The sequence below is a fragment of the Panicum virgatum genome, chromosome 5N, assembly GCF_016808335.1.
Source record: "Panicum virgatum strain AP13 chromosome 5N, P.virgatum_v5, whole genome shotgun sequence".
Taxonomy (NCBI): Eukaryota; Viridiplantae; Streptophyta; class Magnoliopsida; order Poales; family Poaceae; genus Panicum; species Panicum virgatum.
Window position 1 is genome coordinate 31,690,480 of NC_053149.1, and position 71,896 is coordinate 31,762,375.

Below are 71,896 nucleotides of genomic sequence, written 5' to 3' on the forward strand. Positions count from 1 at the left end.
TGAGAGGCCATTTTCGCTACAACCCGGAGGTCCCCGAAGACATGCTGAGTTATTTGGCGTATGGGCCCTGAAGCCCTGGCGGGGTCACTGAGACATGTCGGGTAGTAGTGGCGCCCAGCCCCCAAGCGCCCACCCTGTTCCCGAGCGCTCTAGAGCCTTCCGCCGCTTTGCTGACTCATCCTGCTTCCAGAGCTCTCGGACCTTCCTCTTCTCATGCCCTATGCCCTTTCCTCCTCCTATCCGAGGTTCGCCATTATCACCATGGCCGCCACGCTCGCTGCTTCTTCCTCCTCAACCTCGGAGAACGCCGGGGAGGTCCCGCCGCCATCAGAATCGTGGCAGCGGTGCGCGCTATGGGAGAAAGACATCTAGGACAAGGTGGAGCACGGCATCCACCTGGAGAAGCAAATCTCCGAGTGGAAATCCTGCTACGGGGAGGAGTTCCCGATGGAGGACCGGACTGAGATCATCGTGTTCCGGTCCTTCTACAAGACGGGATTCGCGCTGCCCGCGAGGACCTTCTTCCACGGGCTTCTTCACTTCTACGGGCTGGAGGTAACGCACCTCAAGCCCAACTCCATTGCTCAAATTGCGATCTTCATTCACCTCTGTGAGGGGTATTTGTGCATCGCACCGCACTTCAATCTGTGGCGGGCTCTGTACCGCCTCAAGGGGCACCCGTCTAATGTTCAGTGCAACATGGTGGGCGGAGCCTCCTTTTCTCTGTGCCAGGGGAGCGTCTACCCCGATTTCGAGCTCTGTGACACAAACAAGGGCTGGGCGAAAGACTGGTTTGTGGTGTCGAACCCGGCGCCCAGCCTCCCGGCAGTACAAGTCGTGCTGGGAGGAGATGCCGATCGCAGAGGAGATGGTCCAGGTGGATCGTCTCCTCGTGGAGATTGCTGAGCTGACAGCTCAGAAGCTAACAGGGGTCGTATTGGCCCTCCTTCTGCAAATGGCTGATGCAGCCGATTCAGGAGAGGGTCTGTTGGTGGTCGATTTCGATTAATTTTACCGCCAATATTCTTTCGGATTTCATACTTTTAGGACCATTTTGTTATGATTTTCACTAACATAAACAAGTTCCATGAGTTTTGGTGAGTATTTCAATTCAGGAACAACATGTACGAAAATGAGCCGAAATGGGAAGAATCCCTGGGAAGGATCTCCACACCAAAAGGTGCGAGCAAGGTTCGGGGGGCATCAGCGCCCCCCGTCACTAGTGGAGTGGGGTCGGCTGCGGCTGGCCCCCAAGCCGAGAAGGAGGCCGTCCAAGGCCTGAGCTAGATGCGCGGGGAGGTGACGCCTCCTCATTCTGGGCTTGGGGCCAAGCCGGCCGTGCCGCTGAGGCCGAGCTTCACGCTGCGCCGGAGCGGCGGGTAAGTATCTGGAATCTGCTTTGAATCTTTGCTTGTAGTTTCCTTTTTGGTTTTCATGCCGAGTGCCTTTGTTGTCTGATCTGCATGAAGGTGTCGCTCAGTGGCACCAAGGGGAAAGCAGAGGAGTCGTCCAACAAGGGCGGCTCCATGGAGTTGGCGAGGGTGACCTCGCCTCAGGTGAGCCCGGTGAGAAGCCGCGCCCGCCTCGACAAGGTGGAGAAGGAGAAGGAGGAGGAGGCCAGTGATAGGGTCCCTCCCCCTATTCACGACGTGGAGATGCAGGAGCTGCCCCAAGATGAGGGGGCGGCGAAGGAGGCTCCTGTGGCCGGGGAGGTCCTGGCCATAGAGGCAAGGAAGACTCAGGCGGAGTCCTCGGCGCGGGCCGGAGCCCGGCTGAAAGAGGAGGAAGAAAAGGAGGGAGATGGGACGGTTAGTCGCCATCTCATTGCAGCCACCCAGCTGGCCCATGAATGGGTTACCCCCACATCTGCCTTCATAAAAATAAGATCATCATGGTGGAACTACTCGAGAAGTCCATGCAGGCTAAAAAAGTAGTCGGAGAAGCTCTATCTTACCTCAAATGGAGTGTTTGTCACCCGAAAAACAGTGGGCACTTCTAGGACGCTGAGTTTATCAGGAAATATACTTCGGATTATCCTCAGTCCGGTATCGCGCTGAGTTTATTAGGAAATATACTTCGGATTATACTCAGTCCCGTATCGCACTCCATCGGCTCTGCAGACAACTGATTGCTATCTTCAATACCTGGATACTGAAAACCAAAATTTCGACGCTTACATCTGGCAGAGGACTTACCGATTGGTGACCCATCCCCAAATTTCTCCGAGCCAAGCACGCTTAACCTCAAAGTTCTTTGGAGAATGGCTTCCAGAAAAAAAAGTTATAACTTGTTGGTATAAATATTCTATTAATCCTATTAAGCCCTTGGGCCGGGATGTCACATCCTCACACCCTTAAGAGACCGGCCTCCTTGTCGGTCAACCCCAAACCAGGAACGTTCTCTTAAGGGTTTGAGGACGTGGCTACACATGTGACTAGTTCTATAACTTTCGTTACATTCACTTATTCATTTGCCCACTGGTTTTGTATCTAGACTAAATGCAAGTTTATTAGGCCTTTAGTTGGATCTCAAGTTCTATGCATTTCATGGCTACAATTTTTAGGCAGTAGGTTACTTGCTAGATATTTAGGCTTGTGTAAAAATTTCGTGGTTAGTGGACAGGCCTAGGTGTAGGTTTAATTAGATCTTATTTATATGTCTTGTCTAAATGATTTTAATTTCTCTTGCTGTTCCGCTGTGTTTCATGAGCTTAACTTTTTACAGTACATATAAGTTCATTCCTAGTTTCCGTAGAAAGAGTTTGAGAAGTTTTAGTTAAGTCAAACTAGTCCAAATAATTTATGGTAGGAAGAAATGTACTAAATAAAAAAAAGTTTCTATGCCTAGAAAAATCTGATGTTTTTACCAGAGGTTTATTCTAAGTACCTAATCAATTTGTCAAAATATTAAGCCCAGTATCTTAATAGAATGGTCTTCATAAATTAATCTTGTTCTATGCCACTATATCTTGCATTATTTTTCATGCCTTTTGTAGTACTCTTTTAAATCTGAAAAATTTATAGTAGGCTCATCATTAGATCATCAACACGCAGGTAAAATTACATTACCATTACTTGCATGATTTGGCCTTACAATTTATTTCTAGCAATAGCTGCTTACTTTATTTTTCATGGTTAATATGCTGCATGAAGTTAGCTGAATTTTTTAGTAGGACGTTTATTAGGTTTTGTACACTGTATAAAAGAAAAAAGTCTACATAACCCCCTCAACTATTAAAGGTGGACTACTTCACCCCCTGAACTATAACACCGGATATTCTACCCCCTGAACTTTTCAAAACCGATCAAATAACCCCCTCAAGTGGTTTTAGATGGCGGTTTGCTACAGTGACATGGTTTTGTCTTTTTCTTTTTTGTTAATTTCTATTAAAGTTTGAAAAATCATAGTAAATCATATAAAAATCATAAAATGGAAATTTTAATTATGTTGGACTCCGCATGAGTAGATCTAAATGGTAAAAATATAATATGGTATTCTTTAATACAAAGTTTTTACTATAGATTTAAATCTATTCTTTTTCTATAATTATTAGAATAATTTATAGTTGCCGTTACTATGGTCCAATTGTGGTAAAATATTTATGGTTAGAAAATTATTGTATGCTTGAACTATAATAAAAATTTCATACTCATCGGATCATGTGTAACTTAGTTATAGATTTTTTTAGGTTTATGCTTGTTAAATCTATGCTTCGAATCTATGCTTTATTTGTAACTAAGTTATACATGATCCAATGAATATGAAATTTTTACTACCGTTCAAGCATACTGTAATTTACCAACCATAAAAATTTTACCACAATTGGACAATAGTAGTTGCAGCTATGAATTATTCTAATTAATTACAGAAAAAGCATAAACCTAAATTTACAACAAAAACTTTGTACTAAATAATAATATATTATATTTTTACTATTTAGATCTACTCATGCGGAGTACAATAAAATTGAATTTCTATTTTATGATTTTTCTATGATTTACTATAATTTTTCAAAGATTCAACGAAAATTAATAAAAATGAAGAAAAGACAAAACCACATCACTGTAGCAAATCCACCATCCAAAACCACTTGAGGGGGTTATTTGACCGGTTTTGGAAAGTTTAGGGGGGTAGAATATCTGGTTCTATAGTCCAGGGGGTGAAGTAGTCCACCCTGAATAGTTGAGTGGGTTATATAGACTTATTCCGTATAAAAATATCATGACCATAGGAGATGCTCAACTCTATTTTTGATATATACATGATAAGCTAGTGCATGTTGTGTGACTTTTTGCATGAGGTAGTGATATTTTGAAAACCATCCCTAGTTCTTTTATGAACTAAATCAGGTTAGATAATACTCGATAAACAATTGCCCAATGAAATAAAAATGAAAGTGTTTTGCTTTCCAACATAAGTCTTGTTGGATTACAATTCATGCATGTGCATTTCATATAGATGCGACCACTCTCACTGACGGAACGTACGAGCATCCGAGTCCGAGAGTGAGCAGTGTGAAGCCCAAGCTAACTTAACTGAAATTTCTAAAGTCCCGAACCAAAGCCTAGGAAGGCAAGCCCCGGAGGATAACCCCTATTTTAACTTATGCAACTTTTATTTATATATATGGTATTGTGCATTAAGTTTATAGGAGTTGATTGAAACCCTAGTTGCATGATCCCTAGGTTCCCTCAGTTGATCTACTAGTATGTGTTGGTCTTAGTACTGCCATGCTAAATAGGACTCGGTAGAAGTCGAGTGATTTCCCATCACTTGCGAGAGATAGGACCCTTTGGATCATGGAAAAGTGTTGAGGATAAATCAATGAGGAAAGAAAATGGAGATTGGGCGGAGATGAGTTTGGCTAAGGATATGAATTGGATGGAAAGTAAATCTCTGCCTGTGTCGGTTAATGACCGATCTATTGTTGGCAGTGCTGATCGAGGATTGAACAGTATTAACCACATACCAGAAGTAGGAGGTACGGCACTGGTAAGCTCAGTACCTTGTGCACACGAGTAGTCATGAACTTGATACCGTCTTCCCAGTGGTGCTAGTGGGAAACTCATAGCTGACCCTTTGTCGGTAACGGTGGGGCTAGCGGTCCCGAGTTGCAGGGCAGTTCAGCTATTCGGTGTGCATATAGGAAATGGTTGACATGGGTAGTCCGACGGGACATATACAGGTCGTGTGTGTTAGGTCCACCTTGCATGGTTTAAAATCTGATCGATTCGCCATGACTCGTGGATATGAGAGCCTTGATCTCTTGTCACATCGTAGTAAAGAATTGAAATGAGATTGGATTAATTATGATATTCTTGGAGGATTAATTTGATATACCATGCTTTCTTTAGATACTCTTGCAAACCTAGTTGATATTTGCTACATTTAACTTGACCTAAAATGCTGAAAGTAAGGACTCACTTTTAGATGCTTTTTGGCAAAACTAACCCCTCAAGCCAAAAGCCTTGCACGTCTAGATAGTGGGTCAAGTATACCTATAGTCGGGTAAGCCTTGCTAAGTATTAGCATACTCAGCCTTGCTTGTGGCTTTGTTTTTCAGGTGATACTTTTGAGGACATTGTTGCTAGTCTGACCCGGACATATACGCTTCCTACTAGTTGGTCGGTGGAATAGGATACGACCCCGGCCAATTATGATAATAACTAGTGATGTCATGTACAGACTTCATCGTGGCATCCTTTATCGTTGTGTAAAATTATCATTTATTTTCTACTACAGTTAAACTCTAAACTATAGTTAAACTTAATTATTACATCACAATTTGGTCTGTAATAATTAAGTTTAAGATTCTATGATGTAAAAATTGTTGGAATGTTGTAATCTCTGAACTCGCCTTCATGTGACTTATATTACTTTGTTCGATCCAGGTTTTATGTTTTTATCGGGATTTTACCCAACGGACTGCCGAGGTCTTCGGTCTAATGTGCGAGTTAAACCTAATTGCCATTACGATGATGGTTAGGCACTTAAGACGGATCATTTCGGGCGGTTATGCCACAGATTCTGTGTTGAATGTAGTTGAGAAGAACTGAGGCATCAGTCACTCTCATATCTCAAAGGCAGACTGTGCGCTCTAGAAATTCCTCCACCTGATCTTCATAGCCAGGACTACATTTCAAAAACCACTCACGAACAAACACAGGTGGCTCAACAGAAAACTTGGGCAGTGCAGGAGCAGCATTGCTAATATAAAACCAATTGCTCTTCCAGTCTGGATCTACATATATCGGAGGCCACTCTAGATATTTCTTGACTAGTTCTGGGAGCAGTTCCAAATCAGAGTGTACAGACTTCAGAAGAACTCGAAATGGGGCTCCATGCCCAGAAAAACCTCGGATAAATGCACAAATATTGAAATGTGCAAAACCGACTGCGGAGTCAGGTGATGGATCTGAATCATAACAATAAAGCAGGCATTGTAGAAAATCGCAAGTTGGAAGTGAAAGGTTGTGCTCTAAGAAGGAGCTGAACAAAACAATCTCTGAATCTTTGGGAGACGGGAAAATTTCTCCCAAGGCACTCCGCCAGCAAACCCCACCCTTTGTTTGCAGGAAAAGCCTTCGAACCATAACTCGCAAATCATTTGTAGTGCACGTAATTTTTTCCCACGTCGTTTCCTCTTCTACGGGCTTGTCCTACTTGCGCTTCCGCTTGTCACCTCGGCTGGAATCTGTGGGCTTCTTCATCCCAAAATCCTCGGATCTCTTGATGCTCGGGGACTAGGGGTGTCAAGGATCTAGCAGAGCTTTCACCTTATGATAGAGGTAGGAGGGCAAGGGGCAGAGGGCAATGGCGGTGGCTAAGGTAAGGACGCGTGGTTACTAGATTGGGTTTTATAAACCTAATCTGTGCAGTCCTATAAATAATAAGAATACCAAACGGTATATTGCCTATTTTGGCATATGATAGGTCTTTGTTCCATGGATTCTATCCCAAAATAAGTAAGGGCAATCTAATGTGCATAGCCACCTATATATGCCATGATATCTTAGATCCTTTTTCCCAAATCTTGGAATTTGGACATAAGGCATGGGGGCTATTAGGTACGTGACAAAATTGATTTGTTTTCAGAAATATTTGAAAAAAACATTTTGACTTAGTGTCAGACTCGGGGCAGCGGGACTGCTTATAGACATAGAATGTTCTAGAGTAAGGGGTAGCTCATGGATATACCTTACCTCTTTTGTAACTACCTGAATAGGCGTAGAACTAGCTGCAGTACAAAGGAAACTACCCGATTGTGTTATAGTAGGACTCCAACTGCACTCGGCTAGGACTTTCCATGTAACCCTGTCCCCCCGGATATATAAGGGCGAGCAGGGATCCCCTCCAAACGATCAATACATAAGGCAATACAAACAACCGCACATGACGTAGGGTATTACGCAACTCGCGGCCCGAACCTGTCTAAATCTTTGTGTTTCTTGCACCATCGAGTTTCATAGCAGTCGATCCCTACCTACAAATCTTACTGCTAAAGGTCTCTGAGTAGGCTTGGCAGTAAACACCGACAGCTGGCGTGCCAGGTAGGGGATTTGGTGAGTTCATCAGCGAATTTGATGGCCGCATTAAGCGACACCAACAATGTGGCTAAGGGCACAACCCTCGTTTTCGGTTCCTAGGCATGCACGGCAGACGGATCAGGAGGCTTCTCCAGCCACCTTGTCACGCCCAATTCACCTAAATCGAAAACCACCACTCATCTCGCCGACATCTGCAAGAGAGCAGATCTCGACGAAAAAAGAGTTCTACTCGAACTCGGTCCGGGTAAAGCAGAAAATATGTCGACTCCAACTCGACCCTTTGAGTTAGCCGAGTCCGGCACAAATTCTGAAACCGAAGAAACTCACTTTTTCGAAACCCTCGGAAAATACTTAACTCATCTCAAGGAGATCAAACGTCCCAAGATCAACAACTCAGAACTACTCGTTGGAGTAGATCGAGTCTCACGATCAGTCGAGGGCTGCATCAAACTTGCAGAAGCTGCTCTTGGCTCATCTACATCACAGCAGAACCCAGAAGTGTTGAACCCGCCACAGAAAAGGTCGGATCATATACTCTCAGGGATCGACCGAGTGGATTCCTCTTCGCCGATTGCATTAAGATAGCTGAAGGCACCCTGCAAAACAAGGAGCAGAAATTGGGATGAGGAATCTGTGGGGGATCTGGTGAGACAAACCCCCAGTTTGTTCGGATGGGACCGTCTATCACCAGGATACCTCAGAACCCTTCACCGAAATCTGCTCACATTCGGACTCCTGAACCAGCCGAGTCCTCGTTCGATCAGGATTTCGATCAATTCATGAACAGCCTCGACAACTTTGAACCATTCGACGATCTCGAAAACTGGTTAGACAACATTGACTTGTTCATGAATGCTATGGCCAATCTACCCGAACATGCTGACGCTCTTTGGGAACTGGCAAAACTTAAAAAGAGAAAAGCCAAAGCTCCTGAACAATCCAGTCAGTCAATTTTCGACAAACCCTGGATCAAGGAGCCTGAAGGGCTGACTCCCACTCAATCATGGCTACAGTGGATGAACGAGAACGCCCTCCGTGTAGAGATGGGCATCCCGCTTCTTGCTCACCCAAAGCACACATACTCTAAAATCGGTGGACTAACTGATTCCGAATCCGAGTACTCTTCCAACTTGGAGGATGAGCTGGATAAACTAATCCAGTACAGCAAGCAAATCGAGTCCAACTCGACTATGAACTCCAATTCCGATCAGGACTCTCTCCCTAACTTGGTCATATATGCAATGCCGCAAGGACGGACAGAGCACCTAAGGAAGACACAAGATCTTAATACCTCCGACTCGCAGCCAACGGATCTACCCTTCCAGCAGAGCACCCCTCTAGACCCGTCCTCAAGCAAACAAGACCAAGAGATTCAAGATCTTTGCCGTAAAATCCTCATGGTTCGCATCTCCGAAGTTCAGGAACCTGAGGGTGACCCCTCGTAGCATCTCAACCTTAACGACTACAATTCTGATGATTTCGACGAGTACCTTTCCGACAACATGGAAACTACCCCTCCCACAATCACAGAAGCCGAAGCTACTATCAAGCAAGATCCGCTTGCACCTCCTCCAGCAGTGACAGTCACTGTGCAATTGGAAGAGCAGCACTCATCAGAAGATCTCTACGAGCGTCGCCGTCTGCTTAACCAGAAGAGGGCATTTGGGCGCCAGCGCCTAGCCAACAGTCAGCAGGAACAGCAGGGCGACAACTATGACTACTCCAGCTGCGACCTCCGCAACGTGATCAACATTGGTCGTGATGCGCGCAACATCACCATCTCAAGGAGTGTGAGGAAGTCGAGGCTTACAGCCCTTCTTCCAACTATCGCATCCCACCAAAGGCTTCCGCATCCTTCAAGAAGTACAAGCCGGTAACCACCCATCCTCAGGATAAACCGCGCACCCCACATCATGGGGAAACATCTCTTGGTGGACCCAGGATTAACAAGACTCTACAACGCAAGTGCTTCATCCACCCGAAGAGCTCTCACACGATCTTCGAGTGCGACTCACTCTGCAAGGCCCTTGGGGCACCTCTCCTAAAGGAGGCTCTACCTAAAATCTAGTCGACTAATGTATCGACTAGTTTTATTTTTGAATAGTTTTATTCAGTCATGTAAACCATTGTTCATGTCTAACGGGCGAGTAGGTCTTAAGAGTCAGAGTCTGTCATTTTACAATTACTGTAATCTCGACAAATCCAAAATAAAAGTTGATTTCCCTCGCAAATCGACTACTTGGCTCTCGCTCATATGGCAAATACCCCATCTCAAATACTACCCGGAAAGCTGCATCGAAGCAACATTCGAGTAGCCCTTATGGTTTACTCCGAGTGCTCTTACGACATTCTCGTCTTGGGCGAGTTCGTACCTAACAGACTTGACCTAAGAGTTACTCCAGTCCTCGGTTGAGGACACCTCACTCGCCTCGCTTGAGTAAGTTTTGGATATCCTTTTGACATTTGGGTCTTGAATAACCCGACGGGGTTCATACCTAACAGTTCTGTCTTAAGGATTACTCCAGTCCTTGGTTAAAGGACACTCTAATTGCTGGCTCGAGTAGGTTTTGGATACTCTTTCGACATTTTTGTCTTGGGCAACTCGATGGGGTTCGTACCTAACAGACTTGTCCTAAGAGTTACTCCAGTCCTCGGTTGAGGACACCTCACTCTCCTCGCTCGAGTAAGTTTTGGATATCCTTTCGACATTTGCGTCTTCAATAACCCGACGGGGTTCATACCTAACAGTTCTGTCTTAAGGATTACTCCAGTCCTTGGTTAAAGGACACTCTAATCGCTGGCTCGAGTAGGTTTTGGATACTCTTTCAACATTTTCGTCTTGGGCAACTCGATGGGGTTCGTACCTAACAGACTTGTCCTAAGAGTTACTCCAGTCCTCGATTGAGGACACCTTACTTGCCTCGCTCGAGTAAGTTTTGGATATCCTCTCGACATTTACGTCTTGGATAACCCGACGAGGTTCATACCTAACAGTTCTGTCTTAAGGATTACTCCAGTCCGTGATTAAAGGACACCCTACTCGCTGGCTCGAGTAGGTTTTGGATACTCTTTCGACATTTTTGTCTTGGGCAACTCGACGGGGTTCGTACCTAACAGACTTGTCCTAAGAGTTACTCCAGTCCTCGGTCGAGGACACCTTACTCGCCTCGCTCGTGTAAGTTTTGGATATCCTTCGACATTTATGTCATAGATAACCCGACGGGGTTCATACCTAACAGTTCTATCTTAAGGATCACTCCAGTCCATGGTTAAAGGACACCCTACTCGCTGGCTCGAGTAGATCTTGGATACTCTTCCGGCATTTTCGTCTTGGGCAACTCGATGGGGTTTGTACCTAACAGACTTGCCCTAAGAGTTACTCCAGTCCTCGGGTAGGACACCTTACTCGCTCTGCTCGAGTAAGTTTGGGATATTTCTAGAATATTTACGTCTCGATTAACTCAACGGAGTTCAATCCTAACAGTCCTATTTTAGAAATCAATCCAGTCCATGTATAGGACATACTACTCGATAAGATCGAGTAGTCCAGGATATTTTCGCAATAGTTGTATACTATCTGGGTGACCAAGCAAGGTCTATCCTAACTAGTCAACTACGAAAATCCCTCAAGGAGTACGAATAAGCTCTTGATACTCTAAAATAGGTTGACAAGAGCCTCCTGTTCACCTATCTATCAAGGAACATCTAAAAGCTCATAACTTTTAAAATACTCGATAAGAGTTTTCCCCCCGTTGGACAACAAAGTCCATATGAGCTTCATTCTAACAAAGCATTTTCTTTGAAAAGGAAATCTGCTTTAAGCTACGGCTTTTCAACATTCTTATAGTACTTTTCTCACTTGGTTACTCCTTCGGGATTCAAATCCTAACCGGTCAGCACTAGGGTTCTGAATCAGAACCATACAAACTCGATCCTATTCGAGAATACTTTGCCTCCCAAGGCACATAGGGATACAATTCTTCGTATCTACTATCAAGACTGAGTAGGCGCGATGCTTCCAAAACTCAGGATTTTTTCGAGTACAACTACTCGACACATCAAAGGATTCCACAATCCTAACACAGAACAAGTACTTCGGGCTATTGGTTTTCACACCAAAGTGAATAACACTCTATATGGGACTTCGGTTATCCGAGTTTGATGCAAGATTCTCCTTCAGGCTATTGGTTTTCACCCCAAAAAGAATTATATATGGGAGTTCAGTTATCCAAGTTTGAAGCAATACTCTCCTTCGGGTTATTGGTCTTCACCCCGAAACAAACACAGTTACATATGACAAAGGCTACACCAGGGTCTTAAGAAATTTTATTTGGCCTTCGGTACTAATTGGCCCCTAGAGAGAATGAGCATCCAAATGGACAAGGGTGCACTGAAGCGTCTGTCCCTCTTCGTCAAGCGAAGAGGGGAGTCATCGGCGCATTGCAAGCTTAACGGCCAGCAGCACCCTTTGGTCTCAGTTCTTAATTTTTCCTAGCCGAAAAGACCTTCCGCACAGAGCGCCGAAGGCATTCAAAGTCCTATCGTGCGGAATGCTGAAGGCATGGAAAGTCCTTCCGTGCGAAATGCCGAAGGAAGGGAAAGTCCTATCGTGCGAAAGCCGAAGGCTAGGGCTTACCTATGCGAGCTAAAGAGCCGAAGGTCCCTAAGAGAAGTCCTTTCGTGCGAAAAGCCGAAGGCATGGAAAGTTCTATCATGCATAATGCCGAAGGCATCCTAATATATTTGAAAAACATTGTTCTCTCAAGTAAAAATGATGCAGGTATTGCAGGTGTATAAATTGGCATCTTCGGAATGGCAAAATTCTCTCTTGGGTCTTCGAATTATTGTTGAAAAAACAAGTTATCAACACCAACGACCTTCGTCGTAAGTCAACTTTGGAGGGGTATTCGGCATGCATCAGCCTGCCCCTCTAACTACGGCCTTTGCCCTCGTCGACACAGCTCGGCTCGAGGGGCTCGCCCTCCACTTCGGCGGCGACTACTATGGTCTTCGCCCTCGCCGAAACACCTTGGCTCGAGGGGCTCGCCCTCCACTTCGGCGGTGACTACTACGGCCTTCGACCTCGCCGAAACACCTCGGCTCGAGAGGCTCGCCCTCCACTTCGGCGGCGACTACTACCGCCTTCGCCCTCGCCGAAACACCTTGGCTCAAGGGGCTCGCCCTCCACTTTGGCGGCGACTCCTACGGCCTTCGCTCTCGCCGACACAGCTCGGCTCGAGGGGATCGCCCCCCCACTTCGGCGGCGAATACTACGGCCTTCGCCCTCGCCGACACAACTCGGCTCGAGGGGCTCGCCCTCCACTTCGGCAGCGACTACTACAGCCTTCGCTCTAGCCGACACACCTTGGCTCGAGTGGCTCTCCCTCCACTTCGGCGGCGACTACTACGGCCTTCGCCCTCGCCAACACAACTCGGCTCGAGGGGCTCGCCCTCCACTTCGGCGGCAACTCCTACAGCCTTCGCCCTCACCGAGACACCTCGGATCGAGGGGCTCACCCACCACTTTGGGGGCGACTCATACGGCCTTCGCCCTCGCCGACACACCTCGGCTCGAGGGGCTCGCCCTCCACTTCGGCGACGACTGCTACGGCCTTCGCCCTCCACTTTGGCGACGACTGCTACGACCTTCACGCTCGCCGACACAGCTTGGCTCGAGGGGCTCGCCCTCCACTTCGGCGACGGCTGCTATGGCCTTCGCCCTCGTCGACACAGCTTGGCTCGAGGAGCTCGCCCTCCACTTCAACGGCGACTACTACGGCTTTCACCCTCGCCGACACAACTCGGCTCGAGGAACTTGCCTTCTACTTCGGTGATGACGACTTCGGCTTCGGCCTTCGCCCGCGTTGACACTATTCGACCCGAGGGGCTCGCCTTCCACGACATCAGCTATTTCAGCTACGCCTCCTGAAGAATCTTCGCTCCCTCCGCTATGAACTCTGGCCAAGAGGGGCTAGGGACAGGGCAGACTAGCATCACTTTGCGCGTCAAGTCTTGTCCAGCGCTCGAAAGAGGAGAGCCGAAGACACTGCATCCCCTGCTTCGACTACGTCAACTACGACGAAGAATGATTCATGGAGACGACGAGGTCCAACCAAAGTCAAGCGACAAAGACTCTGCCTTTGTCATCGCCGAAGACCCTCGTCACTGCCAAAGACCTTCATCAGCGTTAAGACCGAAGTCAATCACTAGTTGTGGGTATCATCATGTATGTTTGGGCTCGGTAGGCGTGCGTACTCTTTTCTCCATCTGTTTTGTCCCACTGGGTTTTCGGATGGAGTTTTTAGCGAGGCGTATGAGTGGGCGGTCATGAGGACAATCCTCATGGCCAAGGTCTTAGATAGGGCTAGGCCACTTCCTATATATTCAGCTACTATGATTTGTTGTACCAATCAAACCAGAGTAGCTGAGGGGCTACTGTTGGGGGAATAGCCCAGCCCATAATATTAATGGGCCTCATGCAGCGGCCCGAGGACCTGATTGTAAATCTTATACTCGCCAGGGGGGCAGGAGAAAATTTCCACCTCCCTCCCCTCATATATATAGATGACCCTAGGGTCAAAGGGGGCTCGGACTCCCTCTCATGAGCATTTTCACTCTCTTGAGTTGAGCTCACTCGCTCTGGGTTTTTGTGCACCTTCGGTGCCTTCTCCCTCTCTGCTGCTTGGCGGAGTCTTCTCCCCGACACTTTCGTAGGTCTCTCCTGCCTTCTTCAAGTTTGATGAAATGCATAAGCCATATCTCGCTGTTACTTTTAGGATATTTGTTAGCCTGTCTACATCTGTTAATGTTGTATATTTGTTAAGGTAGTATATTTGTTTGTAGCAGAAGGGCTTGTACTGGGCAATAGATTGCAAAAGCCCCCCTAGAATTCAATTTGAATTAGAATATATTTTCAGGAAACCTGGGTATAGTGTTACCATTAAGTAACATCCTACTGGATTTAGAAATGATGACTGAGAACTTGAGAGTTCAACCTTTTGCACTATTTTTGGCATCTTTTCGCTGCTCAAATTCATATGTTCTTGTTGATTTGCAGATATACTTGTCCCATTAGACAACGACGTTTCCTGGGGCACCAAACATTTTCTTACATGCAAAGATCCTGACTGCCAACATAGCTTATGGAAAGCACTATCATCTATGAGTTTTCTTTAGATTCATCACTAATTGAATACACACAGTTATTAAATTTCAAATGCCTTTGGTTCTTATGGTTGAATATCTATACTTTTTAGATTATGGCAGATCAAAACATGGAAGATTCCGATATTGTACCTGCACCGAAGCTCATTGAAGTGTTTTTTCCAAAACTGCAAAGGCCAAGTAGATCATTGGGTTGAGCCGTATCTCAGGCTTACAATAGATCGGTTGCGTCGAACGGAGAAGCCATATCTGAAAAGTCTCCTTTTACAAGTGGTAAGAAACAGAACTGTTGCCCTTCTCCATTTGTTCTAAGCATTCTAATCCTAGTCAGTCATCATGCCTGATTGTTACAAAGCTGCTGGCACTTTCTTCTTATCACTTTCTTTCATTTTTTTTTAAAGATTTCCAGTATCAGCTGCTGAATTATTGTGTACATAGGTAGATTTTTATAGAAAGTCATTACGGTAGCACTTCGTTTTCCATGTTGCCAAATCAGCACTCAAATTTCCTTTGTTTGCAGAGAGTATGCTAAGAAAGTCTGCTGCTTAGGATTGATTTCACTTATTGGCCTTCCAGCTAGTCACGTTCCAGGAGAAGCTCTATGAAATGGGTGGAACGAGATGCCTTCTCAGGCTCTCGGTTGCATGTTAATATAGGCTAGGAAAAGACCCTAGTGTGGCACATACATCATCATGTACAAGAAGAAGAACAACAACTTAACTTACAAGACAAGTAGAGCAACAACCTCTAGAGCCTACCTATCCTAACAACTAGGATACACAGGATACATCTCAACACACCCCCTCAATCACAACTGCTCCTGCAAGTTGAGATTGTTTCGAAACAGATGTAGCTGGCGAACAGAAAGAGCCTAGGTAAATCCATCAGCCACTTGATCAACAATACTAGTAAATCGAACATTCAGCTGCTTCAAATTAACTTGTTCCCTGACAAAGTGATAATCTATTTCAATATGCTTTGTCCGAGCATGGAACACAGGATTCTCAGACAAATACTTGGCACCAATATTATCACACCAAAGACATGCTGCTTTTGGATGAGAGATGCCCAATTCATCATGTAGTTTATGAACCCACATTACTTCAGTTGTAGCATTTGCCATGGCCTTGTATTCAGCTTCTGTACTTGACCGAGATATAGTGGCTTGTTTTCGTGCACTCCAGGATATGAGATTACTACCAAGGAACACTGCAAAACCTCCTGTAGAGCGACGATCATCAGGGCAACCTGCCCAATCGGCAACAGAGAAGGCACTAACCAATGTAGACTTGGACTGACTAATTTTCAGACCAAAGCGAATAGTCCCTTTAACATATCTGATGATCCTTTTAACAGCAGCCCAATGCATGATCGTTGGTGAGCGAAGAAATTGACAAACTTTATTCACCGAAAAAGAGAGATCAGGTCGTGTCAGTGTAAGATACTGAAGTGCTCCCACAATACTCCTGTATCTTGTAGAATCATCCGACCCAAGGAGATCTCCCTCTCGAACCGACAGCTTGTCAGTTGTGGATAGAGGCGAGCTGACAAGTATGCAGTCCTCCATCCCAACACACTCAAGGATACTAGTGGCATAGTGTTCCTGATTGAGCAACAAAGCACCATGCAACCGTGTAACCTCGATGCCAAGAAAATAATGGAGATCACCAAGATCCTTGATAGCAAACTCCTTTTCCAACTCATGAAGAAGAGCATTACCAATATCACTAGAGGAACTAGCTACAATAATATCATCAACATAGACCAGCATGAAAACCGTATGCTGACCTTTATGAAAATAAAATAGAGATGTATCTGCTTTGGATGGTATAAAACCCATGGACTATAGCTTCTTACTTAAATGTGAGTACCATGCACGAGGAGCTTGTTTAAGGCCATATAGAGATTTATCCAGCTTGCAAACATAATGTGGTAAACTCTTGTATTGATATCTAGGTGGCTGACGCATATAAACATCTTCATCAAGAAACCCGTGAAGAAAAGCATTTTGTACATCGAGTTGGCGAAGGAACCAGCCCTTAGACACAGCAATAGAAAGAATCAATCGAATGGTGGCTGCCTTGACAACAGGACTAAAAGTATCCTCATAATCAATACCATATCGTTGCTTAAATCCTTTAGCAACGAGACGAGCCTTGTAACGATCAATAGACCCATCAGCCTTCTTCTTAACTTTATAGACCCACTTGCAATCTATAACATTTCTCCCTTTTTGTGGTGGAACCAAATGCCAAGTCTTGTTTTTCAAAAGTGCACGAATCTTAGCATCCATAGCTAATTTCCAATTCTTATTGGCTAATGCATCTTTAAGATTAGTTGGTTCCTCAGAAACACTAGCAAGATGAGCATACCGAATAGTACCATCAGTATAGGTCTTGGGCTTGCAAATACCTTGGGAGAGACGCATAGTGGGGCGCTGAGCCGCAAGCAGGGGCGCAGGATCGAACGCTGCAGGGGATCCAAAGACAGGATCAGGTGGGCCGGACGGTAGATCCGAGGTGGATTGCACCGGGCCCGCCTGTCCTCCAGCCGCCGACCGGGATGTGGCGATAATGAGCTGCACCGGCCCACAATCCGGCAGGCTTGGGCCAGATGGCACATGCGGAGCGGCTGGCGACGGGACTGGAGCGGAGGACGACAACGGCCCGCCAAGTGGTGCCCTCGGAGCTGGTGATGCGGAGTTCGTTGCAGGTGAATCTGGCGCCGATCCCAGAGATGCTTCACGTGCAAGATCAACCTCGTGTTCCGCGCCATTGATGTTTCGTGCCGGCATGAAATAACGGGGTTCTGGTTGCAGATTTGCACTTGAACCAGACTCGGCCGGCCCTGCAGAATTTTCGAAGGATCCTGTAGACTCATAATCATCATTAGAAATAGGAGATGAGATCAAATTAGTATCACAGTTGTTGCCCCCTAGATTTGTAAAATTCTCGGGAAGAAGAAGAATTTCTGAGCAAAGGCGAGCGCAAGCATTTGGATGCAATGAGGCAAACGGAAAAACTGTTTCATCAAAAATCACATCGCGAGAAATATACACGCGGCCTTCCTTGACATGCAAGCACTTAAAGCCTTTATGCATGTTACTATACCCAAGAAACACACATTGTTTGGAACGGAATTGAAGCTTTCGAGAATTATATGGCCTTAGATTTGGCCAATACGCACATCCAAAGGTGCGTAGAGCACTATAATCAGGCACTTGTTGATGGAGGCGCTCAAGGGTGGTTTCATTATTGATGACTTTAGAGGGGAGTCTATTAATAAGATATGTGGCTGTGATAAATGCCTCATCCCAAAACTTGAGAGGCATGGAGGCATGAGCAAGAAGAGAAAGGCCGACTTCAACAATATGGCAGTGTTTACGTTCAGCTGAGCCATTTTGTTGATGTGAATATGGGCATGAAACATGGTGAGATATGCCAATGCGTTGGAAAAATGAATTAAGTTTTTGATATTCCCCTCCCCAATCAGTTTGCATAGCCACAATTTTCTTGTCAAACATGCGTTCAACAAGTTTTTGGAAATCATGAAACTGTTGAAAGACTTTTGATTTATGGCGCAACAAGTAGATCCATGTAAATTTACTATAATCATCAATGAAACTAACATAAAAATTGTTCTTGCCAACAAAAGTGGGACCGGTCCCCATACATCAGAAAAGACTAGTTCTAGGGGAGCCCTAGACACACTAGTGGATTTAGGGTATGGAAGTTGATGACTTTTGCCCATTTGGCATGCATCACAGACAGACTCTTTATTTGACTTGGAAACAAAAGGAAGTTTATTCTTGTTCAATACTTGTTGAACAATGGTTGTGGAGGGATGGCCTAGACGAGCATGCCACCGGGACGCAAGAAGCTTGGTGACACCATGAGCTTGTTTATTGGTAGACTAGGATGGCTTCAAAGGATAAAGGCCCCCCTCACATCATCCTCTAAGCAGAACCTTCTTTGTTGTTTGATCCTTGATAATAAAATAAGATGGATGAAATTCAAAGAATGCAGCATTGTCATGAGAAAGCTTGTGAACAGAAACAAGATCTTTGCTCGCTTGAGGAACATAGAGAACATTATTAAGGACAAGATCTCTATTAGGGGTGCGAACAAAACTGTGACCAATTTGATCTATCTCCATACCTGAGCCATTGGTGGTGTGGACTTGATCGCCACCATGGTATTTGTCCCTCACGAACAGCTTCTCCAAGACGCCCGTGATGTGATCGGTGGAACCGGAGTCGGTGTACCAGTTCATGTCGATGCCGTACGAAGGAGTAGTCACAGCAGATGCAGACTTGACATCAGATGGCCCCTGGAACAAGGCATCAAAGTGCTTGTAGCAGCGCACGACCGTATGGCCCTTTTTGCCACACAGTTGGCACGTGGGACGTTCAGATGAGTCTGAACCACGTCCACCAGAGTTGCGGCCGCGTTCGCGACCACCGCGGCCATGACCACGGTTGTTGTTGCTGGCACCATGACCACCACTGGATGCCAGATTGGCCTAGATCCTGAGCCATGACCGGAGAGGAGCGCACAGCATTGCTCAAACGATGAAAGCTGTGTGAACAACTCACCCAAGGAGATTGTCTCTGTTCGAGCCACGATGGCCGACACCACAGGATTGTACTCGATGTCAAGGCCGGAGAGGATGTAGGAGGAGATTTCTTCATCCTCAAGCTTCTTCCCGGCAGATGCCATGTCATATGGTAGGATCTTCATCTTGGTGAAGTATTCGGAGATGGAGAAGGAGCCCTTCTGCGCAGTGGCTAATGCCATCCGAGTGTTGATGACCCGGGTGCGAGATTGGGAAGCAAACATCCCTTCAATGGATGTCGCGGGACTTGTGCGAGATTGGAGAGCACCGCGACTTGTGCAAGGATGTCGCGGGACAAGGAAGAGAGCAGGTAGTTGAGGATCTGTTGATCCTTCGCAACCCAAGCCCCATACTCGGGATTGGAGATCTGTTCGTTGGACTTGTCCGGCGACTTGGCGACGGTCTTCTGAGGGATCGGCATCGTCGAGCTGAGGAAATGCACCACCTGCGCACCCTTCAGCGCAGAGAGAACTTGAGCCTTCTAGAGTGTATGATTGTTGCGGGAGAGCTTCTCGGTCACGGGATAACCGAGAGAGGGAACAACAGCAAGCACGGAGGAGGAAGGACTTGCCATGGATCAGGTCGAAAAAGAACCGAGCTCTGATTACCATGTGAAATGGATGGAATGAGATGCCTTCTCAGGCTCTTGGTTGTATGTTAATATAGGCTAGGAAAAGCCCCTAGCGTGGCACATACATCATCTTGTACAAGAAGAAGAACAACAACTTAACTTACAAGACAAGTAGATCAACAACCTCTAGAGCCTATCTATCCTAACAACTAGGATACACGGGATACATCTTAACAAGCTCTAGAAAGGATTTTCAAATCAACGCTAGAGCTGCTTGTGGCTTACAAGGATCAAGTTGCAGGTGCAATTTACTCTCGTTTATATTAATGACTGTGAACACTTCAAAAAGTAATATGTGCTTCTAACACTTTAAACAGCAGGCTGAATTAATCAGCCTTCAGTAGAGTTTTGATCCCCTTGCTAATCACAGCATGTTTTTTTTTTGCCAGTGTTTTTTTCCCACCACCTTTATTTTACCTTTTGCTGTGATATCTTAGTGGTGAAGTGTGTGCACTTTAAATCCTTGTGTTGAATCTTGATCTTTTGCGTTAATAAGCAGAATCTAAGGCTCCCAGATTATAAATCTGAGTGCAAATATTGTTCCATTTATCTATCTTAGTTCAATAGCTTTGTTTTTTGAACTCCTAGCTTTTCCATGGTAATTTGGTGGAATCGTTCATTAATTTATTTAAGCTATCCAATTTATCCAGCCATAAGAAACTTAATGCAATTAAATAGTTCAAATATTGTTTGGATATGGCCTTTTTCAGGTTTGAGGGCTGGTATGTTGCACACCCTGTTTGGATACGCCTCATGGATTGCCTCAACCAGTCCAGGTATATTTGAATATCGATGTTGATGATTGTTGAATGGGAAAGTTAAAAATGAGGCTTAAGGCCAGATCGCCCTCTTTCTATACTCAAGAAACTGCATTTACAGATGAATCACTGCTTGTCGATTCACTTGGTATTTCTTTGGCTTTTATTGATTTGCATCTGTCAGTTGCATGACGTATCCAGGATAGATGCATGATGTATCCAGTTCTGTTGCATTAGGTCGAAATCTCAGAGACCGGCAAAACTGAACAACTGAGCATCAATTCTAATACTTCAGGCCGGAACACCCTCTTTCTGTACTCAGGGGACTCATTCTTTAAAATGCATACTATTTCCTTCTCTTTTATTTTTCTCTTTAGTGCGTGCCTCATGTGTTCTGCTGCTATAAGCTCATATGATTGAATTTCGTTGCTATAATTATATATATTATATATGCTGAACAAATGGTGTAATATTATTATATGAATATATTTGCTTTCATGTCTTCTAATTTTGTTTTGTATAATATGCAAGGTTGTAACAATTCGATCGAGAAGATGGCAGCTAGGGGTGGAGAGGAGTGGGCCTGAAGGTATGTAACCTTCGAGAGAAGCAGGATGGCCCAATCAGAGGCGAGGCATCAGTGTTGGCAGTACAGAGGAGTATTATTATCTAATAAATCATTAATGAATTCATTCTTTGATACCATCATCTGAATGCCGGTACCGCTGTGGATCATGAAAGGAGCATTCATGGGCTGATGCTATGACACAAGATCTCCCGAGGTTACAGATGCGGTGCAACTCTGCTTGTTCTTCAAATGGATGTAAATTGTGAATAGGATGTATAAAGTGATATAATTGTGAACAAATGTCAATCAACAGTATATATATATATATATTATTGCACCAGTTTCTTTTTATTTGCAAGTGTTGTTGCATTAAAGAATCAACATCGTTGGAATAGTAGCAACGATTTGAACTGGTGTTGCTATATCCTTGGCGTTGTGATATCCTCTAAAGATATAGCAATGACTCGTTCTGGTGTTGTAATATCTTCAAGGATATAGCAACGACTCTTTCTGGCGTTGTGATATCCTTTAAGGATATGGCGAAGATTTGAACTGGAGTTGTATATCCTTTAAGGATATAGCGACGACTATAATTGGCATTGTGATAACATCTATGGATATAACAATAACTCTTCATGGCATTGTGATATCCTCTAAGGATATAGCAACGACTAGAACTAGCGTTGTGCTATCCTCTAAGTGTATAGCGACGACTTCAATTGGCGTTGTGACATCCTCTGAGGATATAGCAACGGGTGACAAATTGTTACTATATCTTACAATGATATTGCAACACCATATGAGTTAATGCCGCATCTGGATAGCGTTGCAATATATGCTATTGCAACCGAAATCTTTCATTGCACTAGGGCGTGATTGCATCTAACCTACGTGGTTGCAAAATCAACTATAGCAACCCTCGCACTGGTTAGCGCGACAACCAAGGTTATTGCTTCAACAACACATTGCCACGCCGATCGTCGTTGCAACAAACCTGCATTATCCCAACTGAACACAATGCGATGAGATAGCCTATTGCCACCCAAGTATATGCGACGCCCAGATTCTTTTCCCAACGACCCTAAATTTGTTGATTTTCCTTGATATTGCAACGAAAATGGGCTTATTGCAACGATTTTGGGGCGTTGCGCAACATGCGTTTTCTGGTAGTGTAGTGCCCTCATATTTATTGGCCCTAGGGATACAAAGTACCACCCTAACTCTATCCCTAGTCCTACCATATTACAACACAACTCCAGTTGTAACCGAACTTGTACACATATTCGACACATATCCAACAAACTCCAACTTGGCAAATATGCACGCTACCTTGAAGCCGTCCATGCTCGAATCTCCGTGTACCGAACTTGAGTTGTCTCCCTTTGCTGCTCACTTAGAACAACCCGACGAGGCTGATCCCGCCCCTTTGTTGACCTTTGAACAGAACACCGTAACTATTGTAATGCCATCCATGACTCCACCTTCAACAACGCTTCCCATCAGTTTGTATTGGTGTGCACTTGACTTCTCACCAACCATGACTGTCTTGCCTTCCCGCATGACTCTCAAGGTCTTCTTATCAGGCACCGCCTGATACAGCCATCCTTCATCATGCAATAACCCAAGCGAAATCAGATTCCTCCGTAGCCCCGGCACATACTTCACACCTTTAAGTAGCATCTCATGTCCATCACACATCTTGAATTTGATATCACCCACTCCTATGATACGATAACCTGAATCATCTCCCAAATGAGCAAGACCACCATCCTTCTCAATGTATGACGAGAACCACTCCTTCTTTGGTGTTGCATGAAACGAGCTAGCTGAATCCAACAACCACGCTTCACAAGATTTTTCACTTGATATTGTGAGAACATCACCATCGCTATCCGAGTCATCCTGCTTCTTGGCAATCACCACACTTGTGATTCCTCCGCCCTTCTTTAGTTCTGGACACTCAGCCTTTTCATGTCCCCGTCCCTTACACTTATAGCACTACATCCCCTTCTTCTTGTTACCCTTCTTATCTTCAGCATTGTGATCACCCCTGACTACAAAAGCACCTCTAGAAGGATCTTCAGATAAATTGTTTTTCCTCCTTTGCTCATGACCGAGTAAAGCAGTAACAATTTCATCTACCTTAACATCCTCCTTGCCATATGTCAGTGTAGTAACCAAGTGCTCATAAGACTCCGGCAATGAACACAGAAGAATAATAGCCCTGTCTTCATCATCAATCTTCACGTCGACCTTTCCAAGATCAGCAATTAATTGATTGAAGACATTAATATGCTCTGCAAGATCTGACCCCTCCTGCATCTTCAGCCCATACAATTTCTGCTTCAGGTACAGCTTCCAGGTCAATGTCTTGGACATAAACTGCTCTTCCAATTTGTCCCAAATTTCCTTCGGCGATGTCTTATCCATGACATGGTACATGATCTGATCTCAGAGACAGCCTTATAGTAGCACATGCTTGCGCCTGCATCTCCGCCCACTTATCGTCATCCACCTTCGCCGACTTCTTCTCACCGATGGCTTTCGAGATACCCTGCTGAGCCAATAGGTCCTTCACTCTCGTCTGCCACAGCCCGAAGTTTTCGGTGCCATCAAACCTCGCCACCTCAAATTTGGAAGCCATCGACGCCATCTGCCTGTTGCCATAGATTGCAAAAAAACCTTTCACACACGTGAACTACACACCTCCTGCGTGCCCGCTGCCTTCATGTGTTGAAGCCGTGTGCCTCCTGCACGTCCTTGCGCCCTCGCCAAGCGCACCTTGCTGCTGCACACACATCGCCCAGTACACGTGCCGCCTGCGCATGCGGCTCCCTATGTGCCGCTGCCGCCGTACACCGCCTGTGCACAGCCACGCGCCGCTCAAGAACCCGTCGGCTTCCACGCCGTCGCACACGACGTTGCTGACCTGTCTGAGCACCGCCCTCTCCGCCTTCAATCGCGCAAGCCTCGATTAGCAAACACCTTGATTGCAATGTGTTGCAATCCCGTGTACTCCATAGTTGATTATATTGAGATTGGACAACCAAGTCCAAATAGGATTAGACTCCTACCCTCCTCCGGCCACGTTAGCTTCCCTTTTCCTGTTACGAGTCTCCTTGTGAACCTCCTGATCGATTGCCGCACGGAAAAAAAAAAGAGTCCGAGTCCTACTAGAGGCTGTTCCGAGCAAGATACAAATAAATAAATCCAAATGCTTGCATGCATGCAAACTTGCGGCCAATCACCATGCATAAGAAATAGAATCCAAATCCATGCAAGCAGCCACGTAACCATGCATGCACGCACACTACACAAGTCCCTGCTCCTTCCGCCTCTTGACTCTTGATTGTGCACGCATCTATTAGCTGCACCACCCACATCTGGATACCTAACAACATGTAGCGTCCTCACGCCTACGCTTCAACGTGCCCTGGCCTCTTGCTGCGTGGCCCACGACACTACTTGCCCTAACAGAAAAGCACGGGTGCCGTGCCTCTCGACTTGCTCGACCATCGTCCACAACATCTGCAATCTCGTAATCTGGAACAAGCCATCTCCATCAATCAACATGTCGAGTCCACCATGGCTTTCGCCACCATCGTTGCAGCTCCACCTTAGTCTGCAACGACCACCCCGATCAAGACCAACCTCCCGTCAGTCTGGTCGCGAGCCGAAGTCGTCGTCGCCGACGTCTTCCAGCCGCACCATCGAACCTAGCCGTCACGTCTGATCGGCCCCTAAAGAAACAGCAGCCTGCAGCCGCTATCAACCTGATCTCCACGTCTGGACGCATCCCTGTTGATTGCAGCTCATTAGACGGTTCGAGCCACCCGCCCGAAGTGTCAAACACCACCGATCGAGTCGTCGATCGCCGCCATACTCCACATTCCGCCCTGTCTCTCCCGGACAGCCTATGCGACCTTACACGGTGTGGAACATGCCCATCGCGCCTCCTCGCGGATCTTCTCCCTGGGTGTGGCTCTGGTACCACTTGTTAGAATAATTACGCGGAAACGATAATCGAAGAACACAAAACCAAATCACAAGATCACACGAACGAGAACGACACCGAGGCACGATATTTTTTTTAACGAGGTTCGGCGATGTGCCTACATCCTCGGGGCATGACTACGGGCGCTCCTCAGCATAAACAGCAGCTACACCGACATCCGGGCACCACTGCGGCAACGCCGCCTGCCGCCGCCCACACAAACCGCCAAGTCGTCTCACGGTTACACGGTAGTGCCCTCATATTTATGAGCCATAGGAATACAAAGTACGACCCAAACTCTATCTCTAGTCCTACCATATTACAACTCAACTCCAGTCGTAACCGAACTTGTACACATATTCGACACATATCCAATAAGAAGAGATTGAATCATCTTCAAATGCTTGTGTTTCCTAAATCATGTATCTGATTTAGGATCCTTTGCACTACTATAGTTATATTTTTTATCAACAAAGTAAGACTAATCTGTCCATATTTTGAAGCCATATTTTAAATGTACACAGAATTGCCTATACCAAACTTCATCATACGGCTGGTCCCACACGAACACGACCATTTACGGAGTATCTAATATTCTTTATTGTTTAGAACAATTGCATGATCGGAATGCTTGGACCAAACCAAGATCGTGACTGATACAGTCATACAGCAACTTCGATGCACAGACAGCAAAAAAAAAGTAAAACAGAAAAGGGACAAAATTCTGAATGGGCATGTCAGATCAAGATAATCCAGATTATAAAACAAAGGAACAAACAAAACTTGCCGTTGGAATGAAATATGTATCTTCTCTTGACATTGTTCTACACTAAAGAATGCGAGAACATTAAGAAGAAAGATGCACCGCTACATGAATTCACCACACGAACATTCAGAAGAAAGAGGCACCACTACATGCATCAACAGGAAGGGTATGAGATCTTCTGTCCTTGACCACACGGAAGTTCAGACACTTCCTCCCTTGATCAACAAGTCCAGAATCAACTGATCATCACTAAATGCATGATCTTTTTGTTCCTTATTTTAAAGGGGCCATATGCTTCCATCTGCTTACCAAAGTTGAGTTTTTTCCCTGATCATGTTTGAAATGGGTTGCCAGCCCACCAGCCAAGGCTTCCTACTTGTGGGGACTGCAAAGTTGAGCTCAAACATCTCTTTGCTGATGTTGCCACCCTCGCAGAACCCAACCAGCCGGGCCACAAGGTCTGCGCTCTCCTCGATGTGCACCTGATCGTTGGGGTCAGTCCAGAGCTTGTTCACAAGCTGCAGCTTCCTCTGCTTTGCGTCGAGGGGGACTTGCCATTTAATGAAGAGGCACTCCCGCTCTTCATCCGTTAGCCTTGATCCCATCCTTCTTGCAAGAAATTCCCGCTCATTCCTCAATGCCTTGATACTGTGCCATGCAAAACAGAATGAAAGGTGTAGATCCAGGCAGTAAACAAACAACTACTCCCTCTCTCACCAAAAGAAGCATTCTTTTTGGGACGGAGGGAGTAGTATCTATGTCATGATTGCTCATTCAGTCATGACTAATAAACATAGCAATATTTCATCAAACACACACACACACACACACACAGAGAGAGAGAGAGAGAGAGAGAGAGAGAGAGAGAGAGAGAGAGATGCTTCACTTTAAGGGTCACGTTAACCCTAAAACTATTTTTATTGCTGCTGGAACTAATTGCTAACGAACTGCATGTTAGATATTCATCAGTTACCTGGAGACAAGCGAAACTGCAGGGTCATCACCAGCTGCAGGGCTTGCATCACCGGCCTCAGTAAAGTGTTGTTGCAACCATGTTAGTCTTCTTACTTCAACTTCAATGTATATCTGATCAGCCCTATCTCCCCTGAATAACAGGTAGAACTGCGTCCTATGAATGATAGATACATGGCAGAGATCCCATAATTGAATAATGTGCTGCATCTGCTCCTTGAATAATCTATCCCATGAATCAGGACCGTCCTGTAGAGGACCAGAATTATCCACTTCCAAGTCATCATTCTGCTTTCCTTCATTAGATTCCAACTCCAAGACCTGTGAAAGAATGTAAAAGAACATATTTTAGCAGAATGGAAACATAACAAGTTTCCAGGAATAACATAATTCGTATATGTGTCCAAGATCAGGTGAGGTCAGAACCTGGCAGACTAGCAGCTGCTTTTGGTACTGAAGTTTTGCAACCCGCTCCTTCAGTTCAGTCACGTAAGCTCTGATGCTCCTCACATTTTCCTCTGCAGCATTTTGAAACATCCGCTGCATCTTTTTCATATTCACTGAGCTGGATCGCCTAAAGCGAGGTGTTTCATCACGTGATGATATGTCTCCATCCTCACACTTTGTGGGTGTAGCCTTTTCTGAACCTTCAACAGACACCATGTCACCCTCTGGGGCCCTGTTCTCAACTTCTGATTCTGAAGGCCTACTAGAAGAGTGGGGAGAGCAAGGTGCTCTTAGAAGATTTGCTCTGTTTATGTTGTTGCTCACACCCAGTGGAAGAAGCATCCTCTTTTTCTTCTTTGATCTGTTGGACTTTGGGGTAGTCTCATTACATGGCACGGCAACATTTGGAAGTGACATCACCAATCTGTCAATAGACCGCTGCACATTTTCTAACTTTGCCTCAAGTTTGGCAATATCATTGTCTTGCATATGAAGTCTAGAAATCTCATCTTTTAAATCAGATCCATTTCCTACATCTGAAATCATTTCCACGTCTCTGTTCTCAGACCTAACAGCTTGCATCTCCCTGATTTCTGCCTGAAGTTTAGCAATAGTTTCTGCAGCATCCTGGTTACCATGCTTGTGGCATTGAACTTCTTTGTGAAGTACTTCAATGGCACGGTTCGCTTCAACTTCAAGCTGTTGCTGTAGCTGCTCCAGCTTGCGGATTTCATGCTTTAACACGAATGGAGCAGTAGATGATTGCCTAATTGAGCTCCTCATCTTAATTTTATTACTTGGCTCTAGTGATCCTGAAAATGTGAGGCACTTCCGGGCTCTTTGTGGCGAGTCGAAAGGATTCCACCCCTGCAAGAATAGTGTGGAATTTAAAGGGTCAGTTAATGGTAAGAAAGAGAAGTTCTGGATGAACAAAGGCAGATTCTTACGGGCTGGTGATCACCATTCTTCCGCAGTTCTTCGAGCTCTGATTGTGCATCATCTCGCTGTTTCCTGAGTTCCTCTATTTCAATTTCCATCTACAGAATTCACTGGTTAGATCATGTAAAAAAGGTAAGGAATTTAAGTATTTAGTTAACTTTTTGAAACTAAGAAATAAACAATTAGTCTGTCAGAGACATTACCTGCCTAATCTTCCTGTCCTTTTCCATTATGAGGATATCAGAAGAGGAGGCGCGGTCAGGGGTCCTCAGCTCTGCTTCTAGTCTAGCAACCTCTGTCTGAAGGTGCTTCACCAATTGCTTATCTGATACAACCTGTATGGAACATGCATCCATGAGTTGTACATTGATGTGATTTCAACAATAAGGCACAAAGAAATGTTGACTCAGAGTCACAACTCATATTCCAGAGTCCACGACTCAAAAACCCTTACCATATTTACTTTTGCAGTATTTGTGACCTCTTTTGCACAGGTTGCAAAGAATAGAGTATTTCTAGATTGTTCTACATGTGTCAGGGCTGGGCTCATAGTACAAATGATTGCTGTTCTTGCATTTCCACCCAAAGAAAGCTGTAAAATACGTGTCAGCTTTGAATCCCTGTAGGGTATGTGTCCACTTCGTTTCTCTGAGCTGCAATGGAAATTTACAATTAAGTTTCAGTTCCAAATAAAGATGTATATTTGTTGCTAGAATTTTCTATTCAAACCAAGAAACAATGCATGTCTTTCTAACTCATATAATTTGAATGCTTGCGATTTCAGCAAGTGTGTGTGTTGCCGTTGCGAAATAGTAAGACTCCACAAATTTTTCTGCAACTTAGGAATCGGATGTACAGTTCTGTAATGCAGAATATCAAAAACATTTAAGAATACCGAGAAATTCAGGAAGGACTGAAAAAGCCATTCTCAATCATTTGCACTGATACCGAAAAAGTTCCATTTAGGTTTTGCAAGAGAATCACTATAACTTTGTTTATTCTAAAGTCCAACTTATTTATACATTGTTGAAAGTCCACAAATACAAAGAAATGAAAGAACATATATGTATAACAGTTGTTTTAACATGACACATGCTGCTAATGTGTGAGATATTACCCTTCACTTTACCTTAAGTAGAAGATTGTTGAAGCTCAAACTTGAACAAATTTGAATATAAAACAGCCAATCAGTTAATTATGCAGTATTCATCTAGAGTTTTCATTCAGCAAGATGAATTCGTGGGCAAGCAATATGCAAAAGTCGTCTAGATGTTATAACAAAACTGGAGCATAACTTCTTTGTGTGTGTCATGTGGGGGCGAAAGTATCAGTGCCGCGAGCGCGCGCGCGACGTCACTGGCGACACGGCAGCCACAGAGGCAGCAGAAATTAGTGGCCAAGCACTTTAGGAAGGCAAAGATTAAGGAATCAGGGTGGTTTATTTCCATATTAGCAGGCCTAAGAGCCTATATGTTTATTGTACTCAGCAGTTTGTCCTTCAAGCAAAGAATTATCAATTCCCTAATCCTCTCTCTTCTCAATCTCATCCTCTTCACCATTGGGCGCCCAGGGAAGGATCCCTGAGCCACTACCGGCTCCATCTCCGAACTGTGTAGCCGCGCCTGCTACCCTCGCCACCGGCACCCTTGATAGTGTCTCCACGATACATTTCAAAAAATGTTATACTCCAGTTGTCTTCCAATAATTTAAGCCAACCGATCAAGGAACTACATTCTTGAAAGAAAATATTGCACAACCACAAGATACAAACAAAACATTAGTTTTTTCAGACATGCTACTTGTTGGTGTATATTGAGCCCATGTATAGAGGCCTATCTAGAGGCCCATGTATAGGAACTATATATCCCACTCTTCTAGGGTTTGAAGGAATACAAGCCATTATTCTCTCCTACACTACTGACTTGCTAAATAGCATTGGACCGAGAAGAAAGCAGTATGTTAACAGAAAGTATCTCAGCTGGTAAATTTCTGTTAGCACATCGTCCATCTGTACTCATCTATGAATTTGTTGAGCTAAGGAACACCCATTGACTTAACACCTCCAACATATAATAACTAGAACTAAGGCTAAAATAACAAAACTGATAGAGTTATTGTACTCAGCAGTTTGTCCTTCAAGCAAAGAATTATCAATTCCCTAATCCTCTCTCCTCTCAATCTCATCCTCTTCACCATTGGGCGCCCAGGGAAGAATCCCTGAGCCACTACCGGCTCCATCTCCGAACTGTGTAACCCGCGGCCCTGCTACCCTCGCCACCGGCACCCTTGATAGTCTCCACGACACATTTCAGAAAACGTTATACTCCAGTTGTCTTTCAATAATTTAAGCCAACCGATCAAGGAACTCCATTCTTGAAAGAAAATATTGCACAACCACAAGATACAAACAAAACATTAGTTTTTTCAGACATGCTACTGACTTGCTAAATAGCATTGGACCGACAAGAAAGCAGTATCTTAGCAGAAAGTATCTCATCTGGTAAATTTCTGTTAGCACATCGTCCATCTGTATCTATGAATTTGATGTGAGATAAGGAACACCCATTGACTTAACACCTCCAACATATAATAACTAGAACTAAGGCTAAAATAACAAAACTAATAGAGTTAATGCAGAGTCCGTATGATGCATTTCATTAGCAGAAATCTTCAATGATGCACTCTCTAGATGAATGCAGAGAAAAGTCACTCAGACCTTAGCTTTCTGATGACAGTAGTCAAAGTCAACAAGCTGCGATTTATATGGCAACCTTCTTTCAACCTTGCACCTATGGCATGTGTTTGTGCAGCTCGTTCACTTCCGGCAAGGTCAACAAAATTCTGCAAACGAAGCAAGCAATTATTCAAATTATTAAATTCAGCATGGCAATATCCAACACCAAATTATGACAGTATGCTTACCAGGTTAGCAACAAATGATTTAACACATCCTGAAACTTCACGGAACCTGCTTTCGAGTGTCTGGATAAAGATATACAGCAGAAAAGGTTAATACTTTTCTCACCACGTTTTTTCTTCGAATGACCCTATGCAAACAGGATATATACCAGCCTAATGATTTGGTGGGAACGTGAGCTAGTGTCATTTAGTGCTGTCTCCCCAACTTGTCTTTGTTCTGCAATCATTTGAAAGGCCATTAATGTAATTAGCACGATTCACTTCTTCTTTTTTGACAGTACTCTGTAGTTACCTTCACAGATGCTGATTAGATGCCTCAGATGTTGGCTATCCTTAGCAATTTCTTCTTGCAACTTCTCCACAATGGTTCCTTTCTGTGAAACAGAAAATGTTTCCATTTAAATCACCATAGCATCAAAATTTTGGTGTGGCATTGTATAAACCAAGTCAGTTGTAAACGAACCTCAGGATCATCTAACAACCGGAGGGGGGCAGAGTCAGGTCGTAGAAGATCCTTCACAATCTCATTATAAATTTCCATAGCAGATATTTTGACAACAAATTCCCTCTCAGGAGTCTACACAAGAAACAATTATGTGTAATTAAGACTTTTGGGCATGTTAGAAAACAATCTTTCATAACAGCACAGATCATTTCAAAACTCACATTATCTATGTGCCTATAAATATCATTAACAGCACTCTCCGTAACACCTCTCATCGTGAATGTTTTACCGCTGCTTGTTTGCCCATATGCAAAGATGGTGGCTGCAAAATAAACACAAGTTAAGGGATCACTTGCAGATGATCATTCTACTACTACCAACATACAAAATGGGGATTAACCTACCATTAACGCCTGTCAATGCAGACATTGCAACGTCCTTAGCTCCCTCCTCATAGACCACATCTGTTTGGCAAGCTGGCCCAAAAACCTTATCTGGAGGGATACAGAGACATTGATTAGTTGCAAATAGATTTTCTTGAGCTGCCTTGCTCATGAATTAATCATTCAATACTACCAAAAGTGAAAGAGGTGGGTGCAGCCCGGTCCTGAGGGGGGCCCTTGTACAAGATTGTCTGGCTATCAGCACACTCCCATGCTACTTCATCCTTCAAAGCCAGCTCTTTCTTGCTTAATGGTCGCACCCTCACTGTAACAAAGATCTTCTCCTCCTTGGCCCTGGAACTGCCACCAGGAGTCGACATTGGTGTGCGCTCGTCCTTTGATGCAGGGGTGCTTGGTGGTCTTGACGCACCCATCTTTTATATTCTCACTGTATAAATCTAAACCACAAATTCCTGGGATTGAACAAGGAACAGGAGGCCTTCTCACAAAACTCTTGTGGGAAATTGACACTGGATCTTCCAAAATGCAACATTGGTCAAGTATAATTTATTATACAATCATATGAATGTAAAACAAATTTCATCATCAATCATAAACACAAATGCAGACAAACTAGTACAGATATTTTCTGAATAAATAAATGTGTATATTGTACCAGCTATGTGCCTTAAGCAGTTCTATCTAAATAAATAAATGTTTATTTTGTACCAGGAGAAATAAATCACAATTGCACGGGGATCTATAGGCACCAAACAGTCGAAATTTCAAGTGTTACAGTATGGAAAAGCAGTACTATAGGAAAGGAAATGCAGCTCTGATTTCCGGTAAATCCTTGCAACAGTATACATGCAGCGAACAAAGCAATTTTCCCAGTCGAAATTGCTGGTTCCAAGCAGCATTTTGATTCCGCTAATTTACACGAGAAATTGTTGATTCCAAAATCTTGCAATCCCCCCAAAAGAAACTCTACATTCAAATTCCAGATCATGACCCAACCATTCACAAAAGGGGAAAAACTAGTCCACACCGAAATTCCGGGAGATGCGTCGATCTGTGGTAAGTGGGTTTGAGTATGGAAAACCTGATCAAAGAACTAGTGTTACCAAAAATAGGAAATCCCTCAAGCGACCAGCCGAGATAAACTACCTTCCTTTCTAGAACAAATCCACCCAAAACGAACCAAACCAATTTCCTAATCTGCGTCGCACTCCCGCCACTGAGAAAACCGGCGGACACTTCTCCGCCTGTGCTGGCGCTACCCTGCCGTGTCAACCACAGGAGCAGATCAGCCCGCGGATGCTAGGGCCGACTCCGCCGGACGCAACAGCTCCGCCTCGCTGGGGGAGGAAGGCGGCAGGTCGTGGAGTCAACCGCCTCGCGAGGAAACGGGGGATTCGATTTCTAGAAGAGGGGAGAGGAGGATGAAGCGGAGAAGCCACACACCAGCGCGGTCGGGATGGGGAGGGCAATCCGGCCGAGCAACCGCCCAGGCGAGCGCGACAAGGAGGCCGACGGGGAGTCCGAGTGCCGCAGGCCTCGCCGCCGGTGCGCGTTCGCTCCGATTTCGGTAGAGGTGGTGAACGGGGCTCCGATTTCGGTTGAGGTGGTGCACGGAGTTCCTGTCTTTCTCTCTCTACTTGTAGCGTTTGAATTCTCCGGCTCGTTGCCGTGGAGAGGAGAGAGATTAGAGAGCGAGCAAGAGAGAAGAGTGAAGAAAAATAATTCGAGGGAGCGGAGCGGGGTGGTGCTGTTGGCTTGAAGCGAGGCTACAGGCTAGCCGCGCAACGGCTAGTTTTGGAAGGCGTCAAGCCGTCAACCAAAGACCCCCAACTCCGACGGTCCAACCTACCATAAAACGCCACTCGCCGACGCGTGATGGCCTACTTGCAGCCAGACTGCCGTGCATGCGCCGACGCGTGTAGGTTTTGAATTTGCTGTAGCTGAAAGTGGTTCCGTTGATAGGTGTCCCCCGGGAGTGGGTACACCGCCCCACACAGGGTCTAGTGGAAAAATAAGGAGAGAAAATTGATCTCTTAGCATCGATCTGGCCGTTTCTATGAAATACCATCCAAAGTGCATTGCTCCATAAAATAGAATCGAAAGAATGCCACATCATTTGGAAATAACATTCTGTCACTTGAGCTTTCTATCATTTCATTGTTCAACAGTGATGACTCAGGTTTTGAATTTGCTTCACTGAGTTAAGTGGCACTGCTTAAATTCAGCAAACATTGTGCGCGTGACTATGAAATATAATGCAATTATTGTTTGGATCCTCCTAATTTTGAGTATTTTGGAGGAATTAAAATCTACTTAATGAACTAAGCTATTTGGTTTAGAATGAGATCTCATTCGCCTGCAACGCCATAATGTCTGAACAGTATGTCGTTTTATACTACATCGTTGGGCCCACCTGTCGGGGACCCAACGGCCATGTACGCGCCTCCCTTGATATATAAAAAGGAGATGCTCGCTGCACACCACAGACTCTCTAGAGACTCAGCACTAGACACGCCAAGACTCTCAACCTCTTGAGAGCGCAAGCAATACAACACACAGTGGACGTAGGGTATTACGCTCCGGCGGCCCGAACCACTCTAAACTTGCTGCGTTCATCGTGTTCTTCCTCTGAGATTGGGCTAATTCTAGCTAACCCCCCAGTACTCACCCTCTGGCTTAGGTGGGTGCATTACGCCACACGGCTGTGGGTTTGACCACCACGACATTTGGCGCGCCAGGTAGGGGCCTTTAGCTGGTCTTAGTTCATCTCTTGTTCATCTCCATGGTTAGGGTGGTTGAGCACTCCCACCACGACGACGACGTGGAGATGACGGAGGGTGTGGTGTCATCCGCGCCACACTCCTCTCGCCTTCCTGCGCCAGGGGCAACCGTGCCCGTGGAGCAGCCACCGTCGGCAGCGGCGCTTGCTGCACATCGGCAGGAGTCAGGGCACCCGTCAAGGGCCCCCTCACAAGCTGCGAGCGGCAGAGTGCTGGCGGCAGTTAGGGAGTTGCTACGCAACCCTCCGGCTGCTGTAGCCTCGCCAGACGCCCTGAGGCAGTGGCGGGATGACGTTGACCGTCTCCTCCATCTGGCTCAGGCCTCCCCCAGTTCTGCAAGGACTGGGCAACGACCTCCGCCTGGCAATGCGGTGGTACCCTACCACCAGCGCCAGGGCGGTGCGTCGGCATCCGTGCGCTCCCCCATGGTGAGGGGGAGCACGAACAAAAGACCTGTGGGCGGAGCTCAACCGCAGGCGCGCGGGTGAGGACGCCCGCATCTCTGTGGAAAGGGCGCGAGAACGCCACCTCAACATTGAGGGCCGCAACCTCAATGCCGACTTGGATGTAGCGGTACCCAAGCCTCTGGGAAACGCCCGGATACAAGCAGGCACCCCGGTGGCTGGGGTGGGCTGCGCTGCGCTGGCAGATCACCTTCGTGCGGTGGCATGGTCGTCCAAGTTCCGCCCACATCTGCCGGAGAAGTACGACGGTACCACTAATCCGTCGGAATTCCTGCAGGTGTACGTTACTGCCATCACAGCAGCTGGTGGTAACGACGCGGTCATGGCAAGCTACTTTCATGTAGCCTTGACTAGGCCAGCCCGAACTTGGCTCATGAACCTCACTCCTGGGACAATTCAGTCCTGGGAGGAGCTCTGTGCGAGGTTCACTGCGAACTTCGCCAGTGCGTACCAGTAGAATGGTGTGGAGGCTCACCTCCACGCCGTGAGGCAGAAACTCAGAGAGACGCTCCGGGCATTAATCTCGCGCTTCACCAAGGTACGGGGTACCATTCCTCATATCTCTGACGCATCTATCACTACTGGTTTCCGTCAGGGGGTACGTGATGAGAAGATGCTAGAGAAACTGGCGCCGCACGAGGTGGAAAGCGTTACCACGCTTTTCTCCCTGGCTGACAAGTGTGCCAGGGACGCTGAGGGCCGCGCATGGCACTCAGCCCCGCAAGACGGAGACACCAAGGCTGGTGGCTCCGGGGCTACCGCCCAGGGCGGTGGCAAGAAAAAGAAGAACGAGAACCGGAGTCACGGGGAGCCACATCCCGGCGGTCCAGTCGCTGCAGCAACGGCACCAGCTGCTACGGCAGCGGCTGGGGGCCAGAATGCGCATGGCAAACGCCCGCGCCCGCATGGTGGCAACAGAGGTTCATGCCCAGTGCATCCCACCACTCGCCACAGTGCTGCTGATTGCCACGAGATCCAGAAACTCGCGAAGCGGGTCAGTGGGTGGCGTGAGCAGGCCTCCAAGGACGGCTCACCCCCTCCTCGCCAGCGGTCTGGCAAGGAGAAAGCCTCCGACAGTGAGACCGCTGCCGGGGAGAAGGAGCTGGGGTACCAATCCCCCGCTCAGGAACTGAAGGGCATTTATAGCCGCGATAACTCCGACTCCGACAACGAGGACCGCCGCAAGAAGCTGTACGTAATGTACGGCAGAAGCTGGGAGCTTGTCTCCCTGCGGGACGTGAAGACCCTTCGCCGAGAGGTCCTTTCGGCGAAGCCGGGGGTCCCGAAGGTGGCGCCGCACCACAGGTGGAGCAACACCACCCTCTCTTTCGAGTCATCTGACTGCCTGGAGAACATGGCGGGGGCTGGTGTGCTACCGCTAGTCACCGCCCCTATCATAGCCAACATCAGGATCTATCACGTGCTGATAGACGGTGGGGCTGGCCTCAACGTCATCAGCTATGCAGCGTTCAAGCAACTGCAGATCCCGGAGTCCAAGCTGACTCCCTCTCGTCCATTCTCCGGAGTGGGCCCACATCCGGTGTTCCCTCTGGGGAGCATCACTCTGCCGGTCACGTTCGGGACCGAGGAGAACTTCCGCACAGAGAGCGTCCAGTTCGATATTGCGGAGGTGAACCTCCCGTTCAATGCCATCATTGGCAGGCCGGCTCTCTACTACTTCATGGCCATTGCCCATTACGAGTATCTGGTCCTGAAGATACCTTCCCCTGCCGGTGTCCTCACCGTGCGGGGTGACCGCACCGCTGCCGTCGCTGCAATTGAGAAACTGCATGCTCTGGCGGCAGAGGCTGCACGTTCCGAGGAGGACCCATCCACCTCGCGAGCCAGGGCGCCTGCAAAGGCACCTAAGGTTCAGCCGTCTGATCCGGACAATGTTCCCGTGAAGACCATGCAGATCGGAGCGGGCTCCTCCAAGACCACCCACATCGCGGGAAACCTGGAGGAGAAATAGGAAGACACGCTCATCACTTTCCTCTGGGCAAATGTGGACGTGTTCGCCTGGGAACCGTCACAGATGCCCGGGATCCCCAGGGAAGTGATTGAGCACCATCTAAGGATCTACCCCGACTCCACGCCGGTACGCCAGAAACCTCGGAAGCTGTCTGTGGAGCGGCAGAACTTCATCCGTGAAGAAGTCCGCAAGCTGCTACACGCTGGCTTCATCGAGGAGGTCCACCACCCCGAGTGGTTGGCCAACCCGGTCGTCGTCCCAAAGGCCAACGGGAAGCTTCGGATGTGCATCGACTACACCAGCCTCAACAAGGCATGTCCTAGATACCCCTATCCTCTTCCACATATCCATCAGATCGTGGACTCCACCTCCGGGTGCAACCTTTTGTCTTTCCTAGATGCATACTCTGGTTTCCACCAGATTCAGATGTCTAGAGAGGATAGGAAACATACTGCTTTTGTAACAGTGGATGGACTTTATTGCTATATTGTCATGCCATATAGTCTGCGGAATGCCTTACCCACGTTTGTACGAGCTATGAACAAAACTTTTTGTAATCTAATTAGAGATATTGTTGAGGTGTACGTTGATGACATTGTGGTCAAGACTAAGGTAGGGTCAACACTAGTTGAGGACCTGTCCCTCGATCCCGAGAAGTGCATTTTCGGCATCTCGGCAGGGAAGCTGCTGGGTTTCCTGGTGTCGCATCGAGGCATCGAGGCAAACCCAGCCAAGATCAATGCGATCGAGGCGATGAGGCCTCCTGGCCGCATCAAGGACGTCCAGAAGCTTATTGGATCTCTGGCCACTCTTAGCCGCTTCATTTTTATGCTGGCTGAGAGGGCCTTCCCCTTCTTCAAGCTATTGAGGAGGTCCGGTCCATTCTCTTGGACTGAAGAGGCTGAACAAGCCTTCCAGGAGCTAAAGCAGCACCTCACCTCACTGCCAGTATTGGTGGCTCTAGAGCCAAGTGAGACGTTGTTTTTGTATCTTGCTGCGTCTGCAGAGGCGGTCAGCATGGTGCTGGTCGCCAAGAGGACGGAGCAAGCTCGCCAGGGGGACACCAGGGTCCCTCCGGCCAAGGATGGTGAGCCGGGCCACAGACATGGGGGTCCGGCAACCACTCCTCTGTCTGAAGGTCCAGACCCAGCACAAGGGGGGTCCGGAGGAGCCTCGTCTTAGTGGGAACCCAGAACCGCTGGGGGCCCAAGGACCTGACGTGGTGGATAAGGGCGAGCCGGACTTGGTGGCCAGGGTCCGGACCATCCAGAAGCCAGTCTACTACGTCAGCGAAGTCCTCCACGAAGCAAAGGCCGGGTATCTTCAGACGCATAAGCTTATCTATGCCATACTTATTGCGTCTAGGAAACTGCGCCACTATTTTCAGGCACACAGAGTTGTCGTAGTGACCTCTTACCCGCTGAGAGCAATCCTGCACAACTCCAATGCCACGGGCAACATCGCCAAGTGTGTAGCAGAGTTGGCTGAGTTCCAGCTGGACTTCCAGCCCCGCCATGCAGTCAAAAGCCAGATCCTGGCTGATTTCATAGCAGAATGGACTCCTTCCCCAAGCAATTCTGGGGGTCTGGACCTCAACGCCGGACCCCCGGAGCCGGAAGTCAGGACACCAGTCTTCACCGAGCCCCACTGGACACTCATCTTCGACGGGTCCGTCCGCAAGCAGTGGGCTGGAGCTGGTGTGGTCCTCATCGACCCAAATGGAGATCAGCTGAAGTACATGGTGCACCTTGAGTTCAAGGCCACCAACAACATGGCGGAGTACAAAGCTCTGATCTTTGGCCTGACACAAGCCCTGTCTCTGGGGGTCCGGTAGCTCCTGGTGAAGGGAGATTCTCAGCTAATCATCAAGCAGGTCCGGGGGGATTGCAGCTGCAACAATCCCCAGCTCGCGGCATACCTCATTCACGTGAGGAAGCTCGAGCAGAACTTCGACGCCTTGGAACTGCAACATGTTCCCCGTGAATTCAACTCAGCAGTAGATGATCTCTCCGCGAGAGCATCTACCTGGGCATCCGTGCCCGAGGGCGTCTTCGAAAGACGGTTGCTGAGACCTACCGTCTAGCCTGCCGAACTGGGTGAAGGGGATCAAGCTAGCACCTCGAAGCTAGCGGTCCCGGCGGCATTCCACCTGTGGTGCCCGCCCTGGGTTGTGTGCTCTGTTGAGGATCCTGGAGACCTCATAGAGCCACTCCCACCTGCTCAGGGAGCTCCTGATGCATGGATCTCCGAGATCCGGGACTACCTGAAAGACAATATCCTTCCTGATGGCGATGCGTCCGCTGAGCACATAGTACGATTGGCTAAACGCTACGTGGTGGTAGAAGGGGATCTCTACCGCCGTGGCGCCAATGGTATCCTCATGCGGTGCATTTCCTAGGGAGAGGGCCTTGAGTTACACGCGGAGATCCATGGAGGTGAGTGTGGAAGTCATTCCTCATCTCGCACACTTGTTGGTAAGGCCTTTCGGCATGGCTTCTACTGGCCGACAGCACTCCAGGATGCGGCTGAGCTGGTAAGGTCCTGCAAAGCATGCCAGTTCCATGCAAAGCAAATACACACACCGGCTCAAGCTCTGTAAATGATTCTGCCCTCATGGCCATTCGCCGTATGGGGCGTGGATATCCTGGGGCCGTTCCCCCGGGCCGTCGGCGGGTACCAGTTCCTCTACGTCGCCATTGACAAATTCACAAAATGGCCGGAGGTTACCCCTGTGGTGAACATCACCAAAAAAATCAGCAGTTGCATTCCTCAAGTCCATTGTGTGCAGATTTGGTGTCCCAAACCGCATCATCGCGAACAACGGGACCCAATTCAAAAGCAGACTCTTCCAAGAGTACTGCGAGGACATCGGCATCCAGCTATGCTTTGCATCCGTGGCACATCCCTGCAGCAATGGACAGGTCGAGAGAGCGAATGCAGAGATCCTCAGGGGACTCAAGACCCGCACCTATAACTGCTTGAAAAAGCATGGTGCCAAATGGGTTGATGAGCTTCTGTGTGTACTATGGGGCAACCGGACCACACCTAGCCGAGCCACCGGGGAGACCCCATTCTTCCTGGTCTATGGGGCTGAAGCATGCCTTCCCCTGGAAATTCACCTGGGCTCACCACGGGTCCAGGCTTTTGACGAATCCATGCAGGAACAACTGCGGCGTGACGATGTGGACTTCATTGACGAACGAAGGTGGCGAGCAGCAATCCGAAATGCACGCTACAACCAGGCGCTCAGGCGCTATCATCAACGGTTCGTGCACAGTAGGGAGCTCCGGGCTGGCGACCTCGTCCTATGGCAGATCCTGAACCGAGCAGGGCTCCACAAACTCTCCCCCAGCTGGGAGGGTCCCTTCAAGGTTACAGAAGTATGCCGGCCCGGATGCGTTCGCGTTGCCATAGAAGATGGGGTGCCGCTACCCAATCCATGGAACATAGAGCATCTGTGTAAGTTTTACACTTAGACAGAGCAGGAAAATAAACTTCTCCTTTGTAATAAGATAGAGTTAGCGTGCGGCCCATGCGGTGGGGGTCCGTCCTCATTAACCCGGCCTCTGGCATCCATCGCACCATCGGCTAGCATTAACGCGCGGCCCAGAGCGGTAGTGGTCCGTCCTCATAAACCCGGCCTCTGGCATCCATCGCGCAAGCCATGTATATCAAGATGCAAAGGAAAGATTTGCCCCCGGTTTTGTCTTTGTGTCAAAATTTTATTTCGCATTTCGATTCTCGAATTTTTACCTTTCTAACCCCCGCGCAGACTTCCACTCTTGTCGCTACAGCTAAGATCTGTATTGAGTTGCCAGACTGCCGTACAGGTCCGGACCCCCTTGCTGCTGGGAGAGGGGTCTGGACCCCTAAGGACCTGCTCTAGAAAGGGGGTGCTTGTTTCCTGGGGTTGGCCGGAGTCCCGTGTAGCCGCTTAGCCGGTTCCGTACCCAAAGCCTACACGCTCCACCACCCTATAACAAGTGCTCTAGTACCCGGAGCTGGGTAATTGGGGGCCCGGACCTCGTTCTAGCTCAAGGGTTGGCTTCCTAAGTCCTACACAGCAGTTCCAGCTCCATATCTCAAAGGATCGAGTACGACAAAATGGCCTCACCCACTGCTAGGGAGGGGTCCGGAACCTCGGAGCCAGGTCCGGTAAAGTCGTGTTTGTTTCTTGGAGTGGTCCGGAGCCCTGTGTAGTGCCTTAGCCTGGTTTCGTACCCTAAGCCTACACACTCCACCACTCTGTAACAAGCATTGAGCTGCCTGGACCTGCGTATCTGGAGCCCCGGACCTCGAACTACCTTGGGGACCGGTCCAGAATAAGTTCCGCGGGCCTGCTACTAAGGTTTGACTTTGAGTGGTATGTAGGTTAGGCCTTGACTGGTGGCTAGCCTCAAACCATTAAGCCTACCTACCAGTGGGTCCCAGCATCCGCTTTAAGGCTTCATGCAGATCGAGGTCCAGTCTCAGTGGTAGACAAACTCAAAACAACTGAGCCTGTCTCCCAGGGGGCCCGGAGTGTTCGCTTTGAGCCAGACATCAAGGATCGATTCTGCATGCATCAAATATCTAAGTTGCAGTATCATTACTACCATCCCAGCGAGTTTGATTTTCTTCTCTGTAGTTTTTTCTGCTATACAGGGAATAAGTCGCTCGTTCAACTTGCAATTTATGCTACACCTATGCCCAAGGACGCTTGCTCAACCTCATACGGGGGTCCGGAGTGTCTTCTTCGGCTCCGATGGCAGATAGGTTCTAACAACTGAACCTATCTACCAGGGGGCCAGGGCGCCGGGGTGCTGCATACCGCAAACCAGAGCAACTGACAAACAACTAAGTTGAAATTTTCTTCTATTAAAGTTTCAACAAGTACAATGTTTTTTACATAACACAAAAAACAAAAGATCGCTTGCTGTGATGGTCCAGCTCAGGAATCTGCAGGCTCCCGCTTGAAGTAAGCGGCTACGAAGTCGACGACATCCCGCACGCTTTCCCGAGCGGTGGCCTCTGTCTCCGCCACTGGACCATCGACGACAGGGGCTAGCGAGATGGCTAGGTCGTGGCTCCAGAGGCAGGTCAGAATGTACTCTGCCACCATCCGGCATAGCTCGCGGCCCTCAGCTTCAAGGTGGCCAGCAAGGATCGGCTCCAAGCGCCGGAGTCTATCTGAAGCAGAGTTCAGCACTGAGAGGGCGTCAGCAATTGAAGCTGGCGGCTCCGCCACTTGGATTGGACTCATTCCAAGTGGCACCAGAGCTGAGCTTGCTTTGCTCGCCCAGTCGACGATTCGCTGGGGCCCCCTGAGCTGGTCCTCCTGCAGCTTCCGGACCGTCTCCTAGACCGCCTCCTGCACCTGGGCATCCAGTGCCGCCTGAGCCGCTTCTAGCTGGTGGGCCTTCTCCTGGAGCGAGGCCTCTTTCTGCGCCGCTGACTCCTTCAGTTTCTTAAGACGCTTGCGCTGGCGCGCAAGGGCCTGCTCCATGGTGGTGGTGAGGGATTCCTACCGGGCAAGGGACTTCCTCTCACCCTCGAGCTCTATCTTGGCAACGGCCTGCTGGCTGGCGGTCTCCTGCAACTCCTGGCGCCATTGGTGCAGAGACTCGGAGAGCTTGTCGAGCTCCAGCTTGCGGACCTCGAGTCCCTGGCTGCGAGACTCAAACTCGGATCGCTGGGCCGCGAGGCTGGCCTCCTCCTTGGCAATAGCCTCCTCCCGCAGCGCCAGGGCTTTTTCCCGTCTCGCCACCACAAACTCCCGGTCGAACACCTTCCGGAGCCCTTTCCTGTAGGACTCAAGGTCGGCCTCAAGCTCGGACCGGGCAGCGGCGACACGGGAGGCTTCGGCCTTCGTGCGCTCCTCCAGGCGGATATGCCAGTCGCCGAGGCGCTGACGCTCGCTCTCTAGAGCAGTCCACTCCCGCCGGAAGGCCGCCTCGGCGGTAGAGGTCGCCTCCTCTATCATCCGTCGGGCCCGGACCAGCACCTGGGGGAGGGGAGCCGCATCCTCCTCTGGGGGACCCTGCAGGAGCCGCCTACCAGAGACCTCCTCCAGCTCTTCCTCTGTCGCAGGTTGAGAGCTGGGGGAGGGGATGTCTGGCACAGATGTCGGGACCTCAGGAACCGAGGTGCTCGCCGTTGCCAAGCCCGGTGTCGGCGCGACTGCCGCCGTAGCCGGGGCCTTGGGGGCCACCGCGTCGGGCGTTACTGCGCCTAGTACTGCCGCACCCGCCGCCGCCGCGTTGGGTGCCATCGGGTTAGCAGAGGTCGCCGCACCCGAGCTCCCCACATCCGCTATCGCTTCCGCCGTTGCCGCCAAGGCGCCGGTCTCCTGGACCCCCACTGACGAGCCAGCGGCGGTGGAAGAGCTGCTTGGGCGAGAGGCCCTGGCAAACAAAGAGAAGAAGCCTTTAGCAAAAAGCGAAGCACCGAGAATAAGAGGAGTGAACGGAAGAACACTTACCCTGAAGCGCCGGGTCTCCAGCGTCCACGGAGGCTGGGCGACTACTTCTGCTGCTGCTGCTGCTGCCCTGGTGCCACGGTGGTGGTGGCGGCTGCTGCTGCTCCTGAGGCGGCGGCGGAGGCGCAGCTCGTGGCTGCTGCTGCTACCCTGGCGGTGGTGAAGCCGTACACAATGTCTGCTGCTGCTGCCGGGGAGAGGCACCTCCAGACGGTGGTGGTGGCTGCCGTGGCAGTGGCGGAGGCGCGCCTCGTGGCTGCTGCTGCTGTTGCTGCCGGGGGGAGGCACCTCCCGGCGGTGGTGGTTGCGGCGTGGCTACTCCGGGGGTCCCACGGGAGCCGGGGGCCTGGGAGCTACCCTGGCCCACATCCTTAGCAGTCCTCTGACGCTTTGCGGTCGGCCCATAACTGGAGTCCTGTCGCCGCGGTGCAACCTGCGCCGGCTCGCTTCCTCCGACGATGCGCCGGAGCTGCTCCGGGCCTGGCTGGGACCACTCGCGGTGGAGCTACCAGCCACGGCCTGCTTGCCCTTGGCATAGGGCCTGACCCCGCTGTTGACGCTCCTTAGCGCCCCCGATTTATATACCGAAAGCGCACAGTTTCGTGTAGCTTTTCTCTTAGAGTATTCCCCCAAGGTTTATCAATCCACGGAACCAAAGAAACAAGAAACAATCTACTAGCCTAGAGATTCCTTTGTGTGAGATGGTGAAAACGAATCTAATCTACTAAAAACACGACAAACGCCGAAGGTAGCAAGTGAAAGTTAGAGATAACCAATCTAGATCACCTAGATCATGCATATGTTGTAGTTCCAGCTAGATAAAGTGAAGTAAGATAGATGTGAATCTCAATAAAAAGCCTCTTTAAACCCAAAATCTCCAATCCGATCCCTCGATACCCAACCTACTAAGTGGCAATGGCCTGTCACGACGCCACCCCTTTCAACGAGATACCCTGAAGCAAGTCGAACCCCCTTTGGTAGTTCCGCCATGAACCTCTAGCCACCATGACTACAAGATCATGCTAAGTGATATATCTCGATAATAGATCTAGGATGAAGCAAACCCAAAGAAAAGAACGAAATTGAAAGAGGAGAACATGGTCGCTAAACATTCGGAAACACAAATAACTTCACCATGAATGATAGTACATCACAAGATCACAACCGGGGCCCTACCTTGATCTTGATGATCCTAGCTCCAGAACTCCGACGTGGTCTTCCTTGCAAGGTTCCCACGTTGGCTAGGGCGAACCCTAGACAACTAGCACGACCCTCGGCTCTCGAGAGGTGTCCCTCTATCTTCTCTGCTCCTTGGCGTCGTCTCCCGAATTGATCTCTTCGTGAACCTTGGGGAGGGGTCTTTAAATAGCCTCAGGGAACCCTCGGTCAAAGGGGAGGTCGAATCGACCTAAAAAAGGTCTGGGCCGGCCGGCCCAATGAGCCTAGGCCGGCCGGCCTGGGACTTTCCTTCACCGGCTTGTGCTCAACTTTCTCCCCAAGTCTCCTGGAGTCTTCTAGAGTTTATGTCTTTCACGATTGCACCCCTTTAGACGTCGTTATCTTCGAGATTTCTTCGAGGAGAAGGATAGGATGGAAAATCCTTCCTTAAATATCTCTTTGCTTTGCTTAGCCCTAAAGTATCTCGATCTTATCTTGTGGGCTTTGTCTTTTGGGCTTCATTGGAGGGTGGATGTGCATGAATGGGCCTCTAATCATCATGGCCTTCGATCCTTTGTTCGGGCTTTGGCCTTTGTCTTTCTTCGTGTCATCGCGTGATCGTGGGCCTCGCCATTTCATGCTCCAAAATCGGTCAAAAACCTGCAAAAACGAAGTACCTCCAAAATTATGTGCAAACGCGAAAACGACCAATAATTGGGCCGAGGTTAGGATGGTTAGTGATTCTGATATTAAATTCATGCCATTATCAAAGTTAAACAGGGGATAAAATGGATACTTAAGGGGCGCCAACATTCCCCCCATGCTTAAACCTTGCTCGTCCTCGAGTAAGTCTTTGATAAGAAATCAGCACTGCCTTTTAGTGTCCAATCCCTGCACTTGATCATACACGAGAAAACACAATGCTCCCAAAAAATATTTTGCAAATAATTCAAGTTGTAACCAGCTTTTTCAACGTGGAAGGTAGATACAAGTTAAATGCTTCCCCACAATTATTAAGCACATGCTCTCAAAATTAAACAAGTCTCAGAATTAAGAAAGTAAGTTCCATAAGTAATGCTAAACCAAGATCAATAATTCAAAACCTCATTGCAATTTGCTCATGGAAACTCTCAGCTCATCTTGTCTCTCAATCTTGCTAGAACTCTCTCCTTTCTTTCTCTCATATGTATGTGTGAGGCTTTATCTGGAGCTCTGGAAAGGTTAGTCCTAACAAAAGATATTATAATCAAGATATTATCAAAACAAGAAATACTTCTTATGGATTTACCGAGACTCATCAAAAAGACCATTGGAAAATAATTTCTTTGTGGAGAGGGAGAGAATGGAACACACACTTTAGATGGTGGACATGTGCAAATGGCAACGGTTGATCCCAAGGCACGACTGAAGTCCTTGTTATCGGATTGCACATGGTTGGAATAATTGAGTATAGAATAATCTTCAAAGTACTTGGAGATTAATGAAGCTAAAGGAACCGAGGAGCTTTTCATCATCATTCATTTTTTTATTTTCTCTCTTCCTCTTTTTTTTCTTTCTTTCTTTTTGCTCCTCAGAACCATTGGCAACACAATGCACTTACTCCACCTCCCCCCATGCTTGAACGTTTGCTTGTCCTCAAGCAATGAAGTGATGATAACTTGATGGAGTGAGTGCACAAAACTATATCAATTCTCTGGACTCAACTTTGGAATTTAATGGAGCATCACCTCGTGAAAGATTGAAGCCAACAGAGGGGGAAAAGGGGCAGGCCGGCCGGCCTAGGGGTGTTGAGCCGGCCGGCCTACTGCCTGTAGGCCTCCACTTCTTCGGATTTTTCTTCTGCGAACTCTTTGATACTTCCCAAGCTTATGTTTTACTAAATTTTGCTCTTGATTCCACTGTTTTGCCATCGAAATAAATATATATACTCAATATATAGGTTGTGGTCAAGGAGGTATTTCACAAAAAGATGTTTTTGGTTAGGGGTGGATATCCAGCGAGGTTTGTGATGTTCCCGGTATAGAAACTCACAATGCATGGATAGAATGGCCAGCAAAAGAGAGGTACGCAAAAATACGGAATGATCAGCTTCTTAGTCTCGTACCAAAGAAGATAAATCCTGAATTAATTCACTTGAAAATAATTCTTGCTCTATGATTTGTTATGATATATCATTTAGGCTTGTAGAAGGGTAGAGCAATTGCAAAAGGTATCATTGACAAGGTTAGCTCAAAATTAAATACAAATTAAATTTTCCTTGACAAGCTTAAGTAAGAGAGCAAGAGTAAAAGATATGGGTCTTAATTTATCATAACCTCCACAATTGAATTAGCCGGCATTTAATTAATTTTCAGATCATGTTAGAGAGAGCATTAGTTTAATCATGCATAAACCAAGCACAAGAAAATAGACAAAGCGGCAACAATCATCATATTTTAACATGGCACAAACTTTCTATCATCATTACTACCCATAACATTAAAGCATAGGTGATGCATTTATTTATCATGGTGATGAAGACAAAAGAAAACAAATTGCACACATGCTGAAATAAATAAAACAGAAAAAATGCTACGCACACACAAGCTTGCACACATGCTGAAAATAAATGAAAAGAAATAGAAAATCCAAACCACACGTGCGAGCATTTTATTCATGGTCATGCCGTCGATCAATCTTCTTGATTGGCTCTTGTGTTGTATCCTTGATCATAATACTGCTGAAATGCTCCTCCATTAAATTGTTCTGGTGGCACCAGGCCTAGAAATCCCATTTGATATGCAATTCCTGCAGTTCCATCTTCTAGTTGGGTTGTGTAACACCCTAATTTAAATTCCAGCATTTAATAATAAATTTAATTGGCTTTATTTAATTTTCTAAGGTTTATTGTGTTTAGCTGGCATTTAATCCAAAGCGTGGTGTCTGAATTCCCGGATGTCTTTCCGGATGATCTGCCAGGTATGCCGCCTGAACGCGCCATTGAGTTTTGTATTGATCTCTTGCCTGGCACAGCTCCTATTGCAAAGCGACCCTACCGTATGGCACCTATAGAGCATGAAGAAGTCAAGAAGACTATTGATGAGTTGCTAGCCAAGGGCTATATCCGTCGCAGCTTCTCCCCTTGGGCTTTTCCATTATTGCTGGTAGATAAGAAGGATGGCTCGAAGAGGATGTGTGTGGATTATCGGGAGCTGAATGCAGTTACTATCAAGAACAAGCATCCACTGCCCCGTATTGAGGATCTCTTCGATTTGCTTCGAGGTGCTCGTATATTCTCGAAGATTGATCTTCGTTCGGGTTATTTTCAGCTGAGGATCCGTCCTGGGGATATTCCGAAGACGGCATTCACCTACAAGTATGGGCTATATGAGTATACAGTCATGTCCTTCGGCCTGACTAATGCCCCGGCTTACTTCATGCATCTGATGAACATGGTCTTCATGGATTATCTGGATGTCTTTGTGGTGATTTTCATTGATGATATTCTGATCTTTTCCAAGACAGAAGAAGAGCATGAGGAGCATCTGAGACTCGTGTTGCAGAGGCTGAGAGAGCATCAGTTGTATGCCAAGTTCAGCAAGTGCGAGTTCTGGATTGACGAGGTGCCATTCCTCGGTCATGTTATCTCTCAGGGAGGCATTGCTGTTGATCCGAGCAAGGTGAAGGATGTGCTTGAGTAGGAGACACCGCAGACAGTGAAGGAAGTCAGGTCTTTCTTGGGCTTAGCTGGATATTATCGGAGGTTCATTGAGAATTTCTCCAAGATCGCGAAGCCTTTGACTTCTTTGCTAGAGAAGAATGTGGCTTTTGTATGGACTGATGAGCGTCAGATGGCCTTTGATGAGCTGAAGAAAAGGTTGACTACGGCGCCAGTCCTGACTCTGCCAGACCAGACGAAGAGGTTCACGGTGTATTGTGATGCTTCGAAGGATGGTCTTGGGTGTGTTCTGATGCAGGAGGGCAGAGTGATAGCTTATGCTTCACGGCAGTTACGTCGGCATGAGCTGAATTATCCTACTCATGATCTCGAGTTAGCCGCAGTTGTGCATGCTCTGAAGATTTGGAGGCATTACTTGTATGGGCAGCGGTGTGATATCTACACTGATCACAAGAGCCTCAAGTATATTTTCACGCAGAATGAGCTGAACATGCGGCAGAGAAGATGGCTAGAGTTGGTCAAGGACTATGATCTGGAGATTCACTATCATCCGGGCAAGGCCAATGTTGTAGCAGATGCTCTGAGCAGAAGAAGTTATGTCAACATGGCCGTGGCTTTCCAGATGCCTCCAGAGTTATGCGAGGAGTTCGAGCAGTTGAGTCTGGGCTTCTTGCATCATACCTCCAGTGCAGCATTTGAGGCAGTACCGACTCTAGAGTCAGAGATCAGGCAGCATCAGAAAGATGATGAGAAGCTGCAGGAGATTCGTGAGTTGCTCAGAAAGGGCAAGGCTCCTCATTTCAGAGAGGATGATCAGGGTACCTTGTGGTACAAGAACCGGATCTGTGTTCCAGATGTGAAGGATCTCCGGAAGTTGATTCTGAGTGAGGCCCATGATACAGCTTACTCTATTCATCCGGGCAGCACGAAGATGTATTATGATCTGAAGGAACGTTTCTGGTGGTATGGTATGAAGCTTTCAGTGGCAGAGTACATGGCTATTTGTGACACCTGTCAGCGTGTCAAGGCTGAGCATCAGAGGCCAGCAGGTCTGTTACAGCCTTTGAAGATTCCAGAGTGGAAGTGGGAGGAAATCACTATGGACTTCATTGTTGGATTGCCTCGTACTCAGAAAGGGTACAACTCCATTTGGGTAGTAGTGGATCGATTGACGAAGGTTGCTCACTTCATTCCAGTGAACATTACTTACTCCGGTGCTAGACTTGCAGAGTTGTACATCTCTCGGATCGTCTGCTTGCATGGAGTGCCGAAGAAGATCATATCTGACAGAGGGTCTCAGTTCACTTCTCGTTTTTGGGAGCAGCTCCATGATTCGTTGGATACGAAGCTGCGTTTCAGTACGGCTTATCACCCTCATACAGATGGGCAGACAGAGAGAACCAACCAAGTGTTGGAGGATATGCTGAGAGCTTGTGCCATCCAGTACGGCACTAGTTGGGATAAGTGCCTGTCTTATGCTGAGTTTTCATATAACAACAGCTATCAGGCCAGTCTGAAGAAGTCACCCTTCGAGGCATTGTATGGCAGAAAGTGCAGGACTCCTCTCTATTGGGATCAGATTGGTGAAAAGCAGCTCTTCGGCCCTGAGATCATAGATGATGCAGAACAGATGGTTCAGGCTGTGCGAGAAAATCTGAGGATTGCACAGAGCAGACAGAAGAGCTATGCAGATGGCAAACGGAGAGACCTGACTTTCAGTGTCGGTGATTATGTGTATCTGAAGGTGTCTCCGATGAGAGGAATCCGCAGATTTAATGTCAAAGAGAAGTTAGCACCTCGGTATGTGGGGCCATTCAAGGTGCTAGAGCGGAAAGGCGAAGTTGCTTATCGCCTGGAGTTACCTCTCAGCCTCTCAGGAGTTCATGATGTCTTCCATATATCTCAGCTGAAGAGATGTCTGCGAGTACCCGAGGAGCAGGCACCCCTAGATGGAGTGGACGTCCAGGAAGATCTGACTTATACTGAGCATCCGGTGAAAATCCTAGAGACATCAGAGAGGGTTACTCGGAACAAGCACATCAAGATGTGCAGAGTTCAGTGGAGTCATCACAGTGAAGCTGAGGCTACTTGGGAGCGAGAAGATGAGTTGAAGAAGACATATCCATATCTCTTTGCTAGCCAGCCCAGCTAAATCTCGGGGACGAGATTTCTTTAAGGGGGTAGGGTCTGTAACACCCTAATTTAAATTCCAGCATTTAATAATAAATTTAATTGGCTTTATTTAATTTTCTAAGGTTTATTGTGTTTAGCTGGCATTTAATCCAATTTTGTTCCTCAAGAAATTAAAATTTATCATAGGTTTAATTTTTGTGTTGCATACATGCTGGTGCATATGTTGTTTATTTTGGTTGAGTGCTAGGGAGTTTGAATTCAAATTTGTTTGAATTCAAACTTTGTTTGTTTTGGAATAGAAATAGAAAAGGTTAAAGAAACCCAAAACCCAAATCTAGAAACCCAAACCAGCCCTTTGGGAAAACCCAACCCGAAGCCCAAAACTCAACCCAGTCCGGCCCATCACTTCCCCCTTCCCTTTTTCCCGAGCCCAGCCCAAGGCGGCCTAGCCTCTCCCCGCGCGGCCCAACCGGCTCAACCCCCTTCGGCCCACTCCCATGCCCGCTCCCCGCTTCCCGGCCCAAGACGCTCCCACGCTCAGCACAACCCGCACGCGCCCTCCTCCTGCAGCCCAACTCGCGCGTCACCCGCCTGATGCGCCGCCCACCTGCCAGTGCCTCCCTCCGCTGAGCGCCCGCGCCACGCCGCTCCCACTGACCAGCCGGGCCCGCTTGCCAGCCCTTTCCCCTCCGCAGCGCAACGGTCCCGCCCGCACGGCCGAGATCCCCGGCCAGGAATCTCGCCGAACTTCCTATCCTGGGCGCGCACGCCGAGATCTCCGGCCCGGCTCCTTTTAATCACCTACGTCGCAATCCCTGGTACCCTAATCCTCATCCACAGCCGCCACCACAGCCCCAGTTCCACGCCGCATCTTGCCGCCGGAGCAGGACCTCTACGCCGCCGTGGCCACGCCGAACCACCGAGCCCCGAGCCTTTTAGACCCCCGCACCGGATCCGCCTCGACTCCAGGAGCATCCCCGAATCCGTCGACCCCAAGCTCGGCCGCGCTTCACCGGGGAATTCGCCCGGAGCTCAACTCAGGTGAGCCACTCCGCCGTGGAAATTACTTCGCCGTCGGTGGGTACCCAGCCGTGCTGACCACCTCCCTGGCCTCGCAGCGTGACGCAGAGCCAACCCGTGGAGCCCAGACGCCGGAGCTCCACTGCAGCAGCCTCTCCCTCGAGCGCCGCCTTGACCCACTGCCGAGTCTCGCCGCCGGCTCCGCTACGTCACGCCACAGCCCGTTTCCAAGCCTGGTGAGCATCCCCTCGGCTTCTCCTTTCTGTTGCACTAGATGTCTTCACGTGTGACGTACCCTAGGTGCACCGGCCATGTTAGCTAGTGCTTTCCACCTCCGCCGTGCCGCCATAGTTGACGAACTGCCGTTCCAGGCTTTCTCGAGGCCCGCTAGAGCTACCAGTGGATCACCCGTGTGGCGCAGATGCTTCCCGACCCAGGTGCCGCTCGAATCCACCCCGGGAAGACCGAGTTCGGTCTTCTCCGGCACAGCGCCGCCGTGGGGCAGAGTCGCCGGCGAGCCGCGCCGCCGCCCCGCGCGCCCAAGCCACCAGATCCGTCCGATCAGGGATGTACGCCTGCGTTTAGAACCCAACCCGATCCGATCTGGACCACCAGATCGAGATCCAACGGCCTGGATCCAAACGTACCGGTTCGCCTGGCGCTTTTGTTAAAGAGCCCCTCGGTTTTCTTGATATCAACCCGCAGTCCACCTCTATTCAAAAATAATCTCAGTTAGGTCCTGTTTTTATCACTTTAGCCCCTAAGCTTTCCAGAAATAGAACCCGCCGTCCTGTTAGGGTCTTTTTGTGCATCATCCCACGGATCTTTCTGTTATTTATGTTTAGGTCCTCGGTTTTTGCCCAGAAACCCCCTGAAACTCTGTTTTTCTTACAGATAAGCCCCTGAACCTTGTTTTTAGCCTAGAATACGCGTTTTAGCTCCGTTTTTAGCGTTCTTTATGTCCACGCGATCGTTGAAACGCGTAGAATAGTTTTAAACTAGTTTAGTGTGCTGTTTTCATGTATTGATGTACTGTTCTTTAGCTTTTGTTAGAGTTTGCTTGTATGTTTATTATTGTGCATTGTTTTGCCCATGTGTTCGTGAGTAGACGTTGATCCATCTGAGGAGCCCCAGTACCAGTACCAGGAGCAGCCTTCTTCCGAGCAGTTTGAGCAGCAGCCAGAGCAGTACGAGGAAGGCAAGTGTAACATGAACAACCTATCATCTTTAAATACATTTTCATACTGCATTTTAATACTGTATGCCTATAAGGACTTTCCTAGCCACTTTATATCCTTTATATATACCTTTGGGTTGCATTTTGGTTAGTTGTGCTAGGTTGCTGCGCTATAACACACTCTGGTCCTTTTTAATTAAATTGATTAATGGTTTACTTGAACTTAATTCTGAGAGTGGCACTCTGTGTGGCTTGAGTGGCTCACGTCTCGTTAAAATTGGCTTTTGTTAGAAACATGGTTTAGGGGGCCAGCACGGTGCTTAGTGCTTGGTTGGCCACTCTCCATAAGGACCGGTTCATAGAGCGACAACCTGGGACAACAGCGCTACCACAAGGCTAGAATGGGATAGACTTGGCGTAATAATTAGATCTTTTTGGTTTGGAGTAACTTACCTGCGGGGCAAGAGTAGTAAGCTTCAATGGTCCCTGCTCCTCCGGCTGGTCTGTGCTTGGATTGCGCTCCTGTGCTTGTACCCCCGGAGGTGGGCCCCATCGTCGCCGACCTAACTCTCGTGGTTACGCCTTACCAACGAGATTCTTTTTAAAGGCCTCGTAGTGAGTCGCTGGCCATCTCACCTAAGGAAGTGTGATGAACAACTGGCGTAGCTCACGACTTGTGGGTAAAGATGTGCAACCTCTGCAGAGTGTAAAACTGGTATACTAGCCGTGCTCACGGTTATGAGCGGCCCATATCCTCCTTTTGATTAGTGGAGTTATCTCCTTCCGACGAGGGAGGTGCTTCTCGGGGTTACCTTGGTGGCTTGGTTTCGGTTTGGTTCTCAGTAGTAGTATAATTAATTCTGATTAATTACTATGTAACTGGGTTAATGGTAATTCATCAACTCATAGTAAATAGCTTTAATAAAATTTTGCCAACACTTAAAAGCTAATGCAGTTGAGTTAGCCAGCCTAGAGCCTCATAGTTTGTGTTATACTTGTTGAGTACAAGTTGTGTACTCACTCTTGCCTCGTCTCTACTTTTTCCTCTTGGCTACGCTACTGCTGCTCAGTTCCTGCCGACACGAGGGAGTTCGTCCAGCGTTACCAGGACTACGAGGACTTCTAGGTGCTTCGTCTCCCAGTCGACGTCCCTGTGGCGCCCTGCTTCAGCTTCGGAGAGCTTTTTCGTATTTTGTACTTCGCTTCCGCTGTATCAGACATTTTGTCATTATTGTAATAAATAACATTCGTATTCGCTTTATTATATTTTTTTACGTGATATGTGCTATGATATACTATTCATTCTGTTGTATATACGTGTGACTTGATCCTGGCACGTATATGATTGCTCGGTTTATGTTCTTTTATAAACCGGGTGTTACAGGTTGTATGCCTTCGGATGGCATCTATATCTTCCATGTTTCTTCTCGCATAAGCACCCATAATTCTCATTCCTTGTTCTGGTTGAGGGAGGTCAAAATATTGTGCTCCAAATGAAGGGTCGGGCATCTCTCCTTGGTATGACGAGGGTGGGTAGCCATAGTTGCTAAATGGTGGGGGTGCCGCCGCAGCGTGCCCCCATGCTTGTTCTTGGCCTCCTTCCCATTGACTCGTCCATCCTTGTGGTATCCCTGTCCACTTGATGCACCTTGAAATTCATTCCTCCAATAAGCAGAACTTGGCGGTGGAAGGTTTACTTCCAAGTCTTCTTGTTGTGCCGATGCCGATGTCCCTTCAATTAGCCTTCCTCTTTTTGATTTCTTCATCTTGTTTCCAATATTTTCAACTCGCCAATTAGTCTTCCCTCTTGCAAATAATTTTAGCCTTTGATCAGGGATGGAAATATCCATCTCAAAAATAGTAAATCCCTTCTTTTCATCCCCTCCGATATAATGGCCTTGCCTCAAATGATCAATCCCAATATCTCTTCCCGGGATATAAAATTTTTGGATCACTCGTAACCTCGGATTCATGGCTCGGGCTATCATTTTGAGATAACATCCCGAACCAACTTCTCCCGTGCTGGATGATGATTCACAAAGCCACCTTTCAACCATGATGTTGGTGGGATCAATTACTTGCTTCTTCACCAATGCAGCATACATCCAATTTAATTCTTGGTCGGTGACCTTCGATTCTCTCATCCTCCCGAGAATTCTCTTGCTCAACCAAGAGTGGAATATTTGGAGGGTCACATTACTTATATTTTTCCTTTGGCGGTTGACATCTTTTGCTATCTTTCTCCAAAATTCATCAAGCTCTCCATCTTCAACTTGCACCATTTCATATGCATTACTTTTAAATCCGAGCAAGCTTCCTATTTCACCATAGGTGATTACTTTCTCTTCATTCTTGAGCCTAAATTTCAGACATGGAACTTCTTCATCATCCACCACTTCCGTTGATTTTTCTAATGTCATGAACATCTCAAGAGCCACTTCTTCTTGCATATCAACCGTGACACCGTCGGAAAATAACTTCCAACCGATGTTCTCCAATAGCTCATAGATGTCATGATGAAATCCCAGCTTCACCAATGCTTCATCATCAAAATCATAATTTGCTCGTAGTCTTCCCTTCATGAACTTGAGTCTTTCTTCTTCTTCCTTCGACAAGATAATAAACACATATTCTGAATTCTTGGGCTTGTATGGCGGTGGTGCGGATGACCTTGTCGAACGTCGTGGAGGAGGTGGCATCCCTTCGGTGAATCTCATGGATGAGCTTCTCGGGTCTCTCATCCCACCAAGGAGCAGCATGTCGCTCCTCGGTGCGGGGTTGTCTTCCTCCATGCTCCGCGGAGACTCAGAGACCGAGTGCCTCCGCGAAGAACTTGCCGATGCGTCGGATGTTGATGAACGCGTCCTTCTCCTCCCGTTGATGAACTTCATGAGGCCACTCATGGTGACTCCTTGCTGCACACACTCAAAAACAAACACACCGGGGTTTTCTTGCCGGCGGGAGAACAATATATCGAAGAGTGGAACAAACTGGGAATTGTGGTGAATTTTCTGATATTTTTGGAGTAGATTTTGGTGGACGAATTTTTCAGGGCTTTAACTGATGTTTCTGGGTAAAGAACTTGAAGAACATAAACAAGGAAATGAGTGAGGAGTATACCTGCCAAAGGGGAGCACCAGAGGGCTTAAATAGGGGCCAGGCCGGCCGGCCTAGGGCATTTCTGGCTCCTCTCCACTTCAATTTTCTCTGGTGGCTTCCTGGTGCAATTATTTGTTTCTGTCCAGTACATCTTGTATGCTTTGCACCGCCCAAATCATGTGAACCACTCCTTCTTTGCCTTTGATGTCCACTTGCAACATTATTTCTCCACTTTGTGTCATTCACCTTATCCCATGCTTAATCATTCATCACATGGTGCCATCTTTGCCGAAAATCACTTGTCCTTCCCATGCATGGTTGCTCCCTCCTTTGAATTATTTGCATGTGGTGGTAGGTAGAGAGCACTACTCTTTCCCATGAACTCACTTTGATCAATGGATGTTAATCAAGCACATAAACCCTTTCCAAATGATGCTTAGATGTTTAATCCTCCTCTAACTCCGAAATTTTAGAATTGACTCAAAGCATGCAATGAGTTCAAATGAATAATTAGAGGGGAATTGAAACATCTTTTCATTTGTAAGTCGAAAATATTTCCCGACTACATTAATTTTGGTTGCATCGGAACCGTTCACTTTCATGAATTGATAGTGAACAATCTCGAATTCAACCGTGGGTATTTGGTTTAGGTTCTAATTTTTGAAAAATGAGAGAGAGATTTTTGAAAAAGAGAATAATAAAGTTAGGAAAATTCTAATCCTATGGTGATGAAACTGAAAATTCTCTCTATGTTTGCACGAACCTATGCATCAAGAATTCAAATGATATAAACATAGCGCGGCTCTACTCGTGTGTTTTATCTCAACTTGGTCCGGCCGTCATGGACAGGACGGTCGCCAAAAATAGGTATGGAATTTTGGATGTGGCTTTCTCAAGAAGAAGCAAATAAATCATAGGATGGCTCATGTCATTGGTTTAAAATAAGAAACAACATCGAAATGACTGAGCGAATAAAATCCAAATCGAATTGTTTGACCGAACTCCCAATTGTTCAAAAGTATATCATGTTCTTGCGTAGCAAAATTCTCGACTCACTTACCTAAACCTTTCGCGGGTTGTCCTCCCAGCAGCTTATTCTTGAATCGACGAATGGGTTGAACTCCCGGCAGCTTTATTCTTGACTCGACGAACGGGTTGAACTCTCGGCAGCTTTATTATTGACTCGACGAATGGGTTGCCTCCCGCAAAGCGCTTCGTTTATAGTCTATAGCTAGACTTTCTTCTTCTTCACTTCGGACCAACGCTCGGTGATGGCGCTGCAGTCTTGGGTACCCACTTCTGCACAATCCTTGGTGCGGGTTTGTCTTCTACGTTAGTCGTCTTTTTGGTCTTCACAGGCGGGCTTTTAGCTTTCTTATTGACGGGTGCAACGATCTTCTTTGTCGCGATGGACGCGACGACTTCTATCTCCTTCTTCGCTTCCTTCTTGTTCGGCTCCTCTTCTTTCTTTGGCTTCTCCTCTGTGACATGGCGGTGAGGTGGGACATATTTGACATTGATCATGTTGCATACCTCGAGGCGTGGACGAAACTTGAATTCGCTTGTGGTGCCATTGATGTCGAACTTTATCTCCCCCTTGCCAACGTCGATGTTTGCCCTTGCGGTCTTGAGGAAAGGCCTCCCAACTATGAGAGGCGCCTTGCTCCCTTCTCCCATATCGAGAATCACAAAGTCAACGGGGACTAAGTGTTCTCCAATCTTCATGGGCACGTCTTCGGCGATTCCCAAAGGATAGCGAACGGAATTGTCCGCTAACTCTAGGCACATGGCGGTGGGCTCCAGCTCCAGTAAGCGTAGCTTCTCGAACACATTCTTTGGCATGACGCTCACAGTTGCACCGAGATCACAAAGTGCTCTTTCGAACATAAGAGACCCAATGGAACACGGGATGGTAGGACATCTGGGGTCCCTCTTCTTTTCAGGAGCTTCATTAGCGATTGCCGCACTACATTCCTCGGTTAGCTTGACAGTGCTTGGCGGTATCTCGCGCTTGTTTCCCATGATGTCTTTGAAGTAGCGAGAATACATCGGAACTTGTAGAGCGTCCAAGAGCGGCATATTGATGCTCAACCTGCGTACCATGTCAACAAATTTGTTGAACTGCTCATCTTCATGTTTACCTTTGCGGTATCGTGGCCTTGGCGGTAGAATCTTGGTGTCTATATCATCTAGCTCAAACTCCGGCTCTTCGGTGACTATCTCTGGCATAGGAGTAGGTGCCTTCTCCTTGATGATGGTCTCCACTTCAACTCTTGGCATAGGCTTCCTTGCTCCCGCCGCATGTTCGTGTTCTTCGGTCTCCTTTCCCGAGCGAGTTTGAATTGCCTTTGCCGTCTCCGGACTTTGAGGTTGCCCAGGCAATTTTCCTTCGTTGCTAGATAGGCGTCCGACGAGTTGGGCTACTTGTGTTTCTAGCATCTTCATCATGCTGAGCACTTGAAGGTTAGAGCTCCCGACCTCCGTCACCTTGCCATCAATGTTCTCCAAAATCTTGTCCATAGCCTTGAACTTGGTGATGGTGTCCTTGTTGATCTTGCCTTGCTCCTCCATGAACTCCTTCAATTGTATACTAAGAGGCACCGAGTTTTGAATGGAAGAGCTTGCATTAAATTGGGGTCTATCTTGCCCGTAGCGGAAGTTGGTTGGCAGAATCCATTCTCCCTTCTTCATGTAGTCGAGCATCTTGGCTTCCTCCGGGCAATTCTTTTGTACATGGTCGTACTCTCCACATTCTTCACATGTAGACCTTGCTTCGGCCGCCTTCAAATCAATAGCTTGGGCTTCTCTCTTTTCCACTTCCACCTTCTCCAACCTTCTTATGAGTGAGTCGATCTTCCATTCTAGCACTTCTTCGCGTTCCACTTGTAATACACTCTTCGCGGCGCCCACGGCTTGGCGTGGTTGTAGGCGCCCCGATGATGCCCATGCATCATTGTCCGCCACCTTCTTGAATAGCTTGAAAACTTGAGTAGGCGTGAGCTCAATGATAGAACCTCCGGCCGATGCGTCAATGATCCCCCTTGATGCAGTAGTGAGGCCTTGATAGAACTTCTGGACCACATCCTCCCTTGAGAACTTGTGATGAGGTACGGCGCGGATGTAGTCGTTGAAGCGCTCATAGGCTTCCGCAATAGTCTCCGTCAGGGCTTGCGCGAATGTTGCAATCTTGTTGCGCAGAATCTGGGTCTTGCCCGGCGAGTAGAACTCCGTCATGAACTCTTTCATCTAGGACTCCCAATTTTGCACCGTGTGCGGTGGTAGAGAATGAAACCATTGCAGCGCTCTCCCAAGTAGAGAGAACGGAAAGAGCCTCGCTCTTATTTGATCTTGAGTCATCCCTTGCATGTCGAAGGTGCGGCATAGTTGGAGGAACGCTTGAAGATGTAGATTAGCGTCTTCTTTTCCAGTGAAGGGCGAGCTTTGCACCATCCTTATGATTGAAGTCTTGATCTCGAACGGAACTCCGATGTTGTCGAGATTTTGGATCGGCAAGTCCCGAACGCCCGGAGTGCATAGCTCTCCGATCGTACGCTCCGGCTCCGGTAGCGCCATCCCTTGGTGAAGTGACGCCTCCTTTGGACTTGTTGGTGGAGTTGCTTGAGGTGAAGACGATGAACCGTCGGCTTCAACTTTTGGATCTACTAGTTCTGGCTTCTTTGATCGTGCTTCACGTCTCCTTTGCCTGTAAATTTTTTCTGGATCATCCACAAAATTTTCGGGTTTGTTGGAGAGGCTTCCGTCCATCTCCTGTTAGGGGTTAGTGAAAAAGAAAAATATATACAAGATCTAAAAGATGAATGTACAAGATCTAAAACATAAAAGAAAAATAAAGCAAAAATAAAGAAAACTCTAGATTAGATTGATTTTCGTGGAATAGATCCGTTTTTTTAGTTAGATCAGAAAAATAAGAGATCTAAAAAGAAGTCAAAAAGAAAAATCAAGAAAAAGAAATATTTACGAATGCAAGTAAGATTGGATCTTAAATCAATGATTCCCCGGCAACGGCACCAGAAAAGCTTGTTGACGCTCCTTAGTGCCCCCGATTTATATACCGCAAGCGCACGGTTTCGTGTAGCTTTTCCCTTAGAGTATTTCCCCAAGGTTTATCAATCCACGGAACCAAAGAGACAAGAAACAATCTACTAGCATAGAGATTCCTTTGTGTGAGATGGTGAAAACAAATCTAATCTACTAAAAACACGACAAACGCCGAAGGTAGCAAGAGAAAGTTAGAGATAACCAATCTAGATCACCTAGATCATGCATATGTTGTAGTTCCAGCTAGATAAAGTGAAGTAAGATAGATGTGAATCTCAATGAAAAGCCTCTTTAAACCCAAAATCTCCAATCCAATCCCTCGATACCCAACCTACTAAGTGGCAACGGCCTGTCACGACGCCACCCCTTTCAACCAGATACCCTGAATCAAGTCGAACCCGCTTTGGTAGTTCCGCCATGAACCTCTAGCCACCATGACTACAAGATCATGCTAAGTGATCTATCTCGATAATAGATCTAGGATGAAGCGAACCTAAAGAAAAGAATGAAATCGAAAGAGGAGAACATGGTCGTTAAACATTCGGAAACACAAATAACTTCACCATGAATGATAGTACATCACAAGATCACAACCGGGGCCCTACCTTGATCTTGATGATCCTAGCTCCAGAACTCCGACGTGGTCTTCCTTGCAAGGTTCCCACGTCGGCTAGGGCGAACCCTAGACAACTAGCACGACCCTCGGCTCTCCGAGAGGTGTCCCTCTATCTTCTCTGCTCCTTGGCGTCGTCTCCCGAATTGATCTCTTCGTGAACCTTGGGGAGGGGTCTTTAAATAGGCTCAGGGAACTCTCGGTCAAAGGGGAGGTCGAACCGACCTAAAAAAGGTCTGGGCCGGCTGGCCCAATGAGCCTAGGCCGGCCGGCCTGGGACTTTCCTTCTGCGGCTTGTGCTCAACTTTCTCCCCAAGTCTCCTGGAGTCTTCTAGAGTTTATGTCTTTCACGATTGCACCCCTTTAGACGTCGTTATCTTCGAGATTTCTTCGAGGAGAAGGATAGGATGGAAAATCCTTCCTTAAATATCTCTTTGCTTTGCTTAGCCCTAAAGTATCTCGATCTTATCTTGTGGGCTTTGTCTTTTGGGCTTCATTGTAGGGTGGATGTGCATGAATGGGCCTCTAATCATCATGGCCTTCGATCCTTTGTTTGGGCTTTGGCCTTTGTCTTTCTTCGTGTCATCGCGTGATCGTGGGCCTCACCATTTCATGCTCCAAAATCGGTCAAAAACCTGCAAAAACGAAGTACCTCCAAAATATATGTGCAAACGCGAAAACGACCAATAATTGGGCCGAGGTTAGGATGGTTAGTGATTCTGATATTAAATTCATGCCATTATCAAAGTTAAACAGGGGATAAAATGGATACTTAAGGAGCGCCAACACCCGCGGCGCTCGGCACGGCCTGTTCCCCGGACGCACCAGGGATCCGGATCCCATAGTCTGGGTTGCCTCCAGTTTGCCGCGCTGCTAACCCACCGTCGTTGAGGGTCAGCAGGGTGGCCAACACCGCAGTCCTCAGGCGTGAGTCCTCACAGAGAGGAACGACACCCTGAGGAAGGATCAGGTGCTCCGGGATGAAGATCTTCCCCGTCACCGCCCGCACCAGGACCTCCAGGGCTTCCTGGGTCAGATCACTGTCCTCCCTGCGGTGGGTCCTGCTGCAGTCTTGGGGCCCGGTGAAGTTCCAGGCAGGACGCGGCCGCTGCTTCAGAGGGGCGATCCGGCGCTTCAAGAAGTCCCCGAGGACATGCAGGGAGGTGAGGCCGCCCTCCACCAGCGCCCTGATCTTGCTCAGCACGGAGTCGAACTCCGACGGCAGGGACGGCTTGGCCCTCCAGGATTGGCGGTCAGAGGCGGGTCCCCCAGTCGGCATGACGAGGCGCTCGTTGGCTTCGGTAGTGGCGATTACCCACTCCTTGCACCAATCCTCCCACTTCCCGCCAGTAAGCCCGGGGATGTAGGGCGTCCGCAAGTCACTCCTCGTCTGGAAGTAGTACGCCCCCACTTCATCCTTGCCCTTCCCGGACTTCACCAGGATGAAGAAGTGGCGGAAGAGGATGACACAGGGCCGCACCCCCACGAACATCTAGCACAAGTGGACGAAGATTGACGTCAGGAGGATGGAGTGGGGCGAGAGATACTGGAGCTGGAGGCCGAAATCTTCCAGCAGCAGCAGGAAGAACGAAGAGATTGGTAGCCCCCGGCAGGTGGAAATGTGCGAAATGAACGGCACAAATTCCCCGGCGCGCAGATCGCTGAGGGGAACTGAGCCTGCTCGAATCCCCCAGGCAGTCTATTGTGGACTCCACCCAACCAGGCGGCGCACCGTGTTCCGCTCCTCCTCGGTCTGGAAACGACGAGGGCGAATGAGGGACGCCATCTTGCTAAGGAGGTGAGGAACAATCTGTGCAGAAGAGCAAGGGGCGAGGAGGATCGAAGGCAAAGGGGCACAAAGGTTTGGCAGGAAGAAGGCGAATGCGGAAAAGTAACCGCGGTATGCGGTTCGTCCCTTTATGAAGCCTGACCCAACCAGCACGCCCCGGAACCATCGCTGGAACCCAAGCGACGCTCACGCCTGGTGTTAACCGCCCAGTACATGACAAGGGGGCCCAGGCTCGCCTGTCAGGGAGGGCGGGTAACAAACAAAGGTGTGAAAAGGCTGGATCTGAACCGTCGCCCGCACGCGAAGCGAGGCGGAAGCTGAGCTGACGTGCGCGCATAAAGTGCTAGCATGAGGTGTGAAAATGCTTTTTGGGAACTGCACTGGTGGTAAATATCCCGTTTACTCCGGCCGCAACAATGCCGAGCGTCGCTCGCGTGACTAGGTGTACCACTGTATGTGGGGACCACGAGTCAGTAAGCCGTTGCGATGTGATGAGGCAGCGAAAAACTCGATGGATGGTCAAAGCCGGACAAGACTCCTGCAGTATGCATAGTCTAACGCTAGAGGCTTCAAGTTACGCAGAACCAAATCACAGTAGTGGCCCCACCTGCGGGTTCGTCACCTCTCCCGAGATGGGCCCGGGGGCCACTGTCGGTACCCTGTAGCAGGGATACCCACTCCTATTGCAGCAAGGCAGGACTCGCGTAGTCATCCGTAACTACACCATAAGGGGTGGAGCAGCCGAGCCCCACGGGTCAGGCTCTTACCTCACCGGGCCAACGGCCCCAAACCCGCTCCCCGCTCTGGGATGGGTCCGGTGACGCCACGTGTCCCTGAGGAGGGCAAGCTCTGAGCCAACAGCCGAGGGCTCGGACCCCCCATAGGGGTCCGGGACCTCCCCGCGTCCGTCCGGACCTCCCACGCGCGTTGAACCAACATACCGCCGGGGCGGGGTCCGGGGACGCCACGTGTCCCGCAGGCGCAGGCGCGGGCGTGAGTCTTCCACTGGAAGACTCGCCCACTCACTTCATTCAATGCGGGTGGTTGAGGCGTGCTCTGCCGCCGCGGCACGCGGGGCAGCCTTTGTCAGGCCTCACTGTAGACCGCATATTACCGAGGTATACAGAGCAGCCGCATGCGCCGCATCCGCGCAGAGCCCGTCTGCCGCATTAAATGGATACAACGACACGGCACCTTTTCATCATACTGCCTACGCCACAAGCTACACGGCCCGTTCGGCTACGCTGCAGGCAACGCCGCAAGCTACACCCTGGCGCCATTTCAACAAGACAGGGCATGGATATGCTGGACGGAGGATTCCCATGGGCAGAGCAAGGAAATCCAGGAATGAGATCTTCGCCTGCAACGCCATAATGTCTGAACAGTATGTCGTTTTATACTACATCGTTGGGCCCACCTGTCGGGGACCCAATGGCCATGTACGCGCCTCCCTTGTGATATAAAAGGGGGGCGCTCGCTGCACACCATAGACTCTCTAGAGACTCAGCACTAGACACGCCAAGACTCTCAACCTCTTGAGAGCGCAAGAAATACAACACACAGTGGACGTAGGGTATTACGCTCCGGCGGCCCGAGCCACTCTAAACTTGTTGCGTTCATCGTGTTCTTCCTCTGAGATTGGGCTAATCCTAGCTAACCCCTGAGTACTCACCCTCTGGGCTTAGGCGGGTGCATTACGCCACCCGGCTATGGGTTTGACCACCATGACACTTGGCAATCACCTTATGCACTCCATGTGTTTTCATGAATAGCCTTGCATACTCTTTATTCCTTGTTTCCTTGAATCTTGTGAAATAAAAATTCATTTAGGGACCCCATGCTCTCTAAGCAATTGATTAATGTGATATGATTTAGTTTAAAGGAACCGTGCTCTTCCATGAAAGGCACTTGTTTTCTTTTGCATAATCTAAAAATAAAATAAAATAAAATAGCTTGTCTCCTCAATTTAATTTAAATTCCTACCAAAGCCAAAGATAGATCTTCATGATTAAACCTTCACATGCAGTTTGACTTTGCTTTGAGTTTTGTCAAATTCTTAGACCTTGTCATACTCTCATGATCAAGAGCACGTACACAATCATGCTATACTTCTACACTGGAAGATAGCAATGTATTTCCATCCACATATCCACAAAATAAAACTCAATGCTCCATGACCTCTTTCTCCAAAGTCTCCATCAAAGACATGGGCTATGAAAAAATAAACAAAAGATGCATACCCAAAGAAGGTATGTCACATGCTTGAAGGAGCATGTCAAAAAAATATGTGTAAAATATGCATACCCAAAGAAGGTATGCCACATGCCCACAAGGCATGTCAAAAAAAAGAAGGAGAGAAAAGATAGCACATGTCCAAAAATAGCACATTATCCACAAAAAAATATTCCACACACTTGCACCTCTTGATCAGGTTGTATGACATGTTCCTGCTTGGATCTTGGTTTTGACTTAATAATACAAGCAAAGCAAACATGCCTTTCTTTTCCTACCCAGAGCTCCAGATAAGCTTGATTAACCTGGTAAAGAGAAGAAGGCAACATCCTTGCCTTGGTAAGGAAATAAAACAAAAAGAGGTACTTGAGAGAATAATTTGAGGAGCAAAGCTATTCTTTTGTTTTCAAAAATCAAAATATTAAAGTTGCTGAGCAGAAAGAGCTAGGAACCTGAAATCTAAATCGTTTCGTTTTTCAATTAACCAAGATCGCATGGTAGACACTAAAAAATTCACAAGTTTCAGATGGATCTTGGAATAACTTGTATGTAGGTTACATTCAGAGGAGTTGCATCCACCTTAGTCCTTCAACCTTTATTCGAGGACGAACAAAGGGCTAAGTGTGGGGGTGTTGTTGACGGTCCTTAAGCCATAAAATTAATCATCAACTCCTGCTAGTTTTCACGATAAATAATCACCAAACTTAGTTATGTGGCTTATGACTAATTAATTCCACAAGTTTTAGTGATTTGTGACCTGCAGGGACCCATAGCTGCATTTTGGGGAAAACACAAGTGAACACGCAAAGAAATGTACAGAAGATCGCAATCCTGGTGTGTCACTTATAAGGAGGGCCCACAAATCAGAGGAAACAGGCGGGCCAAGGCAAATGCACCCCGTGGATAAGATTAGAGGCCACATGTCAGCGTCACAGAAGAAGATAGGGACGGGGGGCCACCGTGTGGGGCCAGCCGACCACAAGGGTTGGCCGCACCTAGACTGCCTCTCGTCCAGGTGCATTTCAACATGGAGTAGCACCTACTCTGCCCGATCACCTTCCATATGTGCATGTGGCGGGAACCGACCTCCAACACTATAAAAGCCCCCCCCCCCCTCTCCATTCTCAACACACCATCCAAGAGACCTCTTCCTCCACCATTTGAAGATGTAGTGCTCCATTCCAAAGCCAAGGTCCTGCCTAGGCTAGCGCTTAGAGTAGGAGGGTGAGGAGTAGTGTTGGCCGTCCTTAGCCTCACAACATAAATCCGCAAGCGTACGGATACCGATGTAGCTTTCACCTTGGAGTATTCTAGGGTATCGAATCCTCGAGGAATGAGAAGTGTACTAGTAGTGACTCTTGTTTATCCATGGGATATGATGGGAGTGAAGAGGTCCAGATAAGATAGGTAGAGGTGGTCTAATGTCGTCTTGCTAACTACTCCTATCAAGATTACTTAACTTGTACTCTAGTTGCTTCGGCGGTTGGAAGAGGAAGGACTTCAGAAAGGGATGAGAGGGGAGTCCAATGGCAACTTGCAACTACTGTTATGAAAACATCCGAACGTGGTGGACTACGAAGGACGGACAGGGCTGTCACCACCTGTCACCTACCACTGCGGTTCCGTGGGGTGGAACACAACCCAAGGTAACTATCAAGCCTAGGCATCGTGCCTACACTACCAGGTCACTGACTTCTGCCTCACGTTAAGGCAAAAAGAAACCCCAAATGGATGGAACTTGCTACCCATGCAAACAAGGGATCCCACAATTAGAGAGACCAAGTATTCAAGTACTAATAAAGTAAAGGAGAGAAAGCAATATTACTAACGAAAGAAGAGGAAATTACTCGAACCAGAGCTTCATTCCTCGGAGGCACAAAGTTGGAGAGGGGCCGACACTCCGGCTCCTCTCCGGACTCTCACCTCGCCTCTCTCCCTATTTTCTAAGATATGTGGAGTGCTACGCTTCTCCTGAGACTTGCTTCAATTCTTTGTTTTTTGGAAGTGAGGTGAGGGCTGCTATTTATAGTGCTTTGTAGGTCGGTACTTGAGCCAATGCGTGGCTTGTACGCAGGTACTTCAGTTGCTTAGCTTCCATGCGAAGGACGAACACGTGGCATGAAAATGTCAGGCCGGCCGACCTCTTGATCCACCGACTTTTGATCGAACGCCCAATATTCCTCCTTGCAAAGTCGGTTGGAGTAATCGCTAGCTTGATTCGGTCCGATCGGCCGAAAAGTGAGGCCGGCCGGCCTAGGTGAGGCCGGCCGGCCTGGGATTTTCTCCCCAGATGTCGGATCAACTGCCAATGTGTGATGGACAGTGTGGTGTTGCTCTTCCAAGGCGGTTTCACATTGGTTGGACGTTATCCATGCAAAAGGTGGGCCTTTTGATCCTTGTGACAAGCTCATCCATCCCTCCACTTGTCTTAAGCTTTATCCAATGGTTGGCATTGGTTTCTTTGTTGTTTCTTTGCATGTAGGTGCAGATTTAATCCTTGGATGATCAGCCCAACATCGAACGGCGTTTCGGGAGCCCATTGGAGGGGCATATGAGGCCTTTCGGTCTTTGTTTCACTTTTGGATTGCCTCCAAGTGTTTAGGAGTCCATTGGTGAGTCCCCAAGGCTATGATGAAGAGTGAAGGGTCATTTGTGGAGGTGCCAAGCCGGCCGGTCTAACAGGGCCGCGTCGGTGATTTTCCCAGAGGCGTAATTTTCCCATCCGGACTCCGAATTGGGTGATCCAAGTGTCCATTTTGATCATCTCGACGAGCTCTTCGACATGGTGCTATCAAATATGTGATTTGAGGAAATTTTGTACCATATCCAAGTGCCATTTGTACCGAGACGTCTAAATGAACATTCATTTGTATGGCCTCAACTGCTACTTCACCAATAATGGTATTTGTGCACTATTTCACCTATATTCCTTGCAAAACATGGTGGGACACAAAACTCGTGGAACTCAATAGTTTAAATAGAACTTTATATCAAAACTTCTTCAAGTTCCCTCATTAATGGCAATGGTTGGCGGCCAAAATGAGCATATAATGGCCGTCAACAAGTAGTTCAGGGAAGCGCCGGGCCTGTCGGTAGTCTTCTCTGGTCTTGTACCTCTACGGATGCTGGTTTCCTCTAGTATGAGTAAGTTAGTATTTATGATTCTTGTATTGCATAGTACTATTACTTGAGTGAGATCAGTTCTCTTGCTCGCGGGTTTGTCGCTCTGTATTTATACAGAGTGCTATAGTTTGCTATAGGAGCTCAAACATAGTTAGACTATGGTAGTAACTAGTAGCATAGACATGATGTCTAGTCTAAGGGTTACCTTCGTTTGTCTTATATCTCACGGTATGTGAGGTAGGCTGCAGGTGGTGACAGCCCTATCAGTCCTTCGTAATGCTCCACATTGAGTCTCCTAACCATTTCAGGGGTAAGCCGGTGCCCGAAGCGAGTATTCTTACCCGAGAGATCGACCTTTAACTCACCCTTAGTGCTACCACAGGAATCCTCTCCACCCTTGCCAATTAACCTTGGTGTGTCCTTGGACCAACTAAATTAGGAGTTAGTGCACACACATTCCTTGTGGAAATGATACCCTTGAATACTCACGGGTGAAAGTTACGACGGTATTCGTGCGCTTGCGGATTTATTCGCATCGTTAAAATACCCAACAAGCTTTCTGGCGCCGTTGCCGGGGAACGGTTGATGTTCTAACTTCGGACCTAGTTGGTCCTCGTATCTTTTTATTTTCCTTTTCAAAAAAATCTTATGCTTTGCTTTTCCTTACCTCTACCTTGACCCCTACTACCCACTTCATCTTTGTACCTTTTTTGCTTTTCTTTATCTCTACCTTCACCCCTTCTACCCTTTCCATCATCGTATCTTTTTTCTTTCTCAATCTCTACCTCCACCCTGCTACCCTCGAAAGGTTTTCCTTGTCCATACCTTTCGATCCATTGGGGTGAGTCTCTAGAGCCATCCTATCTGGACCTAGTTCCGCATTCGGCTATGAGATTCATCCCTCAGTCATAGAGCTAGTTCATGAAAGCTCCTTCTCAATGCCAAGCTGTGAGCATCCTACCATCACCTACGAGAGAAGGAGAGTGAGCAACTGAGGGCTTCCATCAGCAGAATTCGAGCTTTCATCAGCAGAATTCGAGCTTTCATCTCGAATATGCCTAAAATTCTGCTGAAAGAAACCTCTCCTGAACAGCTAGAATCTTGGGGGAAAAGTACTTCATGCAAATCCTACCCTCCCAGATTCGTTTATGGTGCATTCTTCGTAAGTTGAGGAAGGAGTGGTTGGAAGGAAATGGGTCATTTTTTATGACTCGTCTATCTCAACCACAACTCCCTGGAAGAGGTACCATATGAAGCCCATCATACTCCTGTGTCAAGGCAACCTCCGAGGTGTTTCCACCAAAGACTATGCCTTGACCTTGACCACCGTATTATATGTCCATAGGACTCACCTTTTTGGTCAAGGGGTCATAGGGCCATACCTATCAAATCGAGTGAAAAAAAAGAAATTCACATCCTCGATTACCAATCGATCCCAATCAAATCAAGTGATTCAAAACTCACATCTTGATCCTTGATTTCGATTGATGCCCAATAGAAATTATGCTCACCCTTCACTTCAAATGAACTTCTATTGGAAGCTTAGGATGGATTGCTTTGCCTCCATGCAAGGCTTTCATCCTAAGGAGGGGTTGAGTTGAAAAATACTCAATCTCCTCATGATCCGAACTCATCCTTAACTCATCCTTAGTGCTACCACAGGAATCCTCTCTAGCCTTGCCACTTAATATTGGTGTATCCTTGGACCGACTAAGTCAGGAGTTAGTGCACACACATTCCCTGTGGAAATGATACCCTTGAATACTCAAGGGTGAAAGCTACAATGGTATCCGTGTGCTTGAGGATTTATTCACATCGTTAAAATACCCAACAACCAGCAATTTCGGTGCCTTGCTCGCCGGGCTAAAAGAAAAAGAAGAAAGCAATGGAAAGCAACTCGGTGAAATTCTCAAAGTAGTCGATTATGTTGCAACACAACAAAAATTAAGACTTTTCTTGTTTCACCGGGCTGGGAAGAGGCCTTGCGCTTTCGTGCAGTTCTGCATGGAGCCTTCGGGTGGCCAGCCCTGTATCCTCTGCCGGACTGGGACTTCGGTCACCTCCTCCCTCACCTTCGGTCGCTCCCCCAGCGTCTGCATGGCCAGCTTCACTATCAGATGTGTCGTGGTGCTGCAAACCACAGCCGGGTGGCGAAAGGCACCCGCCCTAGCCCAGAGGGTGTGTACTCGGGAGTTAGCTAGTCCTAGTTCGATCTCACTCAAGAACACAATGAACATAGCAAGATTTAGAGTGGTTCGGGCCGCCGGAGCGTAATACCCTACGTCCACTATGTGTTGTATTGCCTTCCCTCAAGAGAGTTCGAGAGAGCTTATGTGTTGTGTGTCCGTTCGAGCCTGTGTGTGTGATCTCGTGAGCTCGTAGTGCACAGCGAGCGCCTCCCTTTTATATCTCAAGGGAGGCGCGTACATGGCTGTTGGGTCCCCGACAGGTGGGCCCAATGATGTAGTAAAAATAACGTACTGTTCATACATTATGGCATCGCAGGCAAAGGAGATCTCTCTCCTGGATTCCCTTGCCTGCTCCTGGAGTCCCTCGTTCATCATTTCCAGGCGCTGTCTTGTCGGGACGGTGCCGGACGTAGCTAGTGGCGTCGCCTACCACGTAGCTGAACGGGCTGTGTAGCTTGCGGCGTAGGCGGCATGATGGAAAAGTGTCGTGCCGTCGTATCCATTTAATGCTGCAGACGGGCTCTGCGTGGGTACGGCGCAGGCGGCTACACTGTGTACCTTGGTAATACGCGGTGCACAGTGAGGCCTGACAAAGGCTGTCCCGCGTGCCGCGGCGGCAGAGCACGCCTCAACCATCTGCATTAAATGCAGTGGGTGGGCGAGTCTTCCAGTGGAAGGCTCGCGCTCGAACCCGTGCCTCCGGGACACATGGCGGCTCCGGACCCCCACGCTGTATGGGAGGTCCGGATGGACGCAGGAGGTCCCGGACCCCTATGGGGGGCCCGAGGCCTCGGCTGTTGACATGGAGCTTCCCTTCCTTAGGGGCACGTGGCGTCTCCGGACCTATCCCCAGGCGGAGAACAGGTCCGGGGCCATTGGCCTGGTGAGGAAGGAGCCTGGCCCGTGGGCCTGGCTACTCCGTCCTTTGCGCGTAGTTACGGATAACTATGCGGGTCCTGCCTTGCTGCAGTAGGAGTGGGTATCCCAGCTACAGTGGCCCCGGGCCCACCTCGGGGGAGGTACGAACCCGCAGGTGGGGCCACTACTGCGACTTGGCTCTGCATAGCTTGAAGCTCCCTACTGCAGGGGACTTGACCGGCTTTGACCATCTATCGGGTTGTTTGCTGCCTCATCGCATCGCAACGGCTTACTGACTCATGGTCCCCACATACAGTGGTTCACCTCGTCACGCGCGCGACGCTCGACATTGTTGCGACCGGAATAAACGGGATATTTATTATCGGCGCAGTTCCCGAAAAACTTGGCCACGCCAGCGCTTATTATGCGCACGTCAGCTCAGCTTCCGCCTTGCTTCGCGCACGGGTGATGGTTCAGATCCCGTCTTTTCACACCTTTGTTGGTTACCCGCTCACCCCGACATGTGGGCCTGGGCCCCCATGTCATGGACTGGGCGGTTAACACCAGGTGTGGGCGTCGCTTTGGTTCCGGCGACGGTTCCGGGGCGCGCCGGTTGAGTCAGGCTTTATAATGGGGCAAACCGCATACCGCGGTTACTTTCCCGCATTCGCCTTCTTCCTTGAAACCTTTGTGCCCCTTTGCCTTTGAGCTTTTCTTGCCCCTTGTTCCCCCACGCAGGTTGCCCCTCACCTCCACCGAGAGATGGCATCCCTTGTTCATCCCCGCCGCTTCCAGACCGAGGAAGAGTTGAACACGGTGCGCCGCCTGCTCGGGTGGAGTGCACAGGAGACCGGCTGGGGGGTCCGAGTAGGCTCGGTTCCCCTTAGCAACCTCCGCGCCGGGGAGTTTGTGCTATTCACCTCGCACATCTCCACCGGCGTGGGACT

The 71,896-nt window shown here is 48.0% G+C and overlaps 1 protein-coding gene, 1 long non-coding RNA gene and 1 other non-coding gene across 5 annotated transcripts; 1 reads left to right on the forward strand and 2 right to left on the reverse strand.

Moving 5' to 3' along the window:
• The first annotated feature begins 14,803 nt into the window (after nucleotides 1-14,803).
• LOC120676922 lies at nucleotides 14,804-21,631 on the forward strand. Its single transcript, XR_005676036.1, has 3 exons — nucleotides 14,804-14,984; nucleotides 20,667-20,732; nucleotides 21,246-21,631. It is a non-coding gene; the product is annotated as an uncharacterized LOC120676922 (long non-coding RNA).
• LOC120677093 lies at nucleotides 19,273-19,411 on the reverse strand. Its single transcript, XR_005676157.1, has one exon. It is a non-coding gene; the product is annotated as a small nucleolar RNA Z247 (small nucleolar RNA).
• Nucleotides 21,632-26,005: 4,374 nt separating the features above from the next.
• Nucleotides 26,006-33,957, reverse strand: LOC120673602 (kinesin-like protein KIN-7A). 3 transcript variants are annotated; one of them, XM_039954527.1, is made up of 15 exons: nucleotides 33,612-33,957; nucleotides 32,341-32,620; nucleotides 32,169-32,258; nucleotides 31,986-32,086; nucleotides 31,783-31,896; nucleotides 31,612-31,693; nucleotides 31,469-31,536; nucleotides 31,323-31,382; nucleotides 31,117-31,241; nucleotides 28,855-29,053; nucleotides 28,604-28,735; nucleotides 28,409-28,498; nucleotides 27,441-28,328; nucleotides 27,016-27,335; nucleotides 26,006-26,690 (listed from the first exon to the last, which is right to left on the reverse strand). In XM_039954527.1, exons 2-15 carry the CDS (start codon nucleotides 32,579-32,581, stop codon nucleotides 26,348-26,350), a joined length of 2,853 nt encoding a protein of 950 aa, XP_039810461.1. In that variant the 5' UTR covers nucleotides 32,582-32,620; nucleotides 33,612-33,957; the 3' UTR covers nucleotides 26,006-26,347. The 3 variants fall into 3 exon arrangements, with proteins under 3 accessions (XP_039810461.1, XP_039810459.1, XP_039810458.1); XM_039954525.1 differs by having other exon boundaries at nucleotides 32,341-32,677; XM_039954524.1 differs by having other exon boundaries at nucleotides 32,341-33,957.
• Between the last annotated feature and the right edge of the window lie 37,939 nt (nucleotides 33,958-71,896).

Excerpts from the sequence above, each read along its gene's own strand:
- LOC120673602 (XM_039954527.1), bottom strand. The coding sequence starts at position 32,581 with ATGGGTGCGTCAAGACCACCAAGCACCCCTGCATCAAAGGACGAGCGC. Across the intron at positions 31,537-31,611 it reads TCTAATCAGCATCTGTGAAG|AACAAAGACAAGTTGGGGAG; the intron begins GTAACTACAGAG and ends AAATGATTGCAG. Across the intron at positions 28,736-28,854 it reads ATACTGCAAAAGTAAATATG|GTTGTATCAGATAAGCAATT; the intron begins GTAAGGGTTTTT and ends TGTTCCATACAG.